The 72,089-nt window shown below is 41.8% G+C and overlaps 4 protein-coding genes across 5 annotated transcripts; 1 reads left to right on the forward strand and 3 right to left on the reverse strand.

Moving 5' to 3' along the window:
• Positions 1–19,411: 19,411 nt before the first annotated feature.
• mych (myelocytomatosis oncogene homolog) lies at positions 19,412–23,214 on the reverse strand. Its single transcript, XM_064965466.1, has 3 exons — positions 23,016–23,214; positions 21,271–21,855; positions 19,412–20,833 (listed from the first exon to the last, which is right to left on the reverse strand). Exons 2-3 carry the CDS (start codon positions 21,842–21,844, stop codon positions 20,256–20,258), a joined length of 1,152 nt encoding a protein of 383 aa, XP_064821538.1. The 5' UTR covers positions 21,845–21,855; positions 23,016–23,214; the 3' UTR covers positions 19,412–20,255.
• Positions 23,215–35,421: 12,207 nt separating this feature from the next.
• ergic3 (ERGIC and golgi 3) lies at positions 35,422–52,326 on the reverse strand. Of its 2 annotated transcripts, XM_064965467.1 has the most exons (14): positions 52,183–52,326; positions 50,781–50,851; positions 48,992–49,079; positions 48,593–48,712; positions 48,325–48,418; positions 47,865–48,030; positions 47,442–47,499; positions 45,977–45,991; positions 45,461–45,492; positions 45,285–45,381; positions 42,227–42,291; positions 41,849–41,985; positions 36,753–36,808; positions 35,422–36,390 (listed from the first exon to the last, which is right to left on the reverse strand). In XM_064965467.1, the coding sequence occupies exons 1-14, from the start codon at positions 52,268–52,270 to the stop codon at positions 36,311–36,313; spliced, it is 1,167 nt and encodes a 388-aa protein (XP_064821539.1). In that variant the 5' UTR covers positions 52,271–52,326; the 3' UTR covers positions 35,422–36,310. The 2 variants fall into 2 exon arrangements, with proteins under 2 accessions (XP_064821539.1, XP_064821540.1); XM_064965468.1 differs by lacking the exon at positions 45,977–45,991.
• On the forward strand, positions 44,102–45,229 carry romo1 (reactive oxygen species modulator 1). Its single transcript, XM_064965469.1, has 3 exons — positions 44,102–44,236; positions 44,640–44,770; positions 45,003–45,229. The coding sequence occupies exons 2-3, from the start codon at positions 44,640–44,642 to the stop codon at positions 45,109–45,111; spliced, it is 240 nt and encodes a 79-aa protein (XP_064821541.1). The 5' UTR covers positions 44,102–44,236; the 3' UTR covers positions 45,112–45,229.
• Positions 52,327–55,281: 2,955 nt separating the features above from the next.
• On the reverse strand, positions 55,282–69,961 carry LOC135539540 (cytochrome c1, heme protein, mitochondrial). The gene is made up of 7 exons (XM_064965471.1): positions 69,840–69,961; positions 62,490–62,680; positions 62,091–62,217; positions 61,713–61,870; positions 60,530–60,690; positions 56,136–56,236; positions 55,282–55,605 (listed from the first exon to the last, which is right to left on the reverse strand). Exons 1-7 carry the CDS (start codon positions 69,918–69,920, stop codon positions 55,501–55,503), a joined length of 924 nt encoding a protein of 307 aa, XP_064821543.1. The 5' UTR covers positions 69,921–69,961; the 3' UTR covers positions 55,282–55,500.
• Positions 69,962–72,089: the final 2,128 nt, after the last annotated feature.

Consider the following 72,089-nt stretch of genomic DNA (forward strand, 5'->3'; position numbering starts at 1 on the left):
CACACACACACACACACACACACACACACACACACACACACACACACACTCCTCTGCTTCTTTGTCCTTGTTAGTGCCTTATTTAAATGTGGTGGTTCAGATGGACCCAAAGGCATCAATTTAACGAAGGAATGTCCTTAACAAGCACCCTGGGCACAGATAATAAATGAGTGGAGCACGGGGGATGGTCTAGGTAATTTAGAATGTCTTGTCAGAAGCGGTTTCACTATTTTATAACCTCTCCCTAGTCTACAACTCCTTGGCATTTATGTACATCACAATGTACATAAACAAGTTGGTTATGGAGCTCCTCATGTGTAGTGTACACAAAGCATAAACACATCTGGAAGGTGGGGAAACTGAATATCCATAGAAGGAGAGTGACTGCATTTGCTTGCTGTTGGTCAATGTTCTGAAGTCCTTACCTGTTTCATACAGATATTGTTCCGATTTGCAGTTTAAACTGTATTCTGTGTGAACACAAAACAACACTGACAACTGCAGCAATCTAGACTACTCTTTGCTTAAATTGCTAGCTATGAGTAGGGGAAAGAGAGTTGGAGGTTCTTAGCAGTGCTACTTTGTTTTTTCTGTTTTGCAGTACTATGCTGTGAACACAAGACCTCAAGTCCACGTGTCAACTCGATACTGTTGGCTGTCAGAGAGTTAGCCCACCCCCTTTCCCTCTCACTCACACACTACTGACTGACTGCGAGGCGAAGTTCCGAATGGCACCTTATATAGTGCACTACTTTTTGCCAGGGCCCGTAGGGCTGCAGTCATCGGTTTTTCAGGAACCAGGTCCCTGGAATTGTATGTGGCTCTGTTGTTCTTCTCCTGTGTTAATTCTTCTGTTTGTCGCAGAGGTGGCAAAGGGATGTCATGCTGAACTAGTTATGGGCTTCAGCTTAACCCTTTACACTCGTGGGAATTGGCCTATATGGATAGGGCTAAATTGAAATGTTTCTTACAGAAGAAATTGGAAAATGCATAATAATTGTAGCAATTAAAAGGGAACAGTTTGGAGATAATGGGAAAATTATTAGACCAAATGTGAGTACACAACACAAGAACGAATCCAAACATTTCACTGTTGATTTTATGTGCATTTTACATTTACTGTACTTTTCGCTATATTGTTAACAATGAGATATGAAAATACAATGGTTTGAGTGAGAGAACTAACTGGTGTCTCCAAGTGGCCACACACCTCTCCAAAGTGTGCACAGTTCTTAAGCAATTTCATTGCACTTTTATAACTCAAGTCTTAAACTATAAGGTACTTTTGTTTTTGCTCTCCTAGCTGTTCTGTTGAGGAACTAGAGCAATCACACTTCTAATTGTTTCATTTGGAGCATAGCTCTGCATCACTGCCATCACACAATTACTGTTGTCGTTTACATGATTTGGGCATGATTTGAAGCTTGCCAACATGACTAGCTAAGTTATAAAATACAAACAACTTATGACTGCAGCTGAGCTAGCTGGCTACTGATGCTGTAGGTTTATGAGTGGAAACCTTTCTAAATGTCAAGCGCCACAAGCTCTACTGTACATTGGTACAGTGTTAGGCATTCAAAAAGCAATTCAGAGAAACAGATCGTAATTTTGGTGCGCATAGAAAGGAGTCATGTGTGCATTCAGGTGTGTGTACCGCAATAAAAAAACATCTGTTCGGATCAACCCAGTGTATGACTACATGTCATCTTGTAACTTAATCTTGTACATCGAACCTAGTGATCATAAATTCAACATTGTATATGTACATATATATGACATACAGTGGGGCAAAAAAGTATTTAGTCAGCCACTAATTGTGCAAGTTCTCCCACTTAAAAAGATGAGAGAAGCCTGTAATTGTCATCATAGGTACACTTCAACTATGACAGAAAAAATTAGATTTTTTCCCCCAGAAAATCACATTGTAGGATTTTTAATTAATTTATTTGCAAATTATGGTGGAAAATAAGTATTTGGTCAATAACAAAAGTTTATCTCAATACTTTGTTATATACCCTTTGATGGCAATGACAGAGGTGAAACGTTTTCTGTAAGTCTTCACAAGGTTTTCACACACTGTTGCTGGTATTTTGGCCCATCCCTCCATGCAGATCTCCTCGAGAGCAGTGATGTTTTGGGGCTGTTGCTAGGCATCACGGACTTTCAACTCCCTCCAAAGATTTTCTATGGGGTTGAGATCTGGAGACTGGCTAGGCCACTCCAGGACCTTGAAATGCTTCTTACGATGCCCCTGTGTTTGGGATAATTGTCATGCTGAAAGACCCAGCCACGTTTCATCTTCAAAGCCCTTGCTGATGGAAGGAGGTTTTAACTCAAAATCTCACGATACATGGCCCCATTAATTCTTTCCTTTACACGGATCAGTCGTCCTGGTCCCTTTGCAGAAAAACAGCCCCAAAGCATGATGTTTCCACTCCCCATACTTCACAGTAGTGAAGTGTTCTTTGGATGCAACTCAGCATTCTTTGTCCTCCAAACAAGACAAGTTGAGTTTTTACCAAAAGGTTATATTTTGGTTTCATCTGACCATATGACATTCTCCCAATCTTCATCTGGATCATCCAAGTGCTCTCTAGCAAACTTCAGATTGGCCTGGACATGTACTGGCTTAAGCAGAGGAACACGTCTGGCACTGCAGGATTTGAGTCCCTGGCGGCGTAGTGTGTTACTGATGGTAGGCTTTGTTACTTTGGTCCCAGCTCTCTGCAGGTCATTCACTAGGTCCCCCCGTGTGGTTCTGGGATTTTTGCTGACCGTTCTTGTGATCATTTTGACCCCACGGGGTGAGATCTTGTATGGAGCCCCAGATCGAGGGATATTATCAGTGGTCTTGTATGTCTTCCATTTCCTAATAATTACTCCCACAGTTGATTTCTTTAAACCAAGCTGCTTACCTATTGCAGATTCAGTCTTCCCAGCATGATGCAGGTCTACAATTTTGTTTCTGGTGTCCTTTGACTGCTCTTTGGTCTTGGCCATAGTGGAGTTTGGAGTGTGACTGTTTGAGGTTGTGGACAGGTGTCTTTTACACTGATAACAAGTTCAAACAGGTGCCATTAATACAGGTAACGAGTGGAGGACAGAGGATAATCTTAAAGAAGAAGTTACAGGTCTGTGAGAGCCAGAAATCTTGCTTGTTTGTAGGTGACCAAATACTTATTTTCCACCATAATTTGCAAATGAATTCATTAAAAATCCTACAATGTGATTTTCTGGATTTTTTCCCCTCATTTTGTCTGTCATAGTTGAAGTGTACCTATGATGAAAATTACAGGCCTCTCTCATCTTTTTAAGTGGGAGCACTTTTACAATTGGTGGCTGACTAAATACTTTTTTGCCCCACTGTATATATGATTTGGAAGTCCAAACATGCACTTTACCAGGTGATTGGCTTGCTTGTATGACATCAAAGCGATATTTATTATAATCCTCAATGTCTCGTCTTTCTAAATACATCAAGTCATCTTAAATTTACAGCATTTCCCTCACTCAGACAGCAAAACATTTACAAAAGTTGCCTAATTACCAGGAGGGATGGGGGCAACTTCTTGTCACACTTGGTGCTCAAGTTTAGAACGTTTGTCTGATGTCATGTCTAGCCACTACGTTCCAATTTTGGTACTTATTAGTTCCCAAATTTGCCATTTTCAAACAGCATACGGGTACGCTTCCCGTATACACACACTCGCTTCCTAAACTCCTAAACTTAAAAGCATTCATATAGACTTTATGATTGATGCTTCTAAATCGCTTCCCTTTACATTGCTTCTGAATGGAGCCAGACAGAAATGTCCTTTGTAGCAATGTCATTAATGCTTTCTTGTCTAACTGTTAGCTGTTTTTTAAATGATCAAAAGCCTATTCTCATTTGAACAATATGTTGGCAGCCAGAAAATCAGGGATACTACTGAAGTCTTGCATGGTTGAATTACTGTCTTTTCAGTCATTTCATGATTATTATCCAGATGATTATTATCTATGACATCCAATTACTGTATTAGTTTAAACAAAGGGTGCAGGGTAGAACATCCACCCCCCCCGCTTGCACACCTTAACCCTTTCATTATGTGTGGAAGGGATTAAGGACGAGGGGTTTTGGGTCTGTCCATTTCCCAAGGGGAGGGAGATTCCAGTGACATCTTTTATTCGTCCCACGGTGCCTGCTCGGCCCCCTGCAGGTAAAGCTGACAGACCGCGGACTGATGCTGTCACAGACCATTAGCTAGGTGGACCCTACGCAGGACACACATTCATGCCCATTCTCAGGCACAACTACACACGTTTACCACACATGCTCTGCAACTCTCACATACACGAATGGACATACTATAGAACCTTCATTTCTTACACACTCACATTCATATATTTCCACCAATCCATACACCAACATGCACCCTCAAACAAAACTTTCTTATACAAATGTAGGCATCCACCTAACCAAAAAGTCTTGCACATGCTTCCTAACAATCACACACCCTCCAACACGCACATAAACACAAACTCATTCAACAACCCACACACCTTATTACACATCAATAAAGAACATCATGATTTTATATGATCGTCTATTGTTGCCTTTTGTTCTTTATCTTTACTGGCAAACTGACACCTAAAAGGGACGTTAGTCTTATGCAAAATTCACCTGGTGAATCACAGGAAATGCATGATGGATGTACTTTCAGCCCTGTATTTTTAACCTGGACTGCTTGTTGACACAACACATTAGTGGGGGAAAAACCTTCACTTTCTCCTGCTCACTGATTCAGGGCACTTGAAAGGTTCACTTGACTGGGAAATTCCTCTCACAAATATAGTTGTGGGCTTCCGTACAAGCATTGCATTGAGCAGCCTTTCAACAACTAGGCACTGGTCCAACCGGCATATCTGTGTACCGCTTAGCAGCTCTCTCTGCTCCTCTACCCAACCTCCCTTAATGGTTACCAAGAACAACAAAACCGAAACAAACACTTTGAAAGACCATAAACCCATTTGTCTTTTGTTCTACACCATTCAAATGGGTCTCACCTGCAGCTCATGAAAGCCACAGACAATGTCACATGACGTTTTGATAAAACCTTAGATACATTTTAGGTTTGAAGCTACATTTGTGGACGCAACTACACAGTATGATATTCTCAAGGGAAGTTACTCGTTTGGAAGTTCCTAAATCAAATAATATCAGCTCCAATTAAACATTTGCATAAATTTGTGTCGAGGAGGAGAAATCTCAGTGGCGGGGACCCACACACAGTGTGCCCAGAGGATCAGCTTCCCACAGTGAGGGAGACGACCACTCTAAATTCCTTATTCCTTCAGGAGTGGGGCCCTACCAACAACACATTTCTCCCTCACAAAGGACCTTCTTGGAAGACTCTGCCGCTCCACTGAAGAATAGGCATCGGTTGTACCTCCGCCCCAAATACAACTGGAATGTCTCTTAGGCGGCTACTGTGTAGTGTGCATGTGGTAAATCTGCCAGCCAGGTCACCCGTGACACAAGTCAGTTCCTCCATGTCTGAGGATGTCGGGAGATGGCGTGGAAACCGGGCACTAGGGGCAACAATGAGCGCTGTTACCTTTAAGTAGGTTTCGGTATTGCGGACAGGTACCAAAGGGTATTGGTATTCGGTATTGCATCTGGTACCAAAGGGGGATGTTGGCTGGGTGTAAATATCTGCCTCTGGTACCAAAGGTTGCATGTTCGAATCCAGCAATAGAAAGTTGTTTTTGTTTTCAGCTTATCCCAAAACCTTTACGAGATGTTTTATTTTACCTTTATTTAACCAGGCAAGTCAGTTAAGAACAAATTCTTATTTTCAATGATGGCCTAGGAACAGTGGGTTAACTGCCTGTTCAGGGGCAGAACGACAGAAATGTACCTTGTCAGCTCGGGGGTTTGAACTTGCAACCTTCCGGTTACTAGTCCAACGCTCTAACCACTAGGTTACCCTGCCACCCCTGCCTAAATATAACAATTCCTAACACTACAGTAAAACAACAATATGAACACCTTTACAGTATAGCTATAGGGAAATAACAGCGATAACAAAGTTATGATTGTACCACATGCATTGTGTTTATTCATTTACTGTGCGTACCACTATCCATTCTATTTTGATGTAAATACAGGACAATTTGTTCAGATTAAATGATCAAATTGTTATAGGCTTCTATATAAATCTATGTACCTATGAAAAATATGTAAAGTTGTTCTGGTATGAGACCCCTATATTGTATTACCTATCATTGGTATAAAATGATCACAAAAAAGGTTGACTTTTTAACATACCTTTTCCTCAGCAAAGTGGTTGAACAACACTATTTGGGGTGTGTGAAAGTTATTGTATGAAGTTTGTGTTAAGAAAACATTGGCAGAAAGTAAACATTTGAAATAAGAGGTGATATCGGGAATCAGAATTTGAATCTCACTTCATTCTGTTTCTTTGTATGGTGTTCCATTAGAAATCATTTCCCCCCACGTAACATTTTAAACCTGACCAGAAAGAAATTGCGAAGGAAAGCTGACATTATGACACAGCTTCTCTGTGTTAACCCAGCACTATGTAAAGAGTGTTACCAACAGTGACTCTTCCTAAATGCATCTGTAACAGTGACCAGTCCACCTCAGGCTTCCCATCCCTCCTTTCGATGGGAATTGGTCCGTCCATGACCGTAAGGCTCTCCAGCGGGGTGGTGAAGACGGCCCAGTACATCACTGGTACCCTGCTCCCACCCATCCAGGACTTGAAACGGTGCCTGAGGAAGGCCCGCAGCATCATCAAGGACCCCACATACCCCAGCCATGAGCTGTTCATTTCCTTACCGTTGGGCAGACGCTATCGGAACATGAGGTTTGATTACCAACCATCTCAGAAAGTTTATATCCACAAGCCATCAGAATGCTGAACACTTGAACTGGACTGACCACATGCTCTGATTCTCCGCACCTTAGCACACATGCACTCACTCGAGCACACACCCACACATCACAACTGCTGCTACCAGACTTATGATTGCTAAATATTGCACAATTTAAACATTTGCCCTCCATTCCCCCCTTTCCCAAAATATCGGTAAATATTGGACTATAAATTGCCTTCCTGTATTATACGTATAATATATCATATGTTATTCGAATCAAATTTCTACTGAGTCACTTTAAGTTCGTATTGTTATATTTTATATGTTTTTATTGTTGATACATTGTCAAGAAGGAACCTGGAAGTAAGCATTTTGGTGGACAATGTATACCATGTGTATCCAATACATAAGACTAAAAACCATTTCCTGTGCTGATTAGGTGCCCATTAGGTGATGACGGTAAGAATCTGAATGAAAAAGAGATTTCATGTTGGCATAAGAAAGGTCATTTTTGTGTTTGGAAAGCGGATACAGACTGACCTTTGACCTGTGGAGGATTTGGGTTCATTAGAAGATGACCCCCACCAACCCCCCAGGCCTCCCTCCTGTGGCCCTGAGTGATCTCTCCTGGATTAGTGCTCTTTGACCCAGCGGCAATGAGCTTACCTCCAGGGGTATCAAAGACATCAGGGGACAAAGACCTATGTCTGTGAGAGACACACACACAGAGCAGTGGCTCCAGCATTTGACTTCCTTGAAAGGACATCGAAGGCACTCATCCATTCCTTTCGACACAACGATTTGTTAAACAGAGTGAATGTTAATGTGTGTTTTTTGTCATTGAATCACCATTATCTTGAATCACTATGCATTGACTTACTCATTGTGATCAACACTGATTATAGCAGTGGATAAAACTTGAAACTGTAGCTACTGAATTTGGCTTTGATTCTAGTACTGCTAATCAATGTGTAAATGAGACAAGAGTTAAAGAAACATCAATCTATATTTTCAGTCAATATGGATTATCATAATTAAGAGCACTTATTACATCATTACATAGTCAACAGGGGTGTTCTCCACTATCAGTATACCTTAAAAGTACCATAGATGATCTATGGATTTCTATAAAGGCACTACATTCCTCAAACCAAGTCGTAAATAAAAAGTGAGCGACAAAGAATATTTGGAGCAGTTCAGGGCTCCAAAACCAAGTTCTACCATCCCCCATCCAGGGCCTCCTCCTTAAACTGTTCTGAGGAGTGCTCTTAGGCAGTGGGTCTCCCTGTAGCTCATTGCATTTGAGCATCACCGTTAATATCATTCGTCTTGTCAGATGAGCCTCCCACTCATCTCCAACTATTCTCTAGTCATGTTCTGATGGAACAGTGTACTTCTCTGTGGAATTCAATGGGGACCTTTGCACCCTCAAGTCTTCTGATACTCTCTGTGGATTGCTCCTTCATAAATCACTCACACACTAGCTCCCAAAAGGACCATATTGAAACACACTCGGTAGCACGGTCTTCACACATGCATGCACACACACCTGTTTCTACACTCTCCGTGCAGAACAATATACCCCAAAGCTGACTCCTCCTCACCTGTCCTTGTACACAATTCATAACTGTCTCCTGCTCAGTTAAGTTATCATCCCACCAACAGGCTACGGTGTGTCATGGGAGAAATTACAACTATGTAGTCTACAGCCTTATGATACATTTGGCCCAAACAAATCATACGATGTATAGCTACAACCACATACAGTGGGGCAAAAAAGTATTTAGTCAGCCACAAATTGTACAAGTTCTTCCATTTCAGTCCAGCCAATGCTACACGGACAGGTTCCATTTAAAAAACCTCTTGTTGACATGTTAGGGCCCTGTTCGCAGGGAGGAGGGCAGGAGAAACTGAAGGATTTTAGAGAAGTGTTTGTTGGGCCCTGTTTAAAATTCACTAAAATCTCTTTCATGTTTTAGTGACTTAGGGGGTTGCTGGTGAAGGGGGGGGTTAACAAATATAAAACAGCATGCAAAAGTGCAACCCCACCACCATCTAACCTCAGCCTCCACCCCTGTTCTCCAATAGGCTGTCTTCATCAGCAAATGGCCCTAGCTGCTCTAAACACCAGTGAAAGGGACAACTTTTAGCCACTTTTACACTATTACGAAGGGACAGCAACTACCCCCACCACAGTTCTACTTCTCTACTCAAATTCCGGTCATCTTTACAGTCAGAAAAACAAAATAATGTTATAGATTAACAGGGTTGTCAACCTGTGGCCAAATGCCAAAGCTGAATTCACAGCATGGAACTTCAGACAAAAGATGGCATTTTAAAGTTCTATATTGCGTAAAAGTGAGTTGAGACCAAGAAGGAGGTAAAAGAGAGATTTTAAAAAGTGTTTAGTTAATGATTATATAATACAAAAAATATTTTTAATTAGTTTAACCTCTTACATCTATGGGGGCGCTATTTCATTTTTGGATGAAAAACGTTCCCGTTTTAAACAAGATATTTTGTCACAAAAAGATGCTCGACTATGCATATAATTGATAGCATTCGAAAGAGAACACTCTGACGTGTCCAGAACTACCAAGATATTTTCTGTGCGTGCCCTAGAACGTGAGCTTCAGGCAAAACCAAGATGAGACGGCATCCAGGAAATGAGCAGGATTTTTGAGGCTCTGTTTTCCATTGTCTCCTTATATGGCTGTGAATGCGAGAGGAATGAGCCTGCCCTTTCTGTCGTTTCCCCAAGGTGTCTGCAGCATTGTGACGTATTTGTAGGCAGATCATTGGAAGATTGACCATAAGAGACCACATTTACCAGGTGTCCGCCCGGTGTCCTGCGCCGAAATTGGTGCGCAAAAGTCACCTGCCAGTATCTTTCCATGGGATACAGAGAGGAAAGCAAGCTTCCACGAACTGCATATCAATGAAGAGATATGTGAAAAAACACCTTGAGGATTGATTCCAAACAACGTTTGCCATGTTTCGGTCGATATTATGTAGTTAATCTGGAAAAGTTTTACGTTGTAGGTGACTGAATTTTCGGTTCGTTTCGGTAGCCAGACGCAATGTAGAAAACGGAACGATTTCTCCTACACACAGACGCTTTCAGGAAAAACTGCGCATTTGGTATGTAACTGAGAGTCTCCTCATTGAAAACATCAGAAGCTCTTCAAAGGTAAATGATTTTATTTATTTGGTTATCTGGTTTTTGTGAAAATGTTGCGTGCTAAATGCTACTCAAAATGCTATGCTAGCTTTGTATACTCTTACACAAATTAGTCAATTTCTATGGTGCAAAAGCATATTTTGAAAATCTGAGATGACAGTGTTGTTAAGAAAAGGCTAAGCTTGAGAGCAGACGCATTATTTTCATTTTATTTGCGATTTTCAGAAATCGTTAACGTTGCGTTATGCTAATGAGCCTGAGGCTTTAGTCACGATCCCGGATCCGGGATGGGGAGTTCCAAGAAGTTAAGGGGTATATGTAGGGGTATTTTGACAACACATTGTAAGTGGAAGAGAACCCCCTGCCCCCACTCAGCTGAGGAGAGTGGACAGATCTGGTGTGAAAAACTGGGTTAATCTGTTAGCTTAAGAGGCCCATTGGACAAATTATTTGGCCACTATACCTATTTTGCCGACTGGCCTGGAACGCTTTTTACCACATGGAGCCCTGCTGATCCACGACGACATAACAGCAAGATGGGGCTACAACAGACTTCCTCCGTCGCGACGTCCCTCTAAGGCCCTTCAGCTAGCCCCGGCCCGCTAGCAGCCTGAATCGCCGGGTCTCCGGCCCGCGGAGCCACTCACTGGACCCCTATGATCACTCGCCTACACACGCCTCTCCATAATGTCAATATGCATTGTCCATTGTTGTTTTGTTTAGCAATTGCCTTATTTAACTGTAGAGCCTCTAACCCTGCTCAATACGCCTTAGTTAACCCTTTAGATCCACACATGCGGTGACCTCACCTGGTTTAAACCTATTTCCTGGTTTAAACCTCACCTATTTCTCTCTATACCATTTGTATTTAATTTCATGTTCTTAGAGGCACTTTACTATTGCCAGTGTAACAGTATAGCTTCTGTCCCTCTCCTCACCCCTGCCTGGGCTTGAACCAGGAACACATCAACAACAGCCACCCTCAAAGCATCGTTACCCATCGCTCCACATGCCGCGGCCCTTGCAGAGAAAGGGGAACAACTACTCCAAGTCTCAGAGCGAGTGACGTTTGAAACGCTATTAGCGCGCACCCCGCTAACTAGCAAGCCATTTCACATCGGTTTCACCAGCCTAATCTCGTTTCACCAGCCTAATCTCGGGAGTTGATAGGCTTGAAGTCATAAACAGCCCAATGCTTGAAGCACAGCGACGACCTACTGGCAAAACGCAGGAAAGTGCTGTTTGAATGAATGCTTACAAGCTTGCTGCTGCCTACCACTGCTCCGTCAGACTGCTCTATCAAATATCAAATAATAGACTTAATTATAACATAATAACACATATATTATTAGTAGATTTGGATAGAAAACACTCTGAAGTTTCTAAAACTTGTTTGAATCATGTCTGAGTATAACAGAACTTATGTAGCAGGCAAAACCCAGAGGACTAACCGTTCAGAATTGTTATTTTTTGGGGGTCTCTGTCTGTTCAGTGAGTTCTCATTGGGAAACGATATTTCTTTGGAACATGTTTTCCAGTTCCTACCGCTTCCACTGGATGTCCAGTCTTTGGAATTTGGTTGAGGGACGGAAGCTATACTGTTACACCGGCAACACTAAAGTGCCTCTGAGAACATCCAATAGTCAAAGGTATATGAAATACAAATGGTATAGAGAGAAATGGTCCTATAAATACTATATTAACTACAACCTAAAACCTCTTACCTTGCAATATTGAAGTCTCATGTTAAAAGGAACTCAGGCCCTATGTGTAGTTAACTGACCCGCTCTGCCCATTAATCACCATTTTACCTGTTGTTGTCTTCGCTGATTAGCTGTGGTCTTACCCGTTGTTGTCTTAGCAAGCTCTCCCAATCAATGCCTGTGATTGCTTTATGTCTCGCTTTATGTCTCTCAAATGTCAATATGCCTTGGATACTGTTGTTTAGGATAGTTATAATTGTTTTAGTTTACTACGGAGCCCCTAGTCCCAGGCAACATGCCTCAGATAACTCCTTTGTCCCACCTCCCACACATGCGGTGACCTAAACTGCGTCCAGAGATGAAACCTCTCTTATCGTCACTCACTGCCTGGGTTTACCTCAACTGTACCCACACCCTACCATACCCGTCTGTACATTATGCCCTGAACCTATTCTACCACACCCAGAAATCTGCTCCTTTTATTCTGTCCCCAATGCACTAGATGACCAGTTTTAATAGCCTTTAGCTGCACCCTCATTCTACACCTCCTCTGATCCTCGGGTGATGTGGAGGCTAACCCAGGCCCTGCGTGTCTCCAGGTGCTCTCATTTGTTGACTTCTGTAACCGAAAAAGCCTTGATTTCATGCATGTTAACATCAGCAGCCTCCTCCCTAATTTTGCCTCCTTCACTCACGCCGCCAAACATACCCTCGTAAAACTGACTATCCTACCGATATTTGGTCACCTACAAACAAGCAAGATTTCTGGCTCTCACATGCATTTAACTTCTTCTTTAAGAGGCTCCTCTGTCCTCCACTCATTACCTGTATTAATGGCACCTGTTTGAACTTGTTATCAGTGTAAAAGACACCTGTCCACAACATCAAACAGTCACACACCAAACTCCACTATGGCCGAAGACCAAAGAGCTGTCAAAGGATACCAGAAACAAAATTGTAGACCTGCACCAGGCTGGGAACACTGAATCTACAATAGGTAAGCAGCTTGGTTTGAAGAAATCAACTGTGGGAGCAATTATTAGGAAATGGAAGAAATACAAGACCACTGATAATCTCCCTCGATCTGGGGCTCCACGCAAGATCTCACCCCGTGGGGTCAAAATGATCACAAGAACGGTCAGCAAAAATCCCAGAACCACACGGGGGGACCTAGTGAATGACCTGCAGAGAGCTGGGACCAAAGTAACAAAGCCTACCATCAGTAACACACTACGCCGCCAGGGACTCAAATCCTGCAGTGCCAGACGTGTCCCCCTGCTTAAGCCAGTACATGTCCAGGCCTGTCTGAAGTTTGCTAGAGAGCATTTTGGATGATCCAGCAGAAGATTGGGAGAATGTCATATGAAACCAAAATATAACTTTTTGGTAAAAACTCAACTCGTCGTGTTTGGAGGTCAAAGAATGCTGAGTTGCTGTTTTTCTGCAAAGGGACCAGGACGACTGATCCGTGTAAAGGAAAGAATGAATGGGGCCATGTATCGTGAGATTTTGAGTGAAAACCTCTTTCCATCAGCAAGGGCATTGAAGATGAAACGTGGCTGGGTCTTTCAGCATGACAATGATCCCAAACACACCGCCCGGGCAATGAAGGAGTGGCTTCGTAAGAAGCATTTCAAGGTCCTGGAGTGGCCTAGCCAGTCTCCAGATCTCAACCCCATAGAAAATCTTTGGAGGGAGTTGAAAGTCCATGTTGCCCAGCAACAGCCCCAAAACATCACTGCTCTAGCTGAGATCTGCATGGAGGAATGGGCCAAAATACCAGCGACAGTGTGTGGAAACCTTGTGAAGACTTCTGTCAATGCCAACAAAGGGTATATAACAAAGTACTGAGATAAACTTTTGTTATTGACCAAATACTTCTTTTCCACCATAATTTGCAAAGAAATTCATTAAAATCCTACAATGTGATTTTATGGATTTTTTTCCCCTCATTTTGCCTGTCATAGTTGAAGTGTACCTATGATGAAAATTACAGGCCTCTCCCATCTTTTTAAGTAGAAAATAGAAAATTGGTTAACATGATGACATCATCCTGTGGTTGAAATGTAACCATCTTAACAATGTTGATTACTTTTTTAAAAAATCCAATGTATTTTCCACGTCACAATACACTGACAAATTACATTGAAAAAACATTGATTCAACCAGTTTGTGTCCAGTGGGTACAAATACACACTTTTGATCTCTCTTAGGGTGCTTACAGTTTGGGGATGGGACACTTGCATTAACCAGTTTTACTGTGCATACCTGGTTTGATACCCTGTGTAAATTGTTAAACTAAACTCCTGCTTGCTTGCTAAATGTCAACAGTAAAAATATTCATGAAAAGTAGCTGCTTTCCGCTGTTGAGTGGTTGTTCTCAAGTAATTTTTTTACCACGTCCGATTCACACTTACAATACTACACAAGGCAAATGTTTGACTCCTAAAATGAGTGCTTGAATGCTCCTGGATGGTTGTGTACACCTTGTAGTGTGTCCTCCCCCTCCACCCTACTTCCCACCTCTGTGTCTGCAGACGGTCACACAGGAATCAGTCCTGAAACCAACTAAACATTAGCATCTGAAAGAACATCCTAAGGAACATCACATGCCAACCATCCATCCAGCCTGACCCCCCACCCCAATGCCCACAAGCACAATATCCCACATTTTCAAAAGCACAATTTTAGGAAGGCATCCTACTTAGTGATGCAGACTTTGGAGTCTTCCTTCTCCACACCCCTTAATAAGATCCATGGCCTAATGACTTGAAACACAAAAGATGAAAGCGAGAGGGTGAAAAAGTGCCAGGGGTTGAGGAGCCATTCAAACCCACTGGTCTTTTGAGAGCAATCTTGTGATAATGATGGCAGGGGCAAAAGGTACATTAGCATGACCTTTGTGCTCTGTAAAAGCTTGACGAATTAGGTTATTGGGAATTCAATTGATTTACCTGGGACAAACGAAGGTACAAGGTTGATAGTTAAACAAATTCAAATGTTTTTCTCCAGTAATGCACTATATATTCTAGACTCTTCGCTTTCATTTGCCACCAAATGTTTACATGGAAATGCCCTTGTTACAATCCAACCCATTGTAACCAAAAATTAAAGCAGGATGCACCAGTGACTCAGTCTATAAGAAAGTGGTCAGATGAAGCAGATGCTAAACTACAGGACTGTTTTGCTAGCACAGACTGGAATATGTTCCGGCATTCTTCTTATGGCATTGAGGAGTACACCACATCAGTCACTGGCTTTATCAATAAGTGCATCAAGGACGTCGTCCCCACAGTGACTGTACGTACATACTAGAGGTCAACCGATTAATCGGAATGGCCGATTAATTAGGGCCAATTTCAAGTTTTCATAACAACCGGAAATCGGTATTTTGGGCACCGTTTTTTAAATTTTTTTTTACACCTCTTACATCTTTATTTAACTAGGCAAGTCAGTTAAGAACACATTATTTTCAATGAAAGCCTAGGAACAGTGGGTTAACTGCCATGTTCAGGGGCAGAACAACAGATTTTCTCCTTGTTAGCTCGGGGGATCCAATCTTGCAAACTTACAGTTAACGAGTCCAACGCAATAACGACCTGCCTCTCTCTCGTTGCACTCCACAAGGAGCCTGCCTGTTACGCGAATGCAGTAAGCCAAGGTAAGTTGCTAGCTAGCTAGCATTAAACTTATCTTATAAAAAAATAAATCATATTCACTAGTTAACTACACATGGTTGATGATGTTACTAGATATTATCTAGCGTGTCCTATGTTGCATATAATCTGACTGAGCATACAAGCATACAAGTATCTAAGTATCTGACTGAGCGGTGGTAGGCAGAAGCAGGCGCGTAAAAATTCATTCAAACAGCACTTTCCTGCGTTTTGCCATCAACTCTTCCTTGTGCGTCAAGCATTGCGGTGTTTATGACTTCAAACCTATCAAGTCCCGAGATGAGGCTGGTGTAACTGAAGTGAAATGGCTGGCTAGTTAGCACGCACTAATATCGTTTCAAACTTCACTTGCTCTGAGCCTTGGGGTGGTTGTTTCCCTTGCTCTGCATGGGTAACGCTGCTTCAATGTGGTGGCTGTTGTCGTTGTGTTGCTGGTTCGAGCCCAGGGAGGAGCGAGGAGAGGGACGGAGGTTACACTGGCAATACTAAAGTGCCTATAAGAACATCCAATAGTCAAAGGTTAATGAAATACAAATGGTATAGAGGGAAATAGTCCTATAATAACTACAACCTAAAGCTTCTTACCTGGGAATATTGAAGACTCATGTTAAAAGGAACCACAAGCTTTCATATGTTCTCATGTTCTGAGCAAGGAACTGAAACGTTAGCTTTCTTACATAGCACATATTGCACTTGTACGTTCTTCTCCAACACTTTGTTTTTGCATTATTTAAACCAAATTGAACATGTTTCATTATCTACTTGAGTCTAAATTGATTTTATTGATGTATTATATTAAGTTAAAGTGTTAATTCAGTATTGTTGTAATTGTCATTATTACAAATACATTTTTTTACCGATTAATCGGTATCGGCTTTTTGGTCGTCCAATAATCGGTATGTTGAAAAATCATAATTGGTCGACCTCTAGTACATACCCCAACCAGAAGCCATGGATCACAGGCAACATTCGCACTGAGCTAAAGGGTAGAGCTGCCGCTTCAAGGAGCGGGACTAACCTGTAAGCTTATAAGAAATCCCGCTATGCCCTCCGATGACCCATCAAACAGGCAAAGCATCAAAACAGGACTAAGATCGAAACGTACTACACAGGCTCCGATGCTCGTTGAATGTGGCAGGGCTTGCAAACTATTACAGACTACAAAAGGAAGAACAGCTGAGAACTGCCCAGTGACACGAGCCTACCAGACGAGCTAAATTACTTCTATGCTCGCTTCGAGGCAAGTAACACTGAAACATGCAAGAGAGCATCAGCTTTTCCGGATGACTGTGTGATCATGCTCTCCGCAGCCGACGTTAGTAAGACCTTTAAACAGGTCAACATTCACAAGGCCACTGGGCCAGACGGATTACCAGGACGTGTACGCCGAGCATGCGCTGACCAACTGGCAAGTGTCTTCACTGACATTTTCAACCTGCCCCTGCCGGAGTCTGTAATACCAACATGTGTCAAGCAGACCACCATAGTCCTTGTGCCCAAGAACACTAAGGTAACCTGCCTAAATGACTACTGACCCGAAGCATTCACATCTGTAGCCATGTAATTCTTTGAAAAGCTGGTCATGACTCACATCAACACCATTATCCCAGAAAACCTAGACCCACTCCAATTTGCATACTGCACCAACAGATCCACAGATGATGGAATCTCTATTGCACTCCACACTGCCCTTTTCAACCTGGACAATAGGAACACCTACGTGAGAATGCTACTCATTGGCTACAGCTCAGCGTTCAACACCATAGTGCCCTCTAAACTCATCACTAAGCTAAGGACCCTGGGACTAAACACCTCCCACTGCAACTGGATCCTGTACTTCCTGATGGGCCGCCCTCAAGTGGTAAGGGTAGGTGACAACAGAGGCCCCTCAGGCGTGCGTGCTCAGTCCCATCCCGTACTCCCTGTTCACTCGTGACTGCATGGCCAGGCACTGCACACGTGTCACATGTTATTATCAAGGCATAAAATGCAGAATTTTGTTAGGAATATTGTTCGATCAATGGCTTGGCTATTTCTAAGAATGTATGATACACTACATGACAAAAAGAATGTGGACACCTGGTCGTTGAACATCTCTTTCCAAGATCATGGGCATTAACATGGAGTTGGTCCCCCCTTTTCTGCTCTACCAGCCTCCACTCCTCTGGGAAGGCTGTCCACTAGATGTTTGAACATTGATACGGGGACTTGCTTCCATTCAGCCACAAGAGCATGAGTGAGGTCGGACACTGTTGGGCGATTAGGCCTGGCTGGCAGTGGGAATCCGAATACATCCCAATGGTGTTCGATGGGGTTGAGGTCATGGCTCGGTGTAGGCCAGTCAAGTTCTTCCACACCGATCTCAACAAACAATTTCTGTATGTTCCTCACTTGCATGGGGGCATTGTCATGCTGAAACAGGAAAGGGCCTTCCCCAAAATGGCTGAGCAGTTGTCCTAGGCATTTCCACTTCACAATAACAGCACTTACAGTTGACTGGGGCATCTTTAGCAGGGCAGAAATTTGCCGAACTGACTTGCTGGAAAGGTGGCATCCTATAATGGTGCCATGGTGAAAGTCACAGTATGGGCATTCTACTGCCAATAGATTGCATGGCTAGGGTAGCCTGGTGATTAGAGCGTTGGACTCGTAACTGAAAGGTTGCAAGTTCAAATCCCCGCGCTGACAAGGTACAACTCTGTCATTCTGCCCCTGAACAGGCAGTTAACTCACTGTTCCTAGGCTGTTATTGAAAATAAGAATGTGTTCTTCCCTGACACGCCTAGTTAAATAAATGTCATTAGAATGTGCTCGATTTTAAACACCCGTCAGCAACTGGTGTGGCTGAAATAGCCGAATCCACTCATTTAAAGGTGTCCACACGTAGTGCACTTTTTGTCAGCAATGTAACTCAACAATTATCTTCTGCCCCGTTTATCTCAGAGAAGCTAAACTTATTCGAAGTCACCAAAACCTGCACACCTACCTCATATCACCACTGTCAGTCAGTGACTGCCCAGGGATGCATCAAGAGCCTTCAGCCAGCTCTACCGAACTCCTGGCAGCCAGGGTAATTTTTATTAATCACCAAACGGGGAAAAAATGGACTGAAACAAGGAGGTACAGCCTGGACTTCTTTGCAAAAATGTTTAAAAACATTTTCCTATGTGTGCCCCAATGAACACAACCAAGGGGTGGATATCATGACATCATGGACTAGCCCCAGGGCACTAGACAGACAGCTGACAATTGTGCTTATGACACAGCCAGGCACGAAAAGCATCATAATCTGTCAGTAGGGTAACTCTTGGCCAGATATTAAAGATAAAGCCCACCCTGCACCCTCCAAGTTGTAGGTAATAGTTCACAGATGGGCTGTGTGCCATTTGTGACATGTGTTCACTACTTTGCTCTCCGAGTTATGCAACATTGGTGTGTGCCATGAGAACCAGAGCTTGCTAGATACATAGCTAGATTCTCAAAGTAAACTACAGCGGCAGGCAGGTTAGTACAAGACCTGGAGAATGGGGTGAGCGGGTTGGGCTTTCATTTGGTAAATGTCAAAGAGAAGAACTGAGGTCATATGAATCTAGGTCTTAGGCAGGTGGTTGGGTGTATTCATGTAAGAAAGGTAAAATGTCTCCCCATCTAAGCACACTGAACTTTGTATATAATTTGAAAGTGTGACAGGCAAATGATTGCTTGTGTTATCAGTCACACCCCAGCTTGAGATAAAAATTGGGATTATCTTTTGACAAGGCTTTGAAAATCTGGTACTTTTCAATCTGGTACTGTGCGACCTTCACAACTGTCAATCATTCACCCACGCACCTTGACCCAAATACCATAAACTCCTACATAAGTACCGTACACTGATTGTTCAATAGCTGTCTTCTTGGAAGCAAACCATATACATACACCTTGACACGATGCAAGGTATCACAGTCTGTATAATAACACGAATAAACTGATTTGTCCATTCTTTATTACATTATAAAAACAAAGTTCGCTGATGAACAGAACTATTTACTTGCAAATAAACCAAGAAAAAAAAATACAAATAATTTATGTTACATAATAAACAAAAAATATACAAAGAAATCTATATCGTTGCTTCTGAGAAACCAAACAAATTGTCAGGTCTGAGACCTGGTCGAGGTAGGTACAGTAAATCATATGCTTTTAACAAAACTTATAAAACATTGTACAGTTACGAGTCGACAACAGAATGAGTTTCAAGGCATGAGAACCCAACAGGTCGGGGCTTTAAAGTTTGAGAGTAAAAGAAGAAGTCTAATTGGGTAAATGTGTTTAGACATTACATTTTTTTTGCAATTAATGGCAATAATTGGAATACATTACATTCAACCCCTTATTAGAACTCAAACTTTGGATCCAGCCCAAAATAAAAAACCACAGCAAGAGAACAACCAAGTTCATAACATATGGGGGAATGTGGAAGAAACCTTATTCAAGTTCCATGTTTCAGTAACAAATGGCTGCTCACTGATGTAGACTGTTTACATGTAGTCTACTTTATGAACAATGACTTTGGCAAATCGCTGGGACAATAAAAGACAAAAATTATTTTACGGGGCTGAACGTGGCCCTATTGCTCCAAACCAAACTTTCTTAACCACATTTAACTGTTTCAGTAACATTCACTTCTTCTTGAACAGTCACTGCAGGAGATGGATGCCACCATGCAGAGTGTGCGCAGCGTTAAGTCTGAAGTCCAGACAGGTCTTCTCAACCGGTTTATTTAAATGTCTCTAAATGTTTGTTACACACCTCATCTGATTGGTCCCACCATTACCTCCTGAGCTGCTCCAATTTAGCTTTGAGCTGCTCCTGCCCATCTCGGAGCTTGTCTCGCTTGGCGTTCAGTCTCTGGCCCTCAAGCTCCAGGCTGCGGATGCTGTCACGTGCCCTCTTCAGGATGACCACCTTGGAGGCCTTGTCGTTATTGGACAGCTCGGGTACGTTGTCCCTGAGCCGCAGGAAGCAGTTCTTCAGCTCGTTGCGCCGCTGCCTCTCCATCACATTGTGGGTATGCCTCCTCTCCTCCTCGTCCTCCATGTCCGGCAACTGCCTAGAGGAGCTGGACTGGTGGTGACTGCTGAGGTAGTGGCGGGACGAGGATGAGCGGTTTGACGAGCCGTGTTGGTGGTGTCTGTGTGAGTCGGAGACCCGGGAGCGCTTGTGGTGGGAGTTTGAGGCGGTCGAGAGCTCTAGGCGGAGGGGCGATGTGGGGCAGGGGGCAGCGTAATTGTGCTGCAGCTGGATCTCCAGGTGTTGGCGCTTGATGGCACGCCGTTGCCGCCGGCTCTCCTCTGCCAACTGGGAGGGGCTGGCAGTCCTCTTCACGGTCACTACGTCTATCTCCTCCTCTGTGGAGAAGAGGATCCACAAGAGATTGGGTTAGCAGTCATTTCCGCTAACATTTGAACAACTGCAATTCAGATGCCTTGGCTTTAGACTACCACATTTTTAACGGCAACTTCTGGACAATGTTGCCAACTTTCCTTCTACGTTGTTTATCATTTTGTATTGCAAGCTTGCAGAACAGATAGCCTAACTTGTTAATTTCAGCAGAAGCTCTTGAGAAATACTATTTAACGGTGCAAGAAAAACATGGTCCTAATTTAAAATTCCCTTTAAAAAGCATGCATGAGGCCCACTATTGTACAACTGGGGTCACTACCTATGTCAAACTGCCTAAAGTCACTTTCTAACAGTTCCTCTTAACATTAAAGCAAATAACTCGCATGCTATTGTAACCTTTAATTTACAAGCACAGCTTAGGCAAGAATGAGGACCAACTCACCAGTATCGCTAGCACTGCTCCAATAAGTTGAGAATTCGCCTCCCGCCGAGCCGTAGTCGGAGGTCGACTCGCTGCCTTGCTCCTGACGGTCATGCCTGTCCAATAGTAAATCCTCATTCTCCAAAGCTTGGCACGCGAGTGCCGCGGTGTGGCAGTCCAGTGTGGAGCCAGCAATTTCCTCAAAGATTCTTGTGTCTATGTCTGAGAGCAGCGGGCTGCTGGAGAGCACAGACGATAGCTTCTCCTCCATAGACTTATCACCGAGGCAATGCCATAAACAGTCGTCAGACTCCTCTGGCTGTTGGTCCTTTGTCACGGTTGCATTGCCATCGTACAAAATGTCAAAATTCCAATTTAGTTGTGGGTCTTGATCCTCCAGGAGTATATCAGAGACGTAGCTCAACTGGTCCTCCTTGGAAAGTGGTTTGGCATTGAGTCCAGCCTTCATCGGAGGGGACTGGGGTGGCGTGGGGAGCGACTGTAGGTCCTTCATCAAGCTCTGGCAGAATTCATCATCAAATAAGAGAGGCTCTGAGTAGAACCAATCTTGCGACTGAGAGAAACTCTGCAGCATTTTGGCTGACTCTGGGAAGAGGGAAGATAAAAATGTGTTAAAAAGAACAGTAGAATGCAGTTCAGAACGCGCCACCGCAAAGTGGGCAAAATACTAAGTGAGATGAGAGTTCTCAAAACTTTTTAGTGATGCTCTTAGTACTCCAACTGCAAGCACAACGTTGTATTTATGTTTACATCCTTGCCCGCCCCAATGGGGGTGGTCATCAAACAGATGTTATCCTCATGACATAATTTAAACAGCTGGGGAGCGCAGTCTCCAAATTAACATTTTCCTCAGGGAAAGTTCAACATCTCTCCCATTCAGATTCACATTTTCAAGTTTTGTATTAGTCGTATGTACGGGATATACACATCAAACGAAATGCTACTTTTCGTTTCCTTCTCGACAATTCAACAATATTTTTTTTAAATTAAAGATAAGAATATGAACGAATTAAATAGCTCAGCAGAATAAAATAAATATTTTAGCATAAGTAAACTGGCTATAATACAGGAACGCACAATTTACGGAAAAGGGGGGATTGGGGGACAAATGTTTAAATTTGGTAGTATTTAACAATAACATTTCAGAAATATCACAGGTACATGTATATCAATCAACTACAATGTATCTACCACAGTTAGCTGAATAGCTGACTAAGTTGAACATTTAAATACCGCAGATGGGTGCTGAAAAACTACGGCGATCCAGCCCGCCCACACTTGTCGCCTCTGAACTCAATCGTAAATCGTGGCTAAAATACCAGTAAACGTTTTAAAGGGCTAAAGTGGTGCAGTTACTATAAACAAGCAGTAGGCTAGCAGAACAGATCATAACTATGGCAAAACTAGGCTAACGTTACATATGGGCGTTCAACCTGGACATTTCATTTGATTAGTTAATCTGAATTTACAAAAAAAATACAAAGTAGCCTAGCATGCATTGACAGTTGCACATTAAAAATGCTTGCCAAAATAAAGAACTGAAGCTAAAAATCACTCATGCATAATAAATTACCCTTTCGTGCATTCTGTAATCTCTTTTGAAATAGAAGTGTTTTAAATGTCTGATAGCGAGCAAATTAGACAAACTACGAAAGAAATCCAGCCAAATTACCGGCATGTGAAAAAAAAACACGTGAAAAAACCCATGTGATTTAAACTCTGACGCTGTAAATATAAACTCTTACCTTTATTCTTTCAGGGGGTGAGAAACTGAAGAAGACGCCTTTTCTTCGCGAGTTGTTAAATTCCAACGAAATTTAAACGGAGATAAACTAATGTAATTATTCTGCTGTATCTAAAAGTACTGAAGGTCCACTGCGTTTTAATCAAGCTACCATACCTCACGCACTATACCAGATCGATCTGTGGGTGGGTGTGGCGGCGAGACAGATTTCACTATATACTACCACAGCACAGCAGTATCCTTCCACAGCCCAAAATCGCGCCAAAACGTAACAATCAATATGGGACATTAGATTTTAAATATTCTACTGCCTTTATAATGTTAATTTGGTATAAATACGTATGCATCTGCTCGGAAAATACGGGGAGAAAACACACACCGCAAAACGTGTTTAAGGAAAGGTCTATACCGTCTGGAGACGCGGATGGATCTACTCTCAATGCGCATTAAGGAATTCCAAGAAAATGGAGGCGGGCTGGGTACAAATATACACGTGTGTTCTCACAAATGCCGGGTGTCTCGTCTGGTTCTTAGCAGTAGCAATAATATTACGAATAATACGGCATCTTCCGTTCTATGATATGGGCATATGGGAATGAGTTTATGGCCAGGTTGGACATTTCAAAGCAATACACCAGCCAGCCCAGGAACGCACCATAAATTATTTGCATGCATTTACACCCAACAACACGAAACGCCCAAACTATAATGCCGTATCTATTAATTAAAATACCAAATAATAGGAATGATTTACACGGTTTAACCTTGCGAAAATGGAAGTAGAGGGTACCCTACTATAGTATTCACATTAGTTTACATGAGGAAAAGCAAAACTCGGTGGGGAATCACAGATTAGATTATCCATTACATTGACCAGATACTGTGGTGGCCGCCTGAACAATGTAAAGAAACGTCTTCAAAAATGGAATGCAGTCGGGAGAAGAAAAGATCAGGTGGGACCGTTCTAGCCAATAAGAGGGCAGAAGCGTGCACAACGGTTTCCACTAGTTACCACAACCACAAAGTAAAGATAACGCTAAATTGGTGAAAAAAATCGTGAAAACCCAAATTTGCTTTTTAGTTCTACTTCAAGGTTAAGGTTAGGCATAATGTTAGCAGTGTGGTTACGGTTAGATTTTAAATCACATTTTCAGAAGATGCGCTGTAGATATAAACTGGGTTTATGACTTTGTGGCTGTGGTAACTAGTGAAGACCAAGCACAACTCCTATATAAAGTGTTTTTTTCCCTTAAAGTTGCCGGTTCGATCAAATAAGCCACACGTAGAAAGTAAACCGTGACATGTTTGTTTTTTTTAACCAAATTCTACACTCTCTCATTGACCTCCATACAAAAACTCGCTCAGTGAGCGGAAAAGAAAGTCCCCTGCTGGAGAAGACAGATTGTGGGCCCAGTTACCTCTCTCGCTTCGCCATTTACTCTTTGGGGAATGTACTGCCTAGTAGAACAAGAAATATGTACAGCCTGAGTTGCATCTGTTAAAATTGGTCCAGACTACAAAGTGGACTTTTGCAGACACAATCTATTGTTTAAGGACAGAAGTGAGGAATTGAATCACTTTGCAATATACTCTCTGCGAACAATCAACTTCTTTTTGATTTTACATGGGTTTTTAAGTTAGATTTACAAATCAATACAAATCTACCCTAATTTTTAAAAGCAAAATAACATAATGCCTTGATTTGTGAAAAACTATAGGAATTATGTCAATGAGCCACTTTCATACATCTTCATTGACATTCAGTCATGTGTAATCAGTGTGCCAATCAGTAGGCTACCTCAAATAGCATGAACAATATTGTCTATATGAGCTAAGATCAGTCTTTGTTAGGAGGACTGACTGGCTGCTGACTCTTGCTCAACCAGGCTAATATGGGTGAACTGAAAGAGTGGGTTAATGTGCCACCTAGATAGAAGTTGCTGTCAGACTAGCCCAACCAGGCTAATATGGGTGAACTGAAAGAGTGGGTTAATGTGCCACCTAGATAGAAGTTGCTGTCAGACTAGCCCACGACTAGAGTAGCCTGTAGTAGAAACTGAATGAACTCTGCTGTCAGACTGGCCCACTGAACCAGTGTAGCCTGTAGTAGAAAATGAATGAACTCTGCTGTCAGACTGGCCCACTGAACCAGTGTAGCCTGTAGTAGAAACTGAATGAACTCTGCTCACGCCTCCGCTCGTATAATTTATGCGCCATAGAACTGTTGCTTTCTCCCTGGCTACCTACAAACCACACGATGCATGGGCCTATTTCATATTTCAATTACATAAAACAAGATTAAAAAAAATCCCATTTATTGTTGAAATGTAGAGTTTTATTCTGGTACTGTAGGCTACTTTATACCAAACACTGTATTCTATCAATGGACCATGGCTTAGATCTTAATAAATTCAATAACTTTTATCCATCTACTTTCAATGCGTATGCCACTCCCAATACAACACGCTGAGGATCTTTCCACAAACACTTGCCAAATATATTAAGAGTAAAACTTTACTTCCGGACTCCAACTACCAATGAATGTGACAGGGTTGGATAATGGTTTGGTTACATCACTGGAACAAGCACATGAAAGCCAATAGACTGTCCTCTTTCCATTTGCCAAAAGTTTATAGACAGAAAATTGCTCTATGGAAATAACTTTTGAGTTATCATTATGTTATGAGAGAACAGAGACTACTTGTTCAAGCTGTTCAGAATCCTTGTTCAAGTTGTTCAGAATCCTTAGAATAAGTTGTGAGAACATCTCTAGCTGAGGGCCAATTATCTAAATATTCTAGGAGGCTTGTCTTAGCTTGAGGTCTGTAACATCCTAACATTTTCTTGTCAGTGACTTAATAGTAGAAAAAAGTTTAGTTCTGTGTAATGGAGAAACTTTTTTTTGAGGTGGGGTGGGTGAATTTCGGTGTACATTTCCACTTGGGCCTGTTTTTATGTGGTGGGCGCTATGTGTGGTTGTCATGCTTTGTGGTATACATCAGAGAAACCAGTCTCTTTTGGGAATATATTAAAGTCCACCCGATTGCATTTCTGGCAAGCAGCGAACCCAGCAATAGCTCCCATATGCCTACACTCTTAGAAAAAAAGGTACTATCTATAACCCTAAAGGGTTCTTCGGCTGTCCCCCTAGGAGAACCCTTTGATGAACCCCTTTTGGTTCCATATAGAACCCTCTCTACAGGGTTCTCTCTCTCTACCCTCTCCCAAATGTGTTCTGCAACCAAAAAGGGGTTATTCCAAAGGGTTCTCCTATGGGGACAGCCGAAAAACCCTTTAAGGTTATAGATAGTACCTTTTTTTCTAAGAGTATATAAAAGGATATGGAGACACAATAGAACAGTTTGTTATAGGGTCTTAGTGCAGAATCATGTGAATTAAACAAAGACTGTCATTGTTCCATTATGATATCAATGGTTCAACGGAAATCATTTGTCACAAAATGTACACAGACATTTATTAACTGTACATCCCATATTGGAACTGGACAATGTCGGAGAGTGAAATGCTGATTGTGCATATAGCTGTGTAGCAAGGGTGAGGTAGGTAGGAGTTTACATGACTTAGCAGACAAAGGCTACTGATCTTTATTTTGCACACATGAATAGAGAAAGTTAAAATGGATGACTGCTGGGATAATGCAGTTGACATAATCACAGATAGGGTATTGTAGAGCCATTTACCGTACTGGGGCTCCCAGACACCGTACTGCACCGTACTGGTGCTCCACTTGCTGCTGCGGTCAATGTGGCCATTTCTTTGCAGTGAAACCTCGAATATACCCTAGACAACACAGAAGAACATGGAGGCGTTTCCCAATTCACTTTGCCCTTCGTGTCTGTGAACAAAATCTTTATGTTGAATACATATCAAAAAGTAATAGGACAGTGATGTGCATTGTGATGACCTGACGAAGATGTAAGGGTTGAATATATTATCACAATAAAACACATTTGAGATATTTCGTAAAATAGATTTCTTATTTGCTGATGAATACTTGGATATCCACCCTGCACAAAGCCATTTGATGTGCCATGTGCATATGTTCTATCCCTTTGCATTGTGAGGACAATGAAAGCATGAGTAGGACAATGTGACACAATGTCACCATAGAGGCAAGGGAACATGCCACACGTCAGTGTTCTCCAGATGCCGACCGTTTCTGAGAAAAGGGTGACCCCTCTGCCTCTTCTGCCAAGTCAGTTTTTGTAAGACACGGAGAACGGTTCCTCACCCTCAGCTTTGCAGCCTTTTTTGGTGAGGGAAGGGTCCCTCGCAACCTTGTGACATCTCCTCTGTGTCCCCCGATAGTGCAGTGAGGAGAGAGGAGGAGGGCGGTGACCAGGAAGGGGTTTGAGATGAAAACCACCAGTTAACGTTTCTGTTCTTTTAAAGAAATCTGCCATTTCAACATTGCCGGCTTCAACGAGTCTGCTATGGGCAGGGGTTCGGGGGAAATGGGTTGTGTTGCTTGTGGCTTTGTGATAGGGGGCTGTGTGGGGGACACAGATACCACTACAGAGTGATCCAGGGTCTTCCTCTACAGATTACCACACTGGATTTCCTTATCTCGTTGGTGGCAGCATGCAACTGATTCTTCTTGGGAAATTAAGCACAAATGAATAGGCCCATACGTGTCCTTTGGAATGTGCTTTCTTCAGAGGAGACAGGGAATGTCAGATGCAACATCAAATTGTCTATTGTTGGACAAAGTTTAATGAGGTGAAAAAAACACTTGTGCCATTTTAGATTTTTTTTAAATTAATGAGATATATCAATTGATTCCTCGAGAATGTCACTTATGAAAAGTATCATTGTGACCCCATGGACGAAGTTCCTCCATTGTGCCAATTTGAGTGTGCATTTCTCCAGCTGCAGCCCTTAGCTTTGTAGCAAACCAAGTGGCTGCCGTTTATTTATTTATTTTTCATTAAGGAGTGCACCTTTAATGTCAATACGAGCTTGGACAATTCTTGTGTTGGCTGAAAGCTGAAAGAGTGTGTAAGATTCTGGCCCAAATAAACTCTCTTGTTCAACTTCATGTCTATGGTGGTCATGTTACTAAGATATGGGAAGTGCACAGAACAGGGAAAAAAAAGAACAATGACAAGGTAAGAGAAATGAAGAGGAAGGAAGCGTCTAAACTGTTACAACTGAAGGCCACATTGACATTTTCGCTTCCTCGTTTTCTTAACATAGGCTCGATCTTAAAAGAACAGGACCTTTAAATGTGTCAAAAGACTCAGTATGTACGGTACGATCTATAGTTTGTCTAGGGTAAATTTAAATGTTACTCTTTTGTATGCAACATCTTGATTTAAGTTGATTAAAAAATATATTTCTTCATCCAGTGTAAAATCGCATCATTAGCTCAAAAATAATTACTATGAGCATTTGTAAGCAGTTGTGACAAAGGAGGAGATGGGACATTAGTATTAAAGGTCAGTGAGTACACCAAGTTTTCAGGACGTTTTAGTGACCACCCCTACTCCCTTCTACCATGGAGAGACACCACAAGAGGAACAGAGGGGCACTGTGTTGGAATGAGAAACAGACCCCTGACTTATTCGCAATCAGCCGGCCCCTGCAGCGCAGACACACACACACACGCACGCACGCAAACACACACACACACACACACACACACACACACACACACACACACACACACACACACACACACACACACACACACACACACACACACACACACACACACACACACACACACACACACACACACACACACACACACACACACACACACACACACACACACAGGGCCCCCAGTTGCTGAGCTCAACATCTGTTTCTGTGCACATGGAGTTCCCCCCTCACTTACTGTGTCTCTCACTATAAGACTTCCCTGTTTCTCAGAGTTGGGAGTTGATAGAGGAGCCTTTGGTCTACATGGGACTCAAGTTACAAGCTGTCATTACAGTTTGTAGGTTGGGTCCCAAGAAAGCACATAATTGTAGCATATGGAACATAGGTGGTCATCTAAATATACCCACACATTGAAATATATAATTCACACTATCATAGTATCATATGTATTTCACAGTATATACTCCCAACAAAAACAGTTAATTATCCAAAGAAGACATTGATGAATCAACTAATTCATGAATGTGTTAGTTGGCAGGCACATTGATGGAGGTAGATTCCCTTATTGAGTTATTATATAGAACATTCAGGGTGAGGGCACTGTTCCCAAGCTGCGCCTTGTACACACACAAATACACACAGAGAAAGAGAGAAACAGTGCTCCTGACTGGAGGAGAGATGAAGTAAAGAAGAGGAAGACAGACAGACAGGGCTGCAGGGGAGGTCACATGGATTACACATGTGTGATGATGTGGGTGAAAGTGAAAAAAAGGGCTGCAGGAGTTTTGGGAAGTAAAGGGGCTCTTCTGTGAATCCTACGGGAAATATTACTAGGAACTCTGCAACTGTGGTGAGAAAAAGGGCTGAGCAAAGAGAGGGGGGAACAGAGAGAGAGATAGAGTGTGGGTGGTGGGAGCAAAGAGAAAGAGAGACGGAGAGAGGTTACTAGTGGTGGAAGAACTCAGAGTCTGGAGCAATACCATAGTATTTATTTTTAGGACTGCTCTGACATAGATAGAGACAGAGAGAAAGAACGAGGGAAAAGAAAGGGGGAGGGAGGGAAAAAGAGAGGGAACGGAGAGCTGTTCCAGATGCCAGAGGAGTCTTATGACTGTATGTTCAGCGTGGCACATTGCTGGCCTAGCGCTATGAGAGTCCTCGCCATATAGGGCAAAGCACTAGTCAGTTGGTGCCCGCACTTGACCCAAAACCTGACACCATGCGAGCCAGCGACATTCACAACCCCAGTCATTCATGGGGCGAAGTTCTGAGAAACACTGGGGCCAGTCTTATATGGCAAACTCCAGCTGCCACGAGTGTCATGAAATTTAACAGTGTGTGTGCTGCCTCTATGGGCCCGAAGAAATATGGCTTGCCAAAATATGGCTTGCCTATGCACATAGGGGCTTTGCCAATTCAATTTATTATGTGCCTCAATTCATTATGAAACTCAATTATGGACAATCAAGAAAACGGAAATATTGGCAGCGTTGAAAACTGAAATTATGGATAGCACTGCACATGATGACAGAAATTGATTGGATATCAATCATTCATATGAATATGTATAAAATGTGACCAATATCAATAAAATGCAAAAAAAGCTGTATGGAATTCCATTTAACAAATTATTCTGAGAGTAAGATTTTTTGGGGGTGAAAGTTCATCTAAGTCCTTTCAAGAATGGGAGGGTCAGGGAGCCAATATTCTCATGACCCACTGAACTCCTAACATTTCACAGCCTGTTTCACACTAAGAGTGAAGAGGGGCCCACCAGATATTCCAGCCTAGCACTGCTGGACACTCTAGCCTTGCAATGTGGTTCCAAATAGTTCCAAATGATGAATAAAATGTATGCTCTTTAGCATTTCGCCATAGCTTTCTATTTCTTTATTACTAGAATAACTTCTTCTACATTGATGCAATTTCTATGTTGCAATTACCTAATTGGCATTTGAGCTTACTCTTTATGTAGCATAAAAACTTGACTTGACTTACATTACTTAAGCCCATGGCTCATATAAGAAGCGTAGGCTGCTGACAAATGTCCTCAATCTCATGTAAAAACTGAATCCATGTAAAAGTTATTCTGAAATGAAGTAATATAGGAGTGGAAAAAATATATGTCAAAATGGAACAACAGTGTCCCTTCTCTGCCTATATCAAGCAGAGTTAGTTGTGTCAAATAAATCTATATGAAGAATGGGGGGGAAAACCGACGTCAGTGTGCTGCTATAACACCAGAGGTTGGCACCAGGTCATTGTTTTACAAGTAAGTCTCAAGTCCCAAGTCAAGACAGGCAAGCCCGAGTCAAGTCTCAAGTCAAGTCTCAAGTCCTAAACTTTGAGTTTTGAGTCCTAAACAAGTCATAATGTGCTCTTCACCAAATGTAATACCATGTCATATTTTTATCAAGAGTAATAGTTAGTATATTACATTTACGCAAATCATGAATGCTTTTAAAATATCTATATATTTATTACTTTGCAAATAAATGTTATATTTCCATGGAAATACATGGGTAGCCAAGAGAAATACCCCCCTCCCCCATAGTGATCGACTATCGAGGATCACTATGGGGAGCAATCTGGCGATGTAGGCTTGTACACAGTCTCCCAACCTTAACACACACACACACACACTCTGTGTGGTTACAGTAGGCTAATATATGCCAATGGTTTTAGGAATAGCAGTAACATCAGGCAGGATTTAGGCTACCAATTACCTAGCCAGTTGTAGCTCAATTTTGGGTGCAATGATCACATCCCGCACTGACTGACTGTGTGTCATGTTAGCCTACATGATACACTCGTAAAGTAATAAAATATATAGCTGTCGGCAATATTAGCCACGACTTACCGTTCATTGTGCAGCTTCAAATGTCGAACAAAGTTGGAAATTGTTCCGCCTCTGTCTATAATTTTCTTCCCGCATGTTTTGCAAGTTGCAATCCCTTTTTGTTGATACAGCGTGTCTTTATATCAGGAAATACTAATTTTGGGTATCATCTTTCCAAGGGCTCCATCTGAATTCACCCGCCGACATTCCTCTGCACTGCCACGCACAACTTTTTCGCAGCTGGCACAATTTGATTGGCTGCTGTCCGATTCAAACTGTAATCCGTTAAATGAAGAGTTGATGTGCTGCACATTTTTTCTAATAGCATCATTTTAATTATTTGGGCTTGGGGAGGGTATCAACATTTACATTACATTTAAGTCATTTAGCAGACGCTCTTATCCAGAGCGACTTACAAATTGGTGAATTCACCTTCTGACATCCAGTGGAACAGAGTCAGATTGAGTCAAAAGGCTCAAGTCCAAGTCAAGTGTCAAAGTCAAGTTGCAAGTCATCATATTTGTGACCCGAGTCCAAGTCATGTGACTCATCGAGTCCACACCTCTGGCTAACACTATAGCTTCCTTGACTTTCCCTGTCCCCACACCGGACTTGAACCAGTGGTCTTGTGATTGCAAACAAACATGACAGTCCTACTTGACAATGTACCAATCACTTGAAATATTAAAAATAATTCAATTTAAGAGCTCCATTGGCAACATTTCAAGCAAGCTGTGAAGAGTTCTTATCTCTGTTACATAAGTTCTCTAAGAACATAAACTCTCCTACTTTTGCACCTGACTGTATCTCGACTGTAATTTGCTGCTATATGAGGAGGGAGTCACTGGGTGCTTTCCAAATGGCACCATATTCCCTTCATAGAGCACTTCTTTTGACCAGAGCTCTATAGGCATTTGACAAAAGTAGTCTGCTATATAGGGAATAGGGTGACATTTGGAACACTCTCTAGTCCCAATATAGAGCACTACTTTTGTCGAGTGCCCTTAGAGCTCTGGTCAAAAGAAGTTCACAGCAACCACCATCCCCTACAGTTATCTCATGACATTCAATGCTGCAGCAGAGGACCCCTGCCCCCATCACACCTGGGTGCTACCCATGTCTCCCCCACTCATGCGCATACCCAAGACCATTTGCCAATCAATACAGCTTTATTCTTATCCACTGTTCAATTGCTGGCCTGAATGCCCTCTTGCATCCCTGAAAGACCCCCAAGCCAACACAGCAATCAATGAGGAATGCATTGAGAATTAAGGGTAAGTAAGCTGTTTTTAAATGTTCACCCCCCACTACCTCTGTCTTTTCTCTGTCTCTCCGTACCCTCTGCCCTCTGTTTAGAAGAGTGGGTGAAGTCTGAATAATCTGTGGTTTGGTCACTTTATGTAGATTAGCCTCATAGGTGGCAGGGTAGCCTAGTGGTTAGCACATTGAACTTGTTACCGGAAGGTTGCAAGTTCAAACCCCCGAGCTGACAAGTTACAAATCTTTTGTTCTCCCCCTGAACAGGCAGTTAACCCAATGTTCCTAGGCCATCATTGAAAACAAGAATTTGTTCTTAATTGACTTGCCTAGTTAAATAAATAAAAAAAGATTACAAGGGTGCCCAAAGTCAAATAGCACTTTAAATGCAATTGGATTATTCTGGAAAATCTATTGTCATAGCAATGCTTGTCATGGATCCAAATCCTTTTCATAGATTTCCAATCATGTAAGTGCTTGATATGCAGCACTCGTCCAGGCAGAACTTTTGTTGTTGTTGGTCTAAACTCCACAATCACCTCCATTATAAAATGACTGGCCAGTGTAGATTTTGCACTACTACTGTACAGTAAAGAATCTTTGTACTACCAAGTGCGCATTTGTCCACTATGTGCACTTGGTAGTACAACACATATGACATATGGATGACATGCTTGATTTATTTAATTGCAACACTGAATTTAGATGCTGATTTTCTGGCTTAGGAAACATACAGACCGCATAGGTTTTCTTTGTGTCTCACTCTTCTACATTTCCAAAATGAAATCAAAAGTATATGACTAACTAACTGGAGAGGCCCATAACAGCTTCATTCATTCAAAAGGTCCCATTTAGCCTGGTGTTAATGTAGTGTGAAATGTAGGCCACTCGTCGCCTACCTGTTCAACGAAATGGTCATATTTTTCTCTTTCTGTGTGACATTGACGAGTAAGATAGCTGGGAAAATGATGTTTTGTGTCTGTCACAGGGAAATGATTGAAGTCAAAGTTGTAACAGCACCTTTTTTCAAGTCAGCTAAACCCTACACTATAGGCCTATACGTTCCCTTTCTTTCTCCACCCCCTATACTTATGCCTTAGAGCAGTAGTTCTCAACCTGGGGTACCTGGCCTATCCACAGGGGGTACTTGGCAAGACTCATAAGAACATAGGCTGAATGATCAGTTGCACTTTGGGTAGAACAAATTGTGATTGGGGGTTTATTAACTAAAAGAGGTTGTGAATCACTTCTTTTTGAGTATCCATTTGAAATAGTGGTCATTGAATCGTGTCATAGACAATCCTATCCTCTCTCACACTCCAAATACGCCGGCCGTGATGGGCATGAGCCAGATTCACTGACATTGCCTTTCCTTTCACCAGACTCATACAGCTCCCAGCTAAGCTCGAAAAAACATCCGCAACTTTTCAAAGCCGTTTGCTTAGCACCCCTCATGCTCTTGTGTGGATGATTGCATCACAATCCAAACAGCAGGATGTGGGAGTTAGAGGCCGAGCTTCCAGTGAATACATGCAATGGAAATGCAATTCCAGCTGTAGACTCCCCAGGGAATTAGCATTGTATGAGTGTAACTACGGAATAATGCATTTGTACAGGCATATTGTGGGTCAACATTGGGCCCCCGTTTAAAAATAAGCCATTCAAGAGCAAGATGGCTCATAGATACGTGGCTGTGACACATATACAGGAAGTTACTCACAATAATGTTATTCAGCTGTCTAGGATGGTATTTCACTCATTTTTTTAATTCCCACAATTATTAGCGTACTTAGCTGGGTATATTGAAAGAACCGGTGCTCCCCCTTGTGGCTGAAACATAAAACCTCAGCTCATTTGGAAAGGATATTGAACAGTAGCCTACTTCGACAAAGATATCACTGAAAAGAGACCCGCTATAGGCTCATACAGCTACAGTGATCATTTGGTTGGTAACCTCTTTGTCCTTAAGCTATTGCACATGAGCTTGGAGAGGAAGTGACATTATCACTGACATTCCACAGATATCAGTAGTCCTTTCGCAAGAGTAGACCGTAAGGTCTCTAACTTGTATAGCAGGACCCTTATCTTTTTATTGTAATGATGACTAAGTACTTCACACTAGAGAAGAAGTCAATTAGTCAAGGCCCAGAAGAGGGATGAAAATAAAGTCATGTACAATACTTAAGCAATAAGGCCCGAGGGGTTGTGGTATATAGCCAATATACCACGGCTAAGGGCTGTTCTTAAGCGCGACGAAACACAGTGCCTGGACACAGCCCTTAGCCGTGGTGTATTGGTCATATGTCACAAACCCCCAAGGTGCCTTATTGCTATTACAAACTGGTTACCAAAGTAATTAAAGCAGTTAAAATAAATGTATTTTACCCGTGGTATACCACAGCTGTCAACCAATCAGCACTCAGGGCTCAAACCAGCCAGTTTACAATTGTATTTAAGTGTTCAATAAGAAAACCCTAACCCAAATAAATGGTCCCCTTCAGCTGTATATAATTATATGAAGGGCAAAGAGCTAAAGCAAGCCATAAGCAAGTGAGTTAAAAGAAATTCCATACATTTTTCAGTTAAGGGTTCGAGATCTCTGAAATCTGTCACTTGTGGTTGTTCCTGGGACAGAGGACACATTGTGTACACAAAATGTCAGACAAATCATTACATTACAGGCTGGTGTATTCAACATTTGTCATTTTAAAAACAGTTTGGGACAATCAACATATAAATACATCTCTCCCACACACAAAATAGGCTGTGCACAGCACCAGACAACACATGCACTCACACACGTGTGCACTCTTGCACACACACTCCTTCACTCAACCCAGGCCCCTGAATAGGATCTCAAAATGTGCAATCACAACAAATGAACAAAAACATTATTAAACTGCATAATCCAGTCTCCTCAAGTAGTCCTCAACAACAGGCAGAGCTTCCATCACTCTGGGGTATTCACTAAGAACCAACTGGAAGCAAACAGGCCAAAACGGGGAGGGACCTACCTGAACTTGTCCAATAAGAGATTCCCGTTTCCATTGCCAAACTTTTTGCTTCAGTTTGCCCTAATGAATACACCCCTGAACACGTTAAAAAACACATTCACCCTGCCCGGGTTGCATATCATATCAAATACTTAATTTGTGATGGGGAAGCAATACACATGTAAAAGAAGGGTACATATTTAGAAATTAAGGCTTGGGATAAATACAAGGATAAATATGTCCACTGGCCACTAAAGTATGTTTAGGGTAGCTGAGATTGGCAAAATAAAATATCAGTTTGTTAGGACTGGGGATGAATCAAATGAGTTCAGAAAATTCGGTTAAGTCCCTCTTCTGGTCAGTGATTCTGTCTTTCATTCTTTGTATGGATGGGGATGTAAAACAGACAACATGGGAGACACAGCAGTCAAAGTTCCTTTCGATATTGAGGGAGATTTTTCAGATTCTTAGTGTTTTTTGCCATGTTAGGCAGCGTGAGTCAGTTTGTAGTCACTTCCCCTTTCCAGATAGGTCCCTCCGGAGACTGATGAACAGGCTGGTCTGCTCGTGTCAAACACTCCACTAAGATGCTTTGCCTAGTTCAATCTTCTTCTGGATGGCTTTTGCAGAATGGTATATCAATGAATCAATGAGTCCAGCCACTGGGAAAAAGATACAAGACACAGTATATAAAATGACATATCTCTGACACACATACAGTAGAACCACTGTCCATATGGTTAATTCCAACAAATGAAAAACATCTACCTCCAATACTGCATGGTACCTCCAAACTGAGAAGACCATCACTAATTATAAACTAGATTAAATTATATTGAAGATGTAGTGAGTGAAAAATGTTTTTTTCTATGTGAACTGTATTTGTAAAATGGGAAAGTCAAAACATCTGTGTACGCTATCCCAGTGATAATTAAAAAAACATTTAATAATTAAATAAGCTTTATGCAACATCTTTAGCAAACCCATTACACCCTTTCGTTTGTCTGAATGCAGAGGTGCCCACCTGTAAAAACACCCCCTATGATGGCACACACTCCTGTGAGAAAATGAGTGAATGATCTGAAAAAAGAGCAAACATGTTAGATGTAACACACATATTATTTAAATAGGCTACACAATGACAATGCTACAGTTGAAGTCGGAAGTTTACATACACTTATGTTGGAGTCATTAAAACAAATTGATCAACCACTCCACCAATTTATTGTTATCAAACTATAGTTTTGGCCAGTTAGGACATCTACTTTCTGCACAACAGAAGTCATTTTTCCAACAATGGTTTACAGACAGATTATTTCACTTATCATTCACTGTATCACAATTTCAGTGGGTCAGAAGTGCCTTTAAAACAGCTTGGAAAATTCCAGAAAATGATGTCATTGCTTTAGAAGCTTCTGATAGGCTAATTGACATCATTTGAATCAATTGGAGGTGTACCTGTGGATGCATTTCAAGGCCTACCTTCAAACTCAGTGCCTCTTTGCTTGACATCATGGAAAATCTAAAGAAATCAGCCAAGACCTCAGATTTTTTTTTGTAGATCTCCCCAAGTCTGGTTCATCCTTGGGAGGAATTTTCAAATGCCTGAAGGTACCACATTCATCTGTACAAACAATAGTTTGCAAGTATAAACACCATGGGACCACGCAGCCGTCATACCTCTCAGGAAGGAGATGCTTCTGTCTCCTAGAGATTAACATACTTTGGTGCGAAAAGTGCAAATAAATTCCAGAACAGCAAAGGACCTTGTGAAGATGCTGGAGGAAACAGGTACAAAAGTATCTATATCCACAGTAAAACGAGTCCCATAATCGACATAACCTGAAAGGCCGCTCAGCAAGGAAGAAGCCACTGTTCCAAAACCACCATAAAAAAAGCGAGAATACGGTTTGCAACTGCACATGGGGACAAAGATCGTACTTTTTGGCGAAATGTCCTCTGGTCTGATGAAACAAAAATAGAAATGTTTGGTCATAATGACCATCGTTATGTTTGGAGGAGAAAGGGGGAGGCTTGCAAGCTGAGGAACACATCCCATCCGTGAAGCACAGGGGTGGCAGCATCATGTTGTGGTGGTTCTTTGCTTCAGGAGGGCCTGGTGCATTTCACAAAAGAGATGGCATCATGAGGGAGGAAAAGTATGTGGATATATTGAAGCAACATCTCAAAACATCAGTGACTCCTCCGGCACCGACAGAGATAGCCGCATTGCTTTCCAGGGAAACTATGCAGTATTTAGGTTTTTTTGTGTGTTATTTCTTAAAATGCTACCCCAGAAAATCTTAGGTTTTATTACATACAGTCGGGAGGAACTATTGGATATAAGAGCAATGTCAACTCACCAACATTACGAACAGGAATATGACTTTCCCAAAGTGGATCCTCTGTTTGGCCTACCACCCAGGACAATTGATCGGATCCCAGCCGGGGACCCAAAACAACGACGCCGTAGAAGGGGCAGATGGAGCGGTCTTCTGGTCAGGCTCCGTAGACGGGCACATCGCGCACTGCCCCCGAGCATACTACTCGCCAATGTCCAGTCTCTTGACAACAAGGTAGACGAAATCTGAACAACAGTTACCTTCCAGAGAGACATCAGAGATTGTAACGTTCTTTGTTTCATGGAAACATGGCTCACTTGAGACATGCTATTTGAGTACCAGCCACCTGGTTTCTTCACGCATCGCGCCGACAGAAACAAGCAACTCTCTGGTAAGAAGAAGGGCGGGGGTGTCTGCCTTATGATTAACGAGACGTGGTGCAATCATAACATACAGGAACTGAAATCCTTTTGTTCACCTGACTTAGCATTCCTCACAATGCCGACCGCATTATCTACCAAGGGAATTCTATTCATAATCACAGTCGTGTATATTCCCCCCAAGCAGACACATCGACGGCCCTGAAAGGACTTCATCCGACTCTATGTAAACAACATATCCTGAGGCTGCATTTATTGTAGCTGGGGATTTTAACAAGGCTAATCTGAAAACAAGGCTCCCCAAATTCTATCAGCATATCGATTGTGTCACCAGGGCTGGCAAAACCCTAGATCACTGTTATTCTAACTTCAGCAACGCATATAAAGCCCTCCCTTTGGAAAAGCTGAACACGACTCATTTTGTTGCTCACAGCCTATAGACAGAATCTAAAACAGGAAGCACCTGCGCTCAGGTCTGTCCAACGCTGGTCCGACCAATCGGATTCCATGCTTCAAGATTGCTTCGATCACGTGGACTGGGACATGTTCCGCATAACGTTGAACAACAACATTGATGAATACGCTGATTCGGTGAGTGAGTTTATTAGCAAGTGCATCGGTGATGTTGTACCCACAGCGTCTATTAAAGCATTCCCTGACCAGAAACCGTGGATTGATGGCAGCATTTGCGCAAAACTGAAAGCGCGAACCACTGCTTTTAATCAGGGCAAGCTGACCGGAAACATGACCGAATACAAACAGTGTAGCTATTCCCTCCGCAAGGCATTCAAACAAGCTAAGCGTCAGTATAGAGACAATGTGGAGTCGCAATTACACGGCTCAGACACAAGAGGAATGTGGCAGGGTCTATAGTCAATCACGGACTACAAAAGAAAAACCAGCCCCGTCGCGGACCACGATGCCTTGCTCTCAGACAGACTAAACAACTTTTTTGCTCGCTTTGAGGACAATACACTGCCACTGACACGGCGCGCTAACAAAACCTGCGGGCTCTCCTTCACTGTAGCCAACGTGAGTAAAACATTTAAACGTGTTAACCCTCGCAGGGCTGCAGGCCCAGACGGCATCCCCGGCCACGTCCTCAGAGCATGCGCAGACCAGCTGGCTGGTGTGTTTACAGACATATTCAATCAATCCTTATCCCAGTCTGCTGTTCCCACATGCTACAAGAGGGCCACCATTGTTCCTGTTCCCAAGAAAGCTAAGATAACTGAGCTAAATGACTACCGCCCTGTAGCACTCACTTCCGTCATCATGAAGTGCTTTGAGAGACTAGTCAAGGACCTCCACCCTACCTGACACCCTAGACCCACTCCAATTTGCTTACCGCCCCAATAGGTCCACAGACGATGCAATCGCCATCACACTGCCCTAACCCATCTGGACAAGAGGAATACCTATGTAAGAATGCTGTTCATGGATTACAGCTCAGCATTTAACACCATAGTACCCTCCAAACTCGTCATTAAGCTCGGGGTCTCGACCCCACCCTGTGCAGCTGGGTCCTGGACTTCCTGACGGGCCGCCCCTGAGGGTGAGGGTAGGTAACAACATCTTCACCCCGCTGATCCTCAACACTGGGTCCCCACAAGGGTGCGTTCCCAGCCCTCTCCTGTGCTCCCTGTTCACCCACGACTGCGTGGCCTTGCACACATCCAACTCAATCATAAAGTTTTAAGACGACACTACAGTGGTAGGCTTGATTACCAACAACGACGAGACCGCCTACAGGCAGGAGGTGAAGGCCCTCGGAGTGTGGTGTCAGGAAAATAACCTCACACTCAATGTCAACAAAACAAAGGAGCTGATCGTGGACTTCAGGAAACAGCTGAGGGAGCAGCCCCCTATCTACATTGACGGGACAGTAGTGGAGAGGGTGGAAAGATGTAAGTTCCTCGGCATACACATCACGGACAAACTGAAATGGTCCACCCACACAGACAGCGTGGTGAAGAAGGAGCAGCAGTGCCTCTTCAACCTCAGGAGGCTGAAGAAATTTGGCTTGTCACAAAAAACCCTGACAAACTTTTACAGATGCACAATCGAGAGCATCCTGTCGGGCTGTATCACCGCCTGGTATGGCAGCTGCTCCGCCCATAACAGTAAGGCTCTCCAGAGGGTAGTGAGTGCAAACTACCTGCCCTCCAGGACACCTACAACACCCGATGTCATAGGAAGGCCAAAAGATCAAGGACAACAACCATCCGAGCCACTGCCAGTTCACCCCGCTATCATCCAGAAGGTGAGGTCAGTCCAGATGCATCAAAGTGGGGCACTGAAACAGCTTCCATCTCAAGGCCATCAGACTGTTAAACAGCCATCACTAACATTGAGTGGCTGCTGCCAACATACTGCCTCAACTCTAGCCACTTTAATAATGGATAAATTGATGTAATCAATATATCACTAGCCACTTTATATAATGCTTAATACCCTACATTACTCATCTCATATGTATATACTGTACACTATACCATCTACTGCATCTTGCCATCTTGATGTAATTAAATATATCACTAGCCACTTTAAACAATGCCACTTTATATAATGTTTTCATACCCTACATTATTCATCTCATATGTATATACTGTACTCTATAACATCTTGCCTATGCCGTTCGGGCATAACTCATTTTTATGTACATATTCGTATTCATTCCTTTACACTTGTGTGTATAAGGTGGTAGTTGTGAAATTGTTAGGTTATATTACTTGTTAGATATTACTGCATGGTTGGAACTAGAAGCACAAGCATTTCGCTACACTCGCATTAACACCTGCTAACCATGTGTATGTGACAAATAAATTTGATTTGAGGAAGTTAAAGCTTGGTTGCAAATGGGTCTTCCAAATGGACAATGACCCCAAGCATACTTTTAAAGTTGTGGCAAAATGGCTTAAGTACAATGGTGTCAAGGTATTGGAGTGGCCATCACAAAGCCCTGTCCTCAATCCTATAGAAAATGTATGGCCAGAACTGAAAAAGCAATGTGCGAGCAAAGAGGCCAACAAACCTGACTCAGTTACACCAGCTCTGTCAGGAGGAATGGGCCAAAATTCACCCAACTTATTGTGGAAGGCTACCTGAAATGTTTGACCCAAGTTAAACAGTTTGAAGGCAATGCTACCAAATACTAATTGAGTACATGTAAACTTCTGACCCACTGGGAATGTGATGTAAGAAATAAGAGCTTAAATAAATAATTCTCTACTATTATTCTGACATTTCACATTCTTAAAATAAAGTGGTGATCCTAACTGACTTAAGACAGGGAATTTAAGAGAATGTCAAGAATTGTGAAAACTGAGTTTAAATGTATTTGGCTAAGGTGTATGTAAACTGTATATGGATTTTCAATTTTGTTTTAAGCTACCTACCGCTGTTTCTCTGTGAATTTCACCATCATGGGGGAGAGTTCATATAATACAAACACCCCAGGTAGGCCCTGGTCTCCGATCAGCCCATTGGCTACTTTCTCATGTCGGGTCACAGAGAATTGGTTTGTTTTAACCACCTGTAAGACAAGCAATACAAAAGACTTCCCTGTTTGTCCATGAAGCCTAAGTACCTTTCTTAGCATGCATAAACAGTCATGCACAGGGAAATATACAACAATTAATAATGAATTCCCTTAATTTATTTTATAGCTACATCACATTTAAATTAACTCCATCAAATAGCTAAAATGTGTTGGTACGATCAATAACTACCCACCCGAGTTCATTTCACAGCTGTCATGTCTAATGTATACTCACCTCTCCATCCCATTTCACGTAGATGGTTGGGACAATCTTCACAAAGTACTGATACATCATGGATGCTGGAATAAAACAAGTCATTGTTTTGTAATGTGTAGCAACAGAGCCCATGTAGTCTGCAGAAATGCAATGCGAGTTTAAATACATTTTTTACATGACAAAATTACATTCACATCAACGGGGCTGTAGTGGAGCGAGTCGAGAGCTTCAAGTTCCTTGGTGTCCACATCACCACCAAACTACCATGTTCCAAATACACCAAGACAGTCGTGAAGAGGGCACGACAATGCCTTTTCCCACTCAGGAGACCAGATCCTCAACAAGTTCTACAGCTGCACCATCGAGAGCATACGACCACAGGGCTGCTACAGAGGGTAGTGTGTACGGCCCAGTACAACAGTGGGGCCAAGCTTCCTGCCATCCAGGACCTCTACTAGCAGTGTCAGAGATAGGCCCCCAAAATGGGCAAAGACTACAGTCACTCAAGTCATAGACTGTTCTCTCTGCTACCGCACAACAAGCTGTAAGGGAGCACCAAGTCTAGGTCCAAAAGGCTCATTAAGAAATCATGTTGATCTGTAGGACAATAAGACTGAACAATTAATCAAATGGCCACCCGGACTATTTGCATTGACCCCCCCCCCCCCTTTGTTTTTACACTGCTGCTGCTTGCTGTTAGCTATGCATAGTCACTTTACCCCTACCCACATGTACAAATTACCTTGACAACCTGTACCCACACACATTGACTCGGTACTGGTACCCCCTGTATATAGCCTCGTTATTGTTATTGAGTTACTTAAAAAAAATCTTTTTTTTGTAAATATTTTCTTAAAACGGCATTGTTGGTTAAGGGCTTGTAAGTAAACATTTCACGGTAAGGACTACTGTTGTATTCGGCCGCATGTGACAAATACATTTTGATTTACAAAAAAATTGCAAAAAAAATCTGTCAAGAATTACCATCTTCAGAGAAAGTTAGTATAACTTATCTACAGATAATCGATGCCTGGGGCTCAAATTTGCAGTATATCCTTTCACAGATGTGATTCGGTTCTCGATGTTCACAAAAGGGATAATTTCTATCGGGTCAACCCATCAAGTGACCGGAAGTTATTTATTTTTTACCGACTCAGATCTTTTCAACTCGTCAACAGATTCGTTCTTCTAACTGGACTAACTTCGTTCATTTGAGTCAGTAATGCCCAGAGCACGGTGGACCCCTACCGTCGAACGATGGACACATCCCCCCCGAAATAGTCATGATTTTACAAACCTCTCGTTCATCATTAGGGGTTTATTGGAGCGGTTATTTTTGACACTTGTAGAAGCGTGCTTTAAACAAATGTACATTTGTTGAATGCTAAGCTTACAAATACGACTATTTATTCGTACATTTGAAACGGAGATCTAGTTTGGCCGCAAAAGGACTAGATCGTGAACGACTCTTGGTGAAATGCATTGCTTGACTGCCGTGTGTGTGATTCATTCGCGAAATGCAGGAACACAAACGATTCGTTCTCGAGTTTGTTGAGCGGAGTCTGTGTATGTTATGGTTCTTCAAAGCTGTGTCCATCATAATATTCAATAGTCAATTGCATTCATTTTTGCACCATGCTATCAACTATCTATTCCAGGTCGCAGTTGTAAATGAGAACTTGTTCTCAACTAGCCTACCTGGATAAATAAAGGGGAAATAAATTTTACAAAATCTGTTCTCTATTATCTATTTTTCCTGCGCACATATGACAGAGAGTTGTTGGTCGGAACGCGTTTGCATCCTACTGTAGAATTCATTGCAGCTAGCAGGTCAAAGGAACGACTAAAATGAACGACTCACTCAGAGAAACGAATCGTTCACGAACTGATCTTTGTCTCCACTGCGTTGGTTTCGCAATCCTCTCAAGTAATGGCCGCCTGTTAGTACAGCATTCCAAACTACCTAGTCTCATCGAAAAGGGGGTTCTTCTCTAGTGACCGATAACTCACATTACGCAATAAACCAAGGTAAGTGCTGCTTAGAGCGAATAATAGTGATGATAGAAATATGTATATATAGTCGGGCGTTAATTATATTTTCAAATGTCTTCTAGGCCTGACCTAGGTGACATGCAAACCAGTTAGCCAGCCAAAACGCAGCTAGCTAGCTGGGTAAACATTAGCTCGAGATAAAGGGTGGACAACGTTCGTGACATTAGCTACACATCAATCTGTTTTCGGTGGCAAATGTTTGTCTTGTGCAAATGACGTTGATAGTTTAGCTAGGTAACTCCGCTAGCTTAACTTGCCGTTTAAGCTTAGCCACTGGTGTAGTCTTACGACGTAGCAAGCTGGCTACAAACGCCGAGCTAGCGCAACTGATTCGTGAACTTGCCATGTATTTTGATGGTTGTGCTTTCTTTCAATACAGATGCCAGTGGCAGTAGGACCGTATGGCCAGCAACAGCCAGCCTGCATTGACAGAATTAAAATGGGATTCATGATGGGCTTCGCTGTTGGGATGGCAGCTGGTGCCATGTTTGGAACGTTTTCCTGTCTAAGGTTAGTTAAGTTAACCCAACGTCTAGCTATCTACCTATTACAAGTACGCCTACACTGAAATGCAATACACTTTGTAAGAATGCAATAGTGTGTTTGGGCATCATATTTCTTTACATGTTTTTGTCGCAGGCATCCACACTGCATATTGTGGTTTGTTCAATAGAACTCGATTGTTTTTTCATTTTGTTCAAATGCTGTATCTTCCCTCTGTAAATGCTGTTTCTTCCCTCAGGGTTGGCATGAGAGGCAGAGAGCTGATGGGAGGAGTTGGGAAGACAATGATGCAGAGTGGAGGCACATTTGGTACATTTATGTCCATTGGGATGGGCATCCGCTGCTGAGACCACCTACCATACTTACAGAAAATTACATAGTGGGACTTTTGTCATAACTCATTCCCATGTCACACTTTGTCCCAGAACGATGGAGAAATTATGTCAATAAATGCTGATTTCAATTGCTGGTAGTAGGCCAAATGTTTGGTGTGGGGCTTTTGATAAATGGGATGACTAACCTTGTGGTGCTGCAACATCGGTACCATCCAAAGGATTGACGATACCAGGGTAGTCTCTCCCGAAGGACAGATGCTTGATAAAGTGAGTCATGTTGATCTGTAGGACAACACAAATAAGTGCTCACGTGTATGGAGAACATTGCCTGGGCAAGACAAGATTTGTCAAATGTACTTACGTTGTCTAGTCCAAAACTCTGCAGATCATGAACTGAAAATAATTTGAGACAAGATGTTAGTAATGCTGTGATCTAATAGCATCATCAGTTATGTTCTGGCAGTTATGAGGGCTTACTACTCAATCTACGACTCTCCCATTACAAGTTATAATTGTTGAGCCCTCCGAAATGTGATCTAGATTACTGCTTGTACCACCTCCAATAAAGATCAAACCAACAATCACACGCTGGTTATTCAAAAGGACTGTTTTAAACCACAAGTTAGAAGCAGCTTTGGTTGTCTTCTCTAGGCTTTAATTTAATAACAGGGTCAATTCTGACTGACAACCTCTTCATAAAAAGTTTGATATTTGACTAGATCAATTTAGAAGGGAGGGATGTGGCCTGAGTGCCAGTCTGTTTGTGCTCTTACGCCAACTAATTGTCATGACAAGGACAGCAAGGGAGTAGAGAAGAGCACAAATAGATCTGGGGACGTTTACTACAAAAATAAAAGCTACAAAAAGATGGACTTACTTTCCACAGCGTGCACTGCAGAAAGAAGAGAGAAGAGTCACTATGACGCATGTTGGGCTACAGAAAAAGAGGCTGGCCAAAGGCAATATGCCTCTGAAGGGGGTTGATCACATCTGGTATTTCATATATGGCCAAATTCTTATCAAAAAGGGATTCTTGTCTCTTATTTCTGCCTTTAAGCAGACATGGACAGTAGTACTAGTCTAGTAAATAAAATTAGCATTGAGCTGGTGAATCCTTCTGCTCTATACTTTCTGTACATGGTGTTGATGACAAAAGAAACCTTTCAATGCCTCCAAGCAAGTTGAGTATAGTACTTTGGGCCTACAACTTCATCTGGTTATGTACCATGCTACTCTATCAGCAATTCTTGAGAAATTAGTTATTAGGGTACATGAAATTACAACAGTGCCTCAATGACAAATATGCCTGTAATGTCACACAGTTACAAAGGTTACATCTGTAAGAATTTTTATAGTAAAGACTTCTGTTCTTATGCCCGCTTCCACAGTTGTAGTGCAATTCAGACTTCTGTCAAGCCGAGTAACATGATTTAATTTGTAAAATCCATTGCAATAAATGTTTTGCAATCAGTAAGTATGCCAAACAAATTAATAAATTTCACATTCATATTTATCCAGAGTGTAAGTGTCAATGCAAAATAACTTGATTAGTATGTTAGTGTTATCTGAAGGCAACAATGATAAAGCAAGTGAGTCAATTATCCATTTACAGTCAAAACGTTACGTTTATATGTAGAAAAAAAGAGCTACTTAGTTTGACACATTTTCACCTCTGCCATAAAGATCAGATGTTTTCATGAGAAAAAAAAGAGCTACAATTAATTACTGAGATTGCAGCGGATCCTATTAGGAAAGAACGGAAGAAGTCTAGCATAAGACAACGAAAGGAACGATGAAAAAGAAAAACATGCACCATTTACAAAAGGATTTACGAGTGTTTTACTGGAAAGATTAGTTATGGATGCACTAGAAATGCCTACTGGCATAGTGACTTGCAAGTGAACTTACCGGTTAACATTGGTCTTTCCTTGCTATCCTCTGAGAATGTGCTAGGGGCAAACTACACTACAAAAGGGTCTGTACCTGGTCTGAGACAGACTGTTTTAATAAATCACAAGGTGTTTCTGGTAGCAAGTAAGCAATTTCCGATTTCCAACCCAAATCGGTCTGCTACCCGTTTGTCTTTATGCAATTCAGAGGATTGACTTTCTGTCATGGGTATTGATGGAAAACAGAATTCTTATTTTCCTTGGATAATTGATATAAGACCAGGGGACCAACCCATTTCGACCAGGGTTGCGTTTACATTGGCAGCCCAATTCAGATCAGTATGAATGCACAAATCTGATAAAATTTGTGGACAGTCAGAAAAAAAGATTGTATACAGAAAGAAAATCAGGTTTGGGTTGTCCACACTTAGGATAGTAAAATGCAGGTCTTACCATGAACATGGGACTGCTGGAAACTCTTTCCAGGGGCAAAGTGGAAATTTCCTGCCACCTAACAAAAAAACAGACAGAGTTTAAAAGAAAGACAGACAATGAACATAATATTTACAGATTGAAAATGTATATAAATGCATTAAAGCACCTCACAAAATATAACTCCCAGTTACAGTACACTTCCATCCCTATTTCTTTTTAAATAACCACACAGAATTATGCTCCCAAAAAGTGATGATTCATTTGTTGTTGTTTCTAACAAATCATGTTGTTTCTAACCTGACCATTTGAAGACCAGGCAATGGTTTAAACACTGTCAGACATTAAATAAAACATCCCCTTTTGGAGTGTAAATTAGAGAGCGAGGACTGACTATTCTTTTGATTATGAACTTAGCCAAATTAGCCGTTGAAGACCAGTTACCTTGTTGACCTCCAGAAAGCCGTAGATCTGGCAGCCCTCGTTTTTCTGCTCCTGCATCTTTTGGCTGAAGCCCTCCCTCTTGCACTGCTCGATGGTGTCGGGGTTCTTGAATGCCCAACCCCGCCTGCGATAGGCTTCTCGTACATCATCGCAGGTGTTACAGCACCTACAGAAAAGCACAGGAAATATCTCAATGTCACATTAAAATTTTGGACAATAGATAATCTCATTCATTCATGGTCTATGTTCTGAAAAATATCTAAGGACTTAAAAAGGTGGGGGGCAGTCATATTTTAAAACAAAACCTCAAATACATTGTAGCAAGTCCAATTTCACAGTCAAGGGATTTTAGTTATGAAATTGACAGAGAAACCCCCTTTTCCATCATGGGAAGATGGTGTAGTAGATGCACTGTATGTTCTGTAATGCCTTGGAAGGCATTCATGTCTTGGAAACTCACTTCAAATCTTCCATCTCTGCTCCATAGCAGCTTTCACAGCGCTCAGGATCTAGCTTACTGGGGTCAAAAATGTCACCTTCCTCTTGTCCCAAATCTACATGAGATGACAAAACAAATTCCATGACCCAGTGAAAAACATGAACTATTTAATACAATTCATACAGCTTATATTTTCCCATGAGGGAGAACCGCACTGCTCTCCAAGGTAAAGAATGCTCTTCAAGAAATATAATGACATTGCAAGCAAGCTAATTAACAAGATGGTTACCGTGCTTCTCTGCCTCTGTAGTGACAGGATTGCTCTCCTTGTCGAGTCTTTGCTTGAACAGGTTGTGTTCCACATCCAACTGCTGCTCTCCAGCAACATCCATGGCATCAATGCTTAGATCTGAAGGACAAGGTGGTGTTACAAATGTCATATACTTCAACTGTGCAATTACCCTATAGCTTCATGTACATCTGTGCAATTACCCTAAAGAGATTACCAAAGATTTTAAGTTGAAGTAGGCCTAACCTTACGCATTCAGATAAAATGTCATATTTTGTTCCTTGTCCTTGTTTATAATATCATATAAACAAGCACATATAGGGGTTAATTGTGCACATGTAAGTTAATGTGATGATGCATGCTAGGTCTGAACACAAGTATTTTTCTAAAGTTACTTACAGGCACATGGCATGTTAGGAAATATCACATCAATGTTGATTTTCAGTTTGTCTCCTCGTGATGTGTCCACAAACAATTCAGGATGGACCTGGGTTGGCAGAACGATATTAATTTTTGCAAGTCATAAAGCAGTGTACTTAAAGTGTGGACTGGGCCCAATAGCTGGAGTTTCAAATAATTGTAGGTAAAAGTTATGACAGATGGCTTAATAAGAAAAACACAACATTTGTTATATTCTAATCATCCTCAAATAGGCCAGTCATTGTATTTTAGCACTATACCCACCATTGAAATGTTTACTATTCCCAGATGCCCAGGTGGCAATGGAGTGGAAATTAACTGTCTGATTAATCAGTCTATAATACACAATTAATTGTTATATACAGCCTGAAACATTGAAGTGCAAAATCATGTAAATGCTCCTTACAATCTAGAATGTTGAATATATAGGTATTTTTATGTATTCTGACGGTTGTCTGTGAGGCTTGTCCTGCAGCCACCCTACATTTCTTACAACATATCCACATGAAAGTATTGTTTACACTACTTTTTAGAGAGCTGGTAGGTATATGGTTCTGTTGGCTTGTATTTCCGGTGTGTATTTTAAATCTACTGACACAACCAATGAAAAACACTACCGAATTACGTTCCCTCACATTCAGCTGGCAGTGGCAAACCTACCAAGCTCTTTAAAAAGTTGGGTAAGCAATACTTTCCTTACTCTACCAGTTGCACAGACAACCAGTAAAGTTCAAATGTAATTTTATTTAACATTCTGGCTTGTAAGGAACATTTAAACAATTTTGCACTCCAATGTTTCAGGCTGTACATACCAATTAATCATGCATTAGAGCCTGATTAATCAGACCAAAATTTTACTTGATATTTAATTAGACATTTTTTTAAATCGCAAAGGGCTTGGCTGAAAGTTTGAATACCACTGTCTGTCTTAAGAGTTTACAAACTAGAATAAGTGTGACATGCAAAGCTTGAACCTAAACAGAGTAGCTAGCTAGATGTTTAGTTCCCTGTTCTCCTAGCCGACTAAACAACGATTTACAATGGAGTTGAGCGGCGACTAGTGTAAATGCAAGCTATTCTTTGGGTGCTGAAATATGCTTTTGATAAAAACGTTATTTATGCGATGTTGGAACTCCAGTCCGCTCTCACAAGTCGCCGCTCAACTCCATTGTTCTCCTAGTTGCCTGTTCTCCCGTAGAGAATCGGTCAGTGTGGTCCACACAGAGCTAGCCTCTTATGAATTATTATTTTACCCCCTTTTTTCTCCCAAATTTCATAGTATCCAATTGGTAGTTTACGGTCCTGTCCCATCACTGCAACTCCTGTACAGAGGCGAAGGTCGAGAGCCGTGCATCCTCCGAAACACAACTCAACCATGCTGCACTGTTTCTTGACACAATGCCCGCTTAACCCGGAAGCCAACCGCACCAATGTGTCGGAGGAAGCGCCGTACAACTGGCGACCTGTCAGTGTGCATTGCGCCCGGTCTGCCACAGGAGTCGCTAGTGCGCAGTGGGACACGAACATCCCTGCTGGCCAAACCCTCCCTTAACCCGGATGACGCTGTGCGCCACCCCATGGTTCTCCCGGTCGTGGTCCGGCTGCGACAGAGCCTGAACTCGAACCAGGTTCTCTAGTGGCACAGCTAGCACTGAGATGCACTGCGCCACTCGGGAGGCCCTAGAGCTAGCTTCTTAACCACATACCTGGCTGGCATACCTACACTAGTGTACCTGACTATTTTCAGAAAAAGATCACATTAACTCACCTCCTTAGTGAGATAATACTGCAACTCTGAGAAGAACAGGATCAACATGATGAGACCACTTATGATGGTGACTGTAAAAGGAGTAAAGACAAAAATACATGTCAGAATATCACCAAATCCCATTGATTTTTAGCAAACTATTGTAGCTAGTCATCCGTTCCCCCCCCAGATGTAGAAACACTTAACACAAGGTCTATGCTTCATGTAGGCTTACCCTGGAGTGACGTTTTGATAACCATGTTAATCTCTCTCCGACAAGGTGAATTTTATCAAGATATTCGGCTCTATTTGGAAAAAAATAATTTTCCAGATTGGAAAATGCAAATTAGCATCAAAACAAATCACTGCAAGCTCCTGCACATCATCTTTAGCTTGCACCTTTGCTAAGAGATAAATATAAAGAAATGTAGCCAATGTATTAATTATTAATTACGAAATTTAGCTAACATTAGATATTTAATCCAGAGATTTTTACCGTAGTCTCAATTAGGCAGTCTCCTCCAGATCATCATGTCATTTGTAGTTCTTAATGAATACCACATTAGCAGCTAATTTGTGTTTCATTTGTTGTGGGTACAGGCAAATAAATTGATAAGTCACCATGTCTGAGAGAGTTACACGGTTATCAAAATGTCACGCCAGAATAAACCTACATGAAACACAGACCTTATTAAATGGTTCTAGAATCCCATATGGTAAAAATGAATGGTGGGAAAACGATTGTAACCATTTCCCTGTTTGACCGCTAGGTTATGGGTATTACACTCATACTATGGTACTCTATAGTCCAAGGACCTTACATGTTCTGTTTAGAAGCGAATTGGCTCTGGCAGACAAAACAGCCAATACTACTACACAGACATTAATCCATTCTCAACTACGGTACGGTTCTAGAAACGTATAAAGCCCTCACATAAAAATAATTTCACAAATGCTAAATATACTTACTGTGCGCTGTTTTAACAGTTGCAGCTGACAGTATTTTTCAGTGACAACACGTTTGTGGCATCTTCTTCCGTTTTACACACAGGTGTTCGGAGACTTAGCTAGCTAATTAGTACGCCTCTGCCTTCTGTCTGTTTTCCGTAAACAAGCGCTCTAAACATGGAAATATGGCTGTGTGGGAACCCTAACAATAAAATGTGTAGTAATGTAAGATTATTTCTGGGTGATATGAAAAGGTACATTCCTTTCGTTTCCAAAAACCGTACCGCAAGCGATGCGTTTTAACGTTCAGAACGAGCGTCGGGGCTCTTAACAAAAGTTCGCCGGCCAGAAGATAATACCGTCAATATCGGCGCTCAAGGTAGTTAGCGTCTATGAATGGGTTATGCTAGTGCTAGCAATTGGGGATAGTATTAGTGTTATGCTTGTAACTAGAACTCTGCACAAAAATACTCACCTGTAGCTCCACCGCATGTTTTAATTCGGAAATCCTCAAGCGTTTTCGGATATGCATCAAATTGTTTCAGTTTATTTAGTGTGTCCATCTTCTTTCATACCATCGGCTGAAAGAATTCCTGACACATCAGTCCTCGACATTCACTTCCGGTACACAAGGCATGCATGCGTAAGGAACCAATCAGCGTTGACCGCATAAGAGTCAGTATATGAATTTACTTGACTACGATTTGGGAGTTTTGTATAAACTAGCAGAATTAAAGGCGCTTCATGGTCAATCTGATGTCTGCATTGGCCATGCAGTATTTACAGTAGAAGGCAGGGCATTCATACTTATTGCTCTTTGCAGAGCTGTTGTGAAGGAAGTTGTCTAGGAAGGGAGTTAGTTTATACACAGGGCCGGTCCTTGCCGTTCTACCGCCATTGGCGAGACCAAAAGTGACACCCTGCAAAACTAGAATAGTTCCAGTAAGCAAAATTACGTTGAGAAGACGTCAAAAATAAGAATTTTCCAGACTTTGAAGTTAGGTTCAATTTAGGTTCTGAATGAAAGGGGGGAGTTTTTTTCCCCCGTATGTTTAAGATGTTTATTTTCCAGGCCGTTGAAAAGGCATTTTCCGGACGTTGAAAAATATGTATTTTCCTGATGTTGAAATCCGGTTCATTTTCAGTTCTGAATGAAAGTTGAAAATAAGTAATTTATAGACGTTTATGTTTCGGCCAAATCAAGTCTGGTCCAGACCGGACAAAGTCTGAACCATACATAGACGTCTATGATTGGTTCAGATTTGGTGCGGACCGGACCAAAAATCTGTCATTGGACGTTGAAATCAAGGCCTGTCTGGACTGCACCAAATTTCAACCGTCCATATTTTAGGCCCACCGTTTGTAAAACAGGCCATTGCATTGGCTTTATTAATCCTGATTCCCGTGACGAAATAGATGTGGCTATTTACACTCTGAATATAAGCTACCCAACTTTTTCAAGAGTTATCGCGAGCCTATTTGCAATGTGTTTACATAGCGGGAAATGTAGAAGTATTTTATTATTTGCTATGATCAGCTTGTCAAAAATGTACAGATACAAACTTGAAACCACTGATCATGACAATAGGGTGAAACATCTGGACATAATTTGTGATTGTCAATTCCATACTGTCCATTTTACTTTGACCTGTCCTGTTTTTAGGATATGTTGTTTGTTCACAGCGCATTGTTTATTTGAATGAGCGCCAATTAGGTTAGGCTATTTGATCGGAGAAACCTGCATGATGTAAAAAAGTGTAGGTCCTCATTACGTTGTCATACACTTTATGTCCAGCCTGTTGGCTCCAGAAAAAGCCAAATTTATACCATATACTATATCTGATACAAGATTTATGTTCATTTTGGGGGGGGACAGAACGTCTGTGGAGCGCTGGGAATGGACAAGCAAAATATGTTGTGCCTTTGACAAAATGGGCATTGCTTACCAACGGGCGGCATCAGCGCTTACCTAAAAAGTACATATGCTACTGGTTGAGATAAATTGTTTTTGGGCAGAATTATGAGGTTTTATGTGGTGGTGGTGCGTCTTGATCAATTTAGCTCAGAAAAGGCTGCCCTCATCAATCTGCCGCCTAATAATGAGCAGGCTGGCGGTGTTTATACAGGACCTCACGCACCACCAACCAATCATGTCAAAGCGAAGCTCTAAGTAGCCCTCCACAAAGTTACATTTGAGAGGCGCATAGCGGAGCTGTATGGAGCTCGATTTGGCTTCTGAAGCTTCGCGATTGAGTCACATCCTCCAACCACATTTCGGATCAAGCGTAAATTGGCTTTTAGAAAAATCGTTTTCAGTAGTAAACAGACGATGTGGTTTAATTCTAACATTAGATTATTCAAATACCAAAACGTGTTTTATTGTATAGCGCTATATAATGCTTCAGGGAAAATTTTGTTAGCATTTTGGCATGTTTTTCTAGATTCAGAACTTAAAACATTTAGAAAGGAAACATCCCTTAGATCTAGCACAGCAAATACGTCAATAGTGTAAGCATACGTTGACAAAGAACATCTTAAGGGGGTAGCAATCAGTGACGAAGTTAACAAATACTCAAGATATATTGCCTCAAAATAAAAGTTCAATATAAACATTTGTATGAACTATGAAATGATTCATTTGAAAATCCCCAATAACAATTCTGATCTTTCAGCGAGCTGACGTTTAGAATACAATCTGACAAGAGTAGATGTTTTACAGAGTTGACAAATAATTTTTATCAATTCAAGGTGTATGTATACAAAGTAGCAATTTTGTCTTTCCTAAATTGCTTCGACTCTAAAAACCTTAAAATAAACATTTGAACCAAAATGCAGATTCTATCTCAGGCAGCTGGAGTTGTATATGGTTGTGATCATGGTGAATTCAAAATGGTTAAAAATAAGTCAAAAGTATATAAAATTGTTAAAAATAAGCCATGCTCAGTCATGATGTATTTAGGATTTTAGACAAAAGTCAGAGGGCCATTGCAAGAAACTACATTAGATCATTTTTTGCAGTTATTATTAATTGCTAGTTCTTAGAATTGAACAGAGTTTGAAATTATGATATTTTGCTCTGGACAAGGGCAATTCCCAGCCTAGAGCCGACATGGAAATTAATACTTAAACAATTCCAAAAGCAAAACTTCCCCCTTATAAATTTCACCTAAATGTAAAAATTAACCTCAAATAATGCAACATTTTTCAACTATAAAAATAAAGTTTCCTTGCTGGACAAGGATTATCCAGACTTCCCTATATTGACGATATTATCTTCTGGCCGGTAAACTTTTAAGAGCCCACTTGTGGTACGGTTTTTGCAAACAAAAGGAAAGTTAAATGTTAAAATGTGTAGAAAGTGTATGAACCACATCAATACAAGAAATGTGTGGCATAGGTGCATTGCAGAACATGGTCACAGGTTATAACATGGTTTATTCGGTACACCAGTGTTTATTCAATATTTACACAACAAAGTGTAGAGAACCCATGATGTGACAGATTCCCAACAGCACAAGGTTGCAGGACTTGAGTCCCATCAAAGAACAGGTTAACCATTAGACAACAACCTGGACACGTTTCTTTCGATAATTTATTTTGTACAATAAAACAGTATAGAGGTTGTGTTTACATCCTTTCCCGTTGGCAGAAAATAACTAATTGAGAGGTCACCCAGAAAGTGAACCATATCATAAATGCACATTTCTTTTTTTAAAGGACAATCGCAAATCAGAGGGGTCAGAATTTTAGCCGAGAAGCAACATGGGCAGTCAGAATGCAGCTGTCTAGGTCTTTACTTTGGGGGTCTGTAAGCGATCTTCCTGCTCTTCAGCACCGACCACCTGTGCCTCTTCATGTAATAGACCAGGGGGATCAAGATGGCAGAGCCCATGAGCAGCTGGGGGAAGAAATTGTTTGAGTAAGATGGGGTCAATGTCAACTGTGATGAGAGTAATGTAGAAAGGGAGCAATTTGGAAGCAAGGGCCAAAAAGACAAATCCAAAACAGGGGATTTGACTTAGTGACTCCTTTCAAACATCTTATTTTATGTTTATAAACATGACAAGTAGTGGTTCCAGACATATGAAATTGAATGTAATGAATACAATTTAAAAAGACTTGAGCGATCCAAGCAATGCCCCACATAGACCTACCAATTTTTAAGACTACAAAGGTATTGTGTCAAACAATGGAATGTCCTAAATCAGGGATGTATTCACTAGAAACCAACCAAATAAAATCTCAAATAGAGGGACTACCTGCATTTGCACCCCCCCCCCCCAATTATTATTATTATTTTTTTTCATTGTTAAACATATTCTATTGAAAAACAGTTTGCACTATTGAATACACCCTAGGTTGCAAATACATTTCTGATTACAACCATTTCTATTACGGAAGTGGTTGGCGCCTCCCCTGCCAGCTTACCTTCAGGCCCATGCGTTTACGCTGGTCGTGCTCAGGCTCGGCCGCCCACCGGAGGAAGGTGCACACGTCCTTGGCCACCTGGCTCATGGTGGCTGGGGTTCCTGTCAACAAATGAAAATGGAAGGTTTTACTTCCAATGACTGTGACATGTGATCGTCTTCTCTACTTTAGTTGAACGCAGTGACTAAGTTGCTGTGGATAAGAGCATCTGATTAACTTCTTGAGTGTAGGGGGCAGGATTTTAGTTTATGTCTAAAAAAAAAAAACTTACCCATTTGAAACTGCCTATTTCTGAGGCCCAGAAACTAGAATATGCATATAATTGTCAGATTAGGATAGAAAACACTAAAGTTTCCAAAACGGTCAAAATATTGTCGGTGAGTATAACAGAACTGATATTGCAGGCGAAAACCTGAGGAAAATCAAACCAGGAAGTGCTGTTTTTCCTGAAAGCTCTCTGTTCCATTGGATGCCTTGCCTCCATCATTTAAAAGGATATCAACCAGATTCCTTTTCCTATGGCTTCAAGGTGTCAATAGTCTTTAGACATAGTTTCAGGCTTTTATTTTGAAAAATGAGCGAGAAAGATAACATTGCGTTAGTGGATAGCTGGGTGTTTGCAGAGTTTTGCATGCGCAACAGAGTGGGGCAGCCATCGTCTCTCCTATTGAAAAAGCGACAGTCCCAGTTGATATATTATCGATTATATATTTTAAAAACAACCTGAGGATTGATTATAAAAAACGTTTGACATTTTTCTGTGGACATTACAGATACTATTTGGAATTTTCGTTTGCGATGTCGTGACCGCTCGAGCCTGTGGATTTCTGAACATAACATAAAAATAATATTTATGGAACAAAAGGAACATTTATTGTGTAACTGGGAGTCTCTTGAGTGCAAACATCCGAAGATCAAATGTAAGCGATTTAATCTATTGATTTTCTGACCAATCTACTTGGCTGCTAGTGTTTGTAATATTTTGTCTACTGAGATAGATGTTCTTACATAAATGCTTGTTATGCTTTCGCCGAAAATCTGTATTGAAATCTGACACGCCAGGTGGATTAACAACAAGCTAAGCTGTGTTTTGCTATATTGCACTTGTGATTTCATGAAAACTAAATATTTTTAGTAATTGAATTTGGCGCGCTGCAATTCAGCAGGTGTTGATGAAAATGATCCCGCTAAGGGGATGGGTGCGCCAAGAAGTTAATGACAAAAATGCAAGATGTGGAATACACTGAACAAAAATATAAATGCAACATATGTTTCATGAGCCGAAATAAAAGATCTCAGAATTGTTCCATACGCACTAGAGGTCGACCGATTAATCGGAATGGCCGATTAATTAGGGCCGATTTCAAGTTTCCATAACAATCGGTAATCTGCATTTTTGGACACGGATTATGGCCGATTACATTGCACTCTACGAGGAGACTGCGTGGCAGGCTGACTAACTGTTATGCGAGTGCAGCAAGAAACCAAGGTAAGGTGCTAGCTAGCATTAAATGTATCTTAACAATCACTAGTTAACTAGTAATATCATCAACCATGTGTAGTTTATCTAGCTTGTCCTGCGTTGCATATTATCGATGCGGTGCCTGTTAAATTATCATTGAATCACAGCCTACTTCGCCAAACGGGTGATTTAACAAGCGCATTTGCGAAAAAAGCAGTTGTTGCACCAATGTGTACCTAACCATAAACATCAACGCCATTCTTAAAATCAATACACAAGTAAATATATTTTAAACCTGCATATTTAGTTAATATTGCCTGCTAACATGAATTTATTTTAACTAGGGAAATTGTGTCACTTTTCTTGTGTTCTGTGCAACAGAGTCAGGGTATATGCAGCAGTTTGGGCCGCCTGGCTCGTTGCGAACTGTGTGAAGACCATTTCTTCCTAATAAAGACAGCCAACTTCGCCAAATGGGGGACGATTTAACAAAAGTGCATTTGCGAATAAAGCAAAATCGTTGCACGAATGTACCTAACCATAAACATCAATGTCTTTCTTAAAATCAAAACACAGAAGTATATTTTTAAACCTGCATATTTAGTTCAAAGAAATTCACGTTAGCAGGCAATAATATCAACTAGGGAAATTGTGTCACTTCTCTTGCGTTCATTGCACGCAGAGTCAGGGTATATGCAACAGTTGGGCCGCCTGGCTCGTTGCAAACTAATATTCCAGAATTTTACATAATTATGACATAACATTGAAGGTTGTGCAATGTAGAAGTAATATTTAGACTTATGGATGCCACCCGTGAGATAAAATACGGAACGGTTCCGTATTTCACTGAAAGAATAAACTTTTTGTTTTCGAAATGATACTTTTTGGATTTGACCATTTGACCTAAGGCTCGTATTTCTGTGTGTTATTATATTATAATTAAGTCTATGATTTGATAGAGCAGTCTGACTGAGCGGTGGTAGGCAGCAGCAGGCTCATAAGCATTCATTCAAACAGCACTTTCCTGCGTTTGCCAGCAGCTCTTCACAATGCTTCAAGCATTGTGTTGTTTTTGACTTCAAGCCTATCAACTCCCGAGATTAGGCTGGCAATACTAAAGTACCTATTAGAACATCCAATAGTCAAAGGAAATGAAATACAAATGGTATAGAGAAATAGTTCTATAATAACTACAACTTAAAACTTCTTACTTGGGAATATTGAAGACTCATGTTAAAAGGAACCACCAGCTTTCATATGTTCTCATGTTCTGAACAAAAAACTTAAATGTTAGCTTCTTTACATGGCACACTTAATTTCTTCTCCAACACTTTGTTTTTGCATTATTTAAACCAAATGGAAGATGTTTCATTATTGATGTATTATATTAAGTTAAAATAAGTGTTCATTGGTCATTCAGTATTGTTGTAATTATTACAAATAAATCGGAATCAGTGTTGACAAATCATAATCAGTTGATCTCTAATGCGCACAAAAATTTATCAAATTCGTTGCACAAATTTGTTTACATCCCAGTTAGCGAGCATTTCTCCTTTGCCAATCCATCCACCTGACAGATGTGGCATATTATGAAGCTGATTAAACGGCATGATCATTGCACCTTGTGCTGGGGATAATAAAAGGCCACTAAAAATGTGCAGGTTTGTCACAACACAATTGGCATGCTGACTGATGGAATGTCTACCAGAGCTGTTGCCAGAGAATGTAATGTTAATTTCTCTACCATATGCTGCCTCCAACTTCGTTTTAGAGAATTTGGTAGTACGTCCAACTGGCTTCACAACCGCAGACCACATGTATGGCGTTGTGTGGGCGAGTGGTTTGCTGATGTCAAAGTTGTGAACAGTGGCCCAAGGCGGTGGGGTTATAGTAGCGGCAGGCATAAGCTACGGACAATGAACACAATTGCATTTTATTGATGGCATTTTGAATGCACAGAGATATCGTGACAAGATCCTGAGGCCCATTGTCGTGCCATTCATCCACCTCATTTTTCAGCATGATAATGCACGGTCCCATGTCGCAAGGACTTGTGCACAATTCCTGGAAGCTAAAATGTCCCAGTCCTTCAATGGCCTGCATAATCACCAGTCACCAAATCAAATCAAATTTTATTTGTCACATACACATGGTTAGCAGATGTTAATGCGAGTGTAGCGAAATGCTTGTAGGAACGCAAAGCGAGGCGGCCATCTCTGTCGGCGCCGGAAGTTTTATCAATTGACCATGTTTGGGATACTCTGGATCAATATGTACGACAGCGTGTTCCAGTTCCCACCAATATCCAGAAACTTCGCACAGCCATTGAAGAGTGGGACAACATTCCACAGGCCACAATCAACAGCCTGATAAACTCTATGCGAATAAGATGTCGTGCTGCATGAGGCAAATGGTGGACAACCCAGATACTGAACCATGCTTATTTTTTTAAAGCCATCTTTTACCAATAGATGGATATCTGTATTTCCAGTCATTTGAAATCCATAGATTAGGGCCTAATTAATTAATTAAAATGAACTGATTTCCTTATATGAAGTGTAAATCAGTAAAATCTTTGAATTGCGTTTATTTTTGTTCAGTAAATATCCAATATCAAATCATTTTATTTAACCAGGCAAGTAAGTTCAGAACAAATTCTTATTTACAATGTCGGCCTACCCCAGCCTAACCTGGACGACACGATTGTGATACAGCCTGGAATCGAACTAGTGCCTTAGACCGCTGCGCCACTCGGGAGCCCTTAGTATATTAATCTATAACCAGAACCTAGACATTCAGTCTGGCATGTCAAGGGTCAAAATGGAGTCTTGCGAGCGATGCAAAAAAAGAGGAAAAAATAAGCACTTTCTGAATCGATTTATCATTATATTATCTCAAGTTAGTGATCCCTAGCAGAGGGAATCCTACTGACCGTCCTCAAACTCCAGGACCTCATTGTAGATGGGGGGAGCCATGCCGATGGCCTGGCCAGGGAAGTAGGGGTTGTAGTAGAGGCCCTCTCTCACCTCCACTCCAGCAGGGGGCTCACAGTAGCCTGTCAGCAGGGAGAACACATAGTCTTCACCTCCATGTCTGGAACAATGGAGAAAAACAACTTAGGACATAGCACTTGCAAGCTAAGGTACAATATCATGGTAGCAGTGGAGTGTCTTGTTGTGGATTTACAAAAGTATTATCCTGCTTTATAGACACTTAAAAAGATTTTTGGTGAAGTAAAGGTTACAATATATTCTACCTTGAATCTAACGTTTCGTTTACTGTCGATATTCCCAAATCACCAGATACTCTGGAGCATGGGTCTCCAACAGGTCAATCGTAAGCTACCGGTAACCCGCAGCCCACCTATGAGTAGCTCGCCAAACAATTCTGAAAATACATACATTTTCCACCGCAAACTGTCAAACAAATCGTACAAGTATCAGACACCGCAAGCTCCCATCTAATCAGTACCATTGACATTATCCCAACACTGGTTAGCCACTATTGGCATATCTGCCAATTAATTTCCAGCAATATTGCCCGCCTGTGTGGCGAGTACATTTGTCTATCACTCCGTGTGTAGCCAGTTGATGTGATACCCATCGTGTAGGTTGACAGATACTTTCCCAAAAACCTTATCAATTCAAATGTTAACTGCGACGTAGGCTTACCAGGCAGAAGTATATCATTTGTATCTATTATTTGTTATTTATAAAGTTTGCCATGAAATGAGCAGCAGCAGTGCGGAACCATCACTAGACCGCCACATTCCTCATGCGCTAGATGCACAACTTAAGGGGAATTAGTCAAATCATCTTTTTTTATTCTGATGTGATTTAAGCATTGGCATGTACTCAGAACATCCAATGTTGTTTCTCTATGAACAATTGTAATGAGTGAAAAACAGAACATATTCTGATTATTATTTTTACCAGGTATATTGACAGAAAAGTGTCAAAGAGAAAGTAGTGCACTAAGGACCCAGGGAAGGAGAGAAGAACATGCCTATTAGAAAGCTACCCAAAAAAATGAGTAGCTCAGGTTACATTTTTTTGTTGTTGCTCTCCTGCTAGAAAAGGTTGGAGAACGTTGCCCTGGAGTGAGCAACAGGGTACCTCGCATTGACAATGTAGCTGAGATCTGGGGGCAAGGCTCCCCCGTTTTCCACACGTGCAGCTTCTGGGTTTGGGTATGGCTTGGGGAAGTAGTCTGAGAGCTTTCCTGGACGGGTGAACATCTCTCCTGACTCATCAGGGCCATCCACCACCTCAATCTGAGCAGAGAACAGACAGTGGTCAGTGACATGGAGAAGGACCAAGATGTCCCTAGAAACTGATAGGTCAGCTTTTAATTTTTCACTCATAATGGTTAAAGTTAGGATTTGGAAAAGCTGATCCTAGAACTGTGCCCAAGGACACGTTCAAGCCAGTGACTGACAGTCATCTGTAAGGCCATGACCTTGTTTAATCTAATGGCCAAGGACAAACCCTTACCTCCTCAGCCAAAACCTTCACTTCGGCCTCTGTGTGAGACACTCCGACCAAGTTACGGAAGGCCAGGTACTCCATGCTGTGACACGCTGAACACACTTGCTTGTACACCTGATATCCACGGCGAATGCTGCAATATAAAGAATAACAGACATTACACCTAGTCCTCCTTTTCAGGTAAATATGATCTAGCAAGTAATAAGATTCCTTAAGAAAAATTATATTTCCTTAAAATTCTAAATGTCTCAAATCAAATTTCCTATTGCTAGCACTGGAAAAAGCCTTGGTGATATCATATGATGTAACATGCAATTACCCAAGATATGTATTGCCTCCTTGTATGTATGGCCTTCAATTACACAAGTAATTGTATGGCCTTCATGGTTAGGAGTTAGCTAGTACCTGGCGTGGTCGAGGGCTGACAGCATGCCGCTGTGGGTCCAGGGGTAGTTGGGGGGATGAAGCTCCAGGTCTGAAGCCTTAACCGACTGCTGCAGCATCAGAGCCAGTCCGGCCCCTCCAGTTGTCAACACACCCAATGTTGTCAGAGCCACCTTCTTTGACCTGGGTAGACTGGCAAACGACATGTTGGCCTGTTGAGGAAGAGAGTTGACATAGAATGAATGTAGCTAGCTACTGACATTTGTCGTCCATTGGCTCATTTGAGGTATTCGTCGCCGTCATTTTTGCCTGAACTAAAAGAACCGTAATATTGTGGTCAATCTTTGTTGGTTCATGAGATCACTGAATATGCATCCCATGTCAAGGCAAAGACATACAAATAAGCACTTATGAAACTGCCCTTCTATCCTGGGTTTCACAACAGATAGCAAAGGAGTCAGCCTTCTAGCATCACAAGAGGACTCGGGTAGGCAAACTGCAACATAGATAGCAGAGCTAGTGATTAATGAAGTTGCATGAAGTCGGTAGGATATCAATTTGCTATACTGGCTGGCAATGAATACCTTTTACAGGGATAATGATAACCACACACGAATCACAGAGAAACAAGCTCAAGTAGTTAGGAGGACGTTTCCCAGTTTGCAGCCTCAAAATACTGACTAACATTAGCAAGTTTCTAATCGATTGTTTTCAAACTGGCTATCGAGCCACCGAACAACGTTAGCTATGTAAAATTCAAACTACCTCTGCTCTGGCTCAGTTACCATCTCAATGCTGGCTACTTGGGTCTTCCTTTCTAGCTTGCTAGGTAACCAATAGTGTAGGGATGTGACAATTCACAGCGGTCCCTGATTCAAATGTATTAGATACAAGTGCATCAGTCAGCAGACCCCAAACCGATCCAAACGTAGCATGCATGTCAGGAAAATCAATTCAAAACGTTACAAATCGCCAGTTTACAAAAAACAGTTTGCTCATATTATAATCTTTCTACCTTACGAAAATACCTAATATTTTGTGACAACCGATGCTTTCTCTCCTTCAGTGTCGAACTGCATGTAACTGTGTTGAATAATTGATCGAAGTCATTTTGGATGCCGATCAACCACAGGCAACATCAGTATCCTGGTCAAACTGTAGACGGCCTGTTCCTGATCTTGTACATCTACGTGGCACCTTCAGCATTCAAACCCTAAAAAGGCTTGTGTGATATAAAGCTTTAGTTGAGTAAACCCAAGTACTGTTGACTAACCCCATTTCGTACAAATTTGCGCAACCGCTGCATTCAAACGAGGCTGCAATAAAAACAAATGGGACTGTAGCGACTGCGTTAGCATCAAAATCTGCGGTGTGAACTACGTTTATATTCAAGCGTTGATTGACATGGTAATGGCCCGATAATATTGGAGAAAAGTTGGGGGAAAAACGGACCTGTCGGCAGACTTGTCTTAGCAGATGTACAATCATTGCAAATTGAATTATGGGGCGTTTCAAGCCCCGAAGTGTGCATACTTGTACACTCGCAAACTCAATCTAAAACGAGGGGTGAGGGGCTTAAGTTGCGAACTTCTCTTGTTTGGCTAATCGTTTGGACCGACGTCCAAGATGGTGATTCCCCCAAGGGCATAAGGCGAGGGTGACTTTTGAGTTTGAAACGCAGCACTAGTCAATTGTACTGAATGCATTCATTTTTTGAGTCACCACTGCAAGCCATCATGACTCTCAAAAGCTGCCGTGTACTTCTTAAAATCAAATCTAATATTCTTGGCCACATACACATGGTTAGCATATGTTATTGCCAGTGTAGTGAAATGCTTGTGCTTCTAGTTCCGACAATGCAATAATATCTAACAATTCCACAACTACCTAATACACACATCTAAGTAAAGGAATAGAATAAATACATAAATATATGGATGAGCAATGCCAGAGCAGCATAGCCAAGCTGCAATAGATGGTATAAAAAAACAGTATATACATATGAGATGAGTAATGAAAGATATGTAAACATTAAAGTGACTAGTGATCCATTTCTTAAAGTGGCCAATGATTTCAAGTCTGTATGTAGGCAGCAGCCTCTGTGTGTTAGTGATGGCTGTTTAACAGTTGGATGGCCTTGAGATTGAAAAACAGCTTCCGTCTCTCGGTCCAAGCTTTGATGCACCTGTACTGACCTCGCCTTCTGGATGGTAGCGGGGTGAACAGGCAGTGGCTTGGGTGGTTGTTGTCCTTTATGATCTTTTTGGCCTTCCTGTGACATTGGGTGCTGTAGGTGTCCTGGAGGGCAGGTAGTTTGCCCTCTGTGATGCGTTGTGCAGACCACACCACCCTCTGGAGAGCCTTGCGGTTGTGGGCAGTACAGTTGCCATACCAGGTGGTGATACAGCCTGACATGGTGCTCTCAATTGTGCATCTGCAAAAGTTGGAGAGTTTTAGGCGACAAATTGAAGTGGGTCTAGGCTGACAGGTACGGTGGAGGTGATATGATCCTTGACTAGTCTCTCAAAGCACTTCATGATGACAGAAGTGAGCACTATGGGGCGATAGTCATTCAGCTCAGTTACCTTTGCCTCCTTGGGTACAGGAACAATGGTGGCCATCTTGAAGCATGTGGGGACAGCAGACTGGGATAGGGAGCGATTGAATATGTCCATAAACACACCAGCCAGCTGGTCTGCGCATGCTCCGAGGAGGCGGCTAGGGATGACGTCTGGGCCAGCAGCCTTGCGAGGGTTAACATGTTTAAATGTCTTACGTCGGCTACAGTGCAGGAGAGCCCACAGTCCTTGGTAGCGGGCCACGTCGGTGGCACTATCCTCAAAGCGGGCAAAGAATGTGTTTAGTTTGTCTGGTAGCAAGACGTTGTCCGTGACGTGGCTGATTTTTTTTTTGTAGTCTGTGATTGTCTCTAGACCCTGCCACATACGTCTCGTGTCTGAGCCGTTGAATTGCGACTCCAATCTCTCTGTACTGACATTTCGCTTGTTTGCCTTGGGAGGGAATAACTATACTGTTTGTATTTGGCCATAATCCCAGTCACCATGTCATGGTTAAATGCGGTGGGTCGCACTTTCAGTTTGGCACGAATGCTGCCATATATCCATGGTTTCTGGTTAGGGTAGGTTTTAATAGTCACAGTGGGTACAACATCTCCCATGCACTTCCTTATTTATTTATTTCGCCTTTATTTAACCAGGTAGGCAAGTTGAGAACAAGTTCTCATTTACAATTGCGACCTGGCCAAGATAAAGCAAAGCAGTTCGACACATACAACGACACAGAGTTACACATGGAGTAATACAAACATACAGTCAATAATACAGTATAAACAAGTCTATATACGATGTGAGCAAATGAGGTGAGATAAGGGGAGGTAAAGGCAAAAAAAGGCCATGGTGGCAAAGTAAATACAATATAGCAAGTAAAACACTGGAATGGTAGATTTGCAATGGAGGAATGTGCAAAGTAGAAATAAAAATAATGGGGGGTGCAAAGGAGCAAAATAAATAAATAAATAAAATACAGTAGGGAAAGAGGTAGTTGTTTGGGCTAAAATATAGGTGGGCTATGTACAGGTGCAGTAATCTGTGAGCTGCTCTGACAGTTGGTGCTTAAAGCTAGTGAGGGAGATGTGTTTCCAGTTTCAGTGCTTTTTGTAGTTTGTTCCAGTCATTGGCAGCAGAGAAGTGGACGGAGAGGCGGCCAAAGAAAGAATTGTTTTTGGGGGTGACTAGAGAGATATACCTGCCGGAGCGTGTGCTTCAAGTGGGAGATGCTATGGTGACCAGCGAGCTGAGATAAGGGGGGACTTTACCTAGCAGGGTCTTGTAGATGACATGGAGCCAGTGGGTTTGGAGACGAGTATGAAGCGAGGGCCAGCCAACGAGAGCGTACAGGTCGCAATGGTGGGTAGTATATGGGGCTTTGGTGACAAAACGGATTGCACTGTGATAGACTGCATCCAATTTGTTGAGTAGGGTTTTGGAGGCTATTTTGTAAATGACATCGCCAAAGTCGAGTATTGGTAGGATGGTCAGTTATAAACTCACGCACCGAATCAACGTATATGTCGATGTTATTCTCTGAGGCTACCCGGAATGTCCCAGTCCGCGAGATCAAAACAATCTTGGGAGCGTGGATTCCAATTAGTCAGACCAGCATTGAATAGTTCTTAACATGGGTACATCCTGTTTGAACTTCTGACTATAGGAAGGGAGGAGCAAAATGGAGTCGTGGTCAGTTTTGCCAAAAGGAGGGAGGGCCTTGTATGCATTGCAGAAGTTAAAGTAGCAGTGATCCAGAGTTGCCACCACGAGTACTACAGTCATTATGCTGACAGAATTTAAGTAGCCTTGTTCTCAAATTTGCTTTGTTAAAATCCCCAGCTACAATAAATGCAGTCTCAGGATATATGGTTTCCAGTTTTCATAAAATCCAGTGAAGTTCCTTGAGGGCCGTCGTGGTATCGGCTTGAGGGGGATACCGACAATAATCAAGGACAATTCCATTGGGAGATAATACGGTCTGCACTTGATTTTGAGGAATTCTAGGTCAAGTGAACAAAAGGACTATAGTGCCTGTATGTTGTTACAATTACACCATGAGTCGTTAATCATGAAACATACACCCCCGCCCTTCTTCTTCCCGGAGAGATGTTTATTACTTTCGGCGCGACGTATAAAGTATCCAGGTGGCTGTATCGACACTGACAGCATATCCCGAGAGAGCCATGTTTCCATGGAAAAGATTGTTACAATCCCTGATGTCTCTCTGGAAAGCAATCCGTGCCCTAATTTCATCTACCTTGTTATCTAGTCTGGACATTAGCGAGTAATATACTCTGAAGCAGTGGGTGGTGTGTGCACCTCCAAATTCTGACCAGAAGACCGGAGATACTTTTAGCTCCGCTCTAAAAACCAGATTCATACATTATATAAACTCTTTATAGTGTTTTATTTACATTTTAGCGGTAAAAAGTTAGATCAGGTGAAAAAAGCAGTTTGCACACAAGGCTTATCTCCCCCTTTCCTTTTCACGCAGTAGGTGTCGCTTCCCCACCCGCCATTTTTAAAAAGACCCGACAGAGCTCGACAGAGACGGCAACATGGTCTTGTCATTGATCTTGCTGGAAAGGGAAGAAATTCAGCTTTACAATGGTATTCATATTAGTTAACCTGAAAGTATTATGTTTTTTGGGTGCTAAATAAGGTAAATTGTATATTACAGCGCAATGTACAAAAGAGCGTAAGCTAACTATAATTTGCTATGTTATTTTCATCTATGCCCTGTTAAATTGTGTTTTACCGGAATAAAAGTAAGCTAGTGCTACCGGAGACAAATCGGGATATGCATGCAGCACGGAGCATACAATAGATTTTATTTTGATTGTTCAGGTTCACCATCAGTAATAGTTTTGGTAGTTTTGCTTTAAACAATCAGTGTATTTCATAATCAACAACTTTAGCATTTTAGCAATTTTTAAACTACTTAGCTTGTTAGCTAACACTTCAAGTTAATCCTTAACCTAACTCCTAAACTTAACCCCGAGCCCAGCTAACGTTAGCCACCTAGCTAGAATTCATAGTAATTTTAATTTGTAACATATCATATGAAATGGGTGATGGACACAAATAAATTCATACCCGTGCTTGACCTGGACTGAAATAGTAATGTTTATAGTTAGGTGCAGGACCTCCACAATGCGTTTGAGCTAATATTCAATAAGAGGAACAGGAGATCAAGCAGTAGAACGTGTGGTGCCGGTGTTGTGCCGAAACCCAATTCTTCATTGCTGCGACATGCTTGCTAGTTGAGATTTCTGATCACGTTCGGCTGCATTTCATTTTATGTCGGTTTGATCGCAGGGAGGCACTAGTAATGTCTGCAGTTTTCGGTTTGGCTATTTGTTCATGTGTATTTATCCATAAATAAATCCCCCCTTAAATCAAATGAAACGCAGCCTAACGTGATCAGAAATCTCAACTAGTAAGCAAGTCGCAGCAATGAAGAATTGAGTGCGTGCGCGTTCATGCGAAGGGGGTGGGGGTTCTGGCAGGGGGGAACTTTTCAGCACAACACCAGTAAGTAAACTCACCACATTCCGTACAAATGTGCGCAACCGCGACATTCAAACGAGGCTGCAAAGAAAACTAATGGGACTGTAGCGACTGTGTTGACTCGAAATCTGGGGTGTGAACTACGTTTCTATTCAAACGTTGATCGACATGGTAATGGCTCTATAGTGTTGGAGAAAAGTTGAAAGTCAACCCACCGTTACGTGTCATGCTGTAACATACAGCACGCATAAAGCAACTATTTGTCTTACAATCTCTCTCCACCAGGTGTAGCACTTCTCTCTACCAATTGAAAACAAGAAATGGACAGGGGTAAGGGGGATACCTAGTCATTTTTTGCGTAATCACTGCAAGCAATCAATCATGACTCTCAAAAGCCACTGTTAACTTCTGAAGATCACTTTAGCACTGCTCTAAAAACCCGATTCAAATTCGACACAAACCTTCAAATAGGTATGTAATAACACATTATATAAACTCCTTATAGTGTTTTATTTACGTTTTAGAGGCGATAAGTTGGACAGATCGAGTTTAAAAAAAGCAGTTTCCACACACGAAATCTCTCCTCACTATCACGCATTAGTTTCGCTTCCCGACCTGCGATTTTTCAAAACACCCGACGGAGCTCACTGCCTTCTTGAATCATACAGAAACGGGCAGCATGGAGGTCTGGTCATTGATTTTGTTAGAGAAATGGTGCTTTACAGTGGTAATGTAATGAAACAACAGGGAGCAGTTCTCGAACCCTCGACCTTCTAGCCGGAGGTCCGGCGCGCTATTGAAGTATTACGTTTTTGGGGCGGAAGAATAAGGTACATTGTACGGACCAAGGCGATGTACAAGAGCGAGTTAGTTTACGTAACTCAGCTCAGGTGAACTCCCGTCCAAGTCAAGTACTGATACACACCATACTAAATGGATGTCTCGGATTTATGTACAGAGTATTACGAAATGCTAGGAGACCAGGTTGGTGATACCGGCATCGGCACACTGCTTTGATTTTAAAGTCAACTGCTTTTCAATTTCAATGCATGTTCCGGTATCAAACGTAACATCACTATTATCAACCATCCATCACGTCAAATGTAGCAACGTTACTTCGCACACTGAGTTGCACTTCAACATGCAGCTATCTACCTCACACTAGGCAACGTAATCATTGCTCGAGTGACCTTGTCTGTGTTAGCTAGCGACCCGGCTAGCTGTCAGGGTGGCTTTGGAAGTATTTTTTTTAGACACGAACAAACTCCAAAACAACATAAACATGTCATCATACCCGAGGAGCCGTAATCATTTTTGGCGTGCATAGGAAGGCTCGTCCAGTCCCCGATAGCACGACCACTCGTAGTGCCGCCATCTTCTTGTCTTCTGATACCTCGAAATACAGCTGAACGCTGCTAGATCCATGGCCCCTCCCCTTCCCTACAGAAAATTACACAAGACGTGTTTATACAACATTGCCACGTGTTTATACAAGTGTTTGACAGCCGATTTTGTGTCATATTTATCGACAATGTCTACATAATCATGTTTTATTGTTCGAACGAATGAAATATAGCGAATATCAGACGTTATTTGGAGTTTATTCATAAAATTTTGGAAGGCCATAATAAAAACTGTGACACCTATTGGTCGGGGGACTTTAAGATGACAAAACTATGTTTTTAACTGTTGAATTCTTCTTGAAATTATTGAATACTCTTATTTGGTCATACAGCCAGAAGTTGCAAGAGATGGCAGCATTGGGTTGTAAAGCTTGTAGATAGCAGTGTAGTTTGTTTGTGCAGCAGCTGTCCTCCAATAACCCTCTGCCCTGGAGAGTGCAGGGCCGACTTTCCCCTCCCCAAAAAATCTAACATGCAGCCCATGACTGTCATATTTGTAAATAAAACACTGGTATAATCATATGAAATTATTTGTTGTTGCATGTTTCAAGCAGGATGTAGGTGACATATTGGGTAGACCTGAATGGTGAGATAGACCAGTAGATGGAGTTAAAGCCCCATAAAACAAGCTGTCTGGTAAAATTTTGTCAACAGTGTGCAAAATGGCAATGATTTGTCATTCTGCTTTACAAGAGCTGTAATCTCCTTCCAGCAGTAGCGGTGTGTTGGTAAAAACACTGGGAAAGCCAAGCCCCCCCCCCCATATTACAACCTACACTGTGTGTGTTGTCATAATTGCGTTGTTTGCTGTTAATTCATATGCCTTGTGACTGTGATCTAAAGGCAGAGACAATAAGAAGACCGTGGCAGAATAAATTCAACCACACCTTTGTTTTATCACAAAACCAGATAGCAACCTCTGTCCGGTGATGTCCTTGACGCATATTGCATAGAGCAAACAGTTACAGTGACTTGCGAAAGTATTCGGCCCCCTTGAACTTTGCAACCTTTTGCCACATTTCAGGCTTCAAACATAAAGATATAAAACTGTATTTTTTTGTGAAGTGGGACACAATCATGAAGTGGAACGACATTTATTGGATATTTCAAACTTTTTTAACAAATCAAAAACTGAAAAATTGGGCGTGCAAAATTATTCAGCCCCCTTAAGTTGATACTTTGTAGCGCCACCTTTTGCTGCGATTACAGCTATAAGTCGCTTGGGGTATGTCTCTATCACTTTTGTACATCGAGAGACCTAATTTTTTTCCCATTCCTCCTTGCAAAACAGCTCGAGCTCAGTGAGGTTGGATGGAGTGCATTTGTGAACAGCAGTTTTCAGTTCTTTCCACAGATTCTCGATTGGATTCAGGTCTGGACTTTGACTTGGCCATTCTAAAACCTGGATATGTTTATTTTTGAACCATTCCATTGTAGATTTTGCTTTATGTTTTGGATCATTGACTTGTTGGAAGACAAATCTCCGTCCCAGTCTCAGGTCTTTTGCAGACTACCATCAGGTTTTCTTCCAGAATGGTCCTGTATTTGGCTCCATCCATCTTCCCATCAATTTTAACCATCTTCCCTGTCCCTGCTGAAGAAAAGCAGGCCCAAACCATGATGCTGCCAGCACCATGTTTGACAGTGGGTATGGTGTGTTCAGGGTGATGAGCTGTGTTGCTGTTATGCCAAACATAACGTTTTGCATTGTTGCCAAAAAGTTCAATTTTGGTTTCATCTGACCAGAGCACCTTCTTCCATATGTTTGGTGTGTCTCCCAGGTGGCTTGTGGCAAATTTTAAACGACACTTTTTATGGATATCTTTAAGAAATGGCTTTCTTCTTGCCACTCTTCCATAAAGGCCAGATTTGTGCAATATACGACTGATTGTTGTCCTATGGACAGAGTCTCCCACCTCAGCTGTAGATCTCTGCAGTTCATCCAGAGTGATCATGGGCCTCTTGGCTGCATCTCTGATCAGTCTTCTCCTTGTATGAGCTGAAAGTTTAGAGGGACGGCCAGGTCTTGGTAGATTTGCAGTGGTCTGATACTCCTTCCATTTCAATATTATCGCTTGCACAGTGCTCCTTGGGATGTTTAAAGCTTGGGAAATATTTTTGTAACCAAATCCGGCTTTAAA

Source organism: Oncorhynchus masou, chromosome 5 (assembly GCF_036934945.1).
Source record: "Oncorhynchus masou masou isolate Uvic2021 chromosome 5, UVic_Omas_1.1, whole genome shotgun sequence".
NCBI classification, from domain to species: domain Eukaryota; kingdom Metazoa; phylum Chordata; class Actinopteri; order Salmoniformes; family Salmonidae; genus Oncorhynchus; species Oncorhynchus masou.

Coding starts and splice junctions, on each gene's coding strand:
- mych (XM_064965466.1), bottom strand. CDS start 21,844: ATGCTGCAGAGTTTCTCTCAGTCGCAAGATTGGTTCTACTCAGAGCCT. Junction 20,834..21,270: donor GAGCAGTGCTAGCGATACTG/GTGAGTTGGTCC, acceptor TCTTCTCCACAG/AGGAGGAGATAGACGTAGTG.
- romo1 (XM_064965469.1), top strand. CDS start 44,640: ATGCCAGTGGCAGTAGGACCGTATGGCCAGCAACAGCCAGCCTGCATT. Junction 44,771..45,002: donor GGAACGTTTTCCTGTCTAAG/GTTAGTTAAGTT, acceptor TTCTTCCCTCAG/GGTTGGCATGAGAGGCAGAG.
- ergic3 (XM_064965467.1), bottom strand. CDS start 52,270: ATGGACACACTAAATAAACTGAAACAATTTGATGCATATCCGAAAACG. Junction 48,419..48,592: donor TACAGAGGCAGAGAAGCACG/GTAACCATCTTG, acceptor CATCTCATGTAG/ATTTGGGACAAGAGGAAGGT. Junction 42,292..45,284: donor CGATGTTGCAGCACCACAAG/GTTAGTCATCCC, acceptor GTTTTATTCCAG/CATCCATGATGTATCAGTAC.
- LOC135539540 (XM_064965471.1), bottom strand. CDS start 69,920: ATGGCGGCACTACGAGTGGTCGTGCTATCGGGGACTGGACGAGCCTTC. Junction 61,871..62,090: donor TGAAGGTTTTGGCTGAGGAG/GTAAGGGTTTGT, acceptor TTCTCTGCTCAG/ATTGAGGTGGTGGATGGCCC. Junction 60,691..61,712: donor AGCTACATTGTCAATGCGAG/GTACCCTGTTGC, acceptor CCATTGTTCCAG/ACATGGAGGTGAAGACTATG.